We start from the raw sequence: 72,089 nt of genomic DNA, 5'->3' as shown, positions 1-72,089 counted from the left end.
TATATTTTATAGTTATACAGAAAAGATGTAATAGTGTCAGCAGATGGTCGCTCTTCAGTGAGCTATGATACAACAGTCTTATTTTGGTGAATGAAAATGGATTGACAGTTTCATAACTTATACTGATACTTTGTGACCCTGAAGTTACTTGTACTACTTTGGGGGTATATGGGGTTTGCTACTTTGTAACCCTGAAGTTACTTGTACTACTTTAGGTGGTATATGGGGTTTAGGGTTCAGATATCAATGTGAATGTGCTTGCCAAATCACAGCACACTAGCAAGTGAGTTAATTAAATATGCCATTACTCCCAGGCAGTAATCATATACCTGGTACCTGCAACCAGAACATCACCATCATCATCATCATCATCATCAGCCCAATTGTTCTCATTTTCTAGAAGGGATCAGGGTGTTGCGCCATCTGTTGCAATCAATATGGATTTAATCCCACACTCCTACCTTCTTCAACACTCATGCCTGAGTGTCATAGACCTTCTGTCAAACAATCTCTCCACCGTTTTGCTGGATGCCGTTGTTTCCTCTTACCTTCTTCCTGTCTGTCCCAAATCTTCTTCACCAATTGTCATCAGCTTCCCTGCACATGTCCAAACCACCGTAATCTATTCTCTTTGACATTTAATGCAATGGGACCCACTTGGGCTTCATTTTTTCGTATGTCCCACAGTGTGCATCTTGCCACCCATCTCAGACCCTTCATCACCATCACCTCCAACATCCTCAGCTGTGCTGCCTTTACTGTCCAGGCTTCTGTACTATACAGTCGTACTGGTCACACCACTGCTTTTAACATCTTACTTTACAGCTTTTTTGTCATTCTTCTGTAACACTCTACCCCAAACGCTCTGTGCCAGTTGGCTACACCCCCTCTGATTCTAGCTTTGATCTCCTCATTCAGACTTCCCTTCTCCTCAACCCACGTGCCCATATACCTGAAGCTGTTAATCTGCTCCACTATTTCCCCTTTTTTCTCAGTTCTCAGCTTCTACTGATTTTGTCCTTTTGCTGCCATTACAACTGTTCTGTCTGTGCTTAGTTTCATCCCATGTCATCAGTTCTTGTTCAGAGTCTGTCTGTAATGCCACATCATCTGCATACAGAAACTTTGTTAATCTGTCACCTCTGACCTGTTTGCTATAGTCCAATATAAGCAACAGTGGGCTCAGAGCCGGACCCTGATGCACACTCACTCCCATTCGGAGTGCCCTGGTTCATACTTGAGTCATTGAGGCCTTGTACGTACCTTGCACTAATTCTACCAATGTTTCTGAGACTTTGAACCACCACAGGACTGCCCAGATCAGCTTTGTTTGGACCTTGTCATATGCTTTCACCAAGCCTAGGAATGCCCAGTTGGACTCTCCTTATCTCTAGCTTTTTCTCAAGTATCTGTCTCAGTGCAAACATCAGGACAATTGTGCTGAATCCTGATCTGAATCCATACTGCTCATCTCCCATTTTACTTTCTTTTGTTAATCACCCCTACCAGAATTTTCATGCAGTGTGACAGGGGTTTGATGCATCTGTACTGCCCACAGTCTTGGATGTCCCCTTTGTTCTTGAACGCTGGCACTAGTATGCTTATTGTCCACTCATCTGGGATACACCTTTCTCTTCCCTGGCTCACCCAACAACATTTTATTCATATCTGCTGTGACCAGAACATTCTCTGAAAATCTGGGAGTAATATTTGACCCATTTTTAAATTGTAATATTCACACAGATAACATTATCAACAAGGCATTGTCACTCACACCTTCTCTCACAACTTGCCAAGATGGCTTTAGCCAAAACTGTCCTAATGCAAAAATAGTGCCCCCCCCCCCAAATTCGAGTACTTGAAAATAAAATACTTGGATTTACACTGCTACCAACAACAAAACTGTCACCATTGCATCTTATATGACAAGGCAGGTCATCTACGTATTACTAACAGAATCTCTTTTCTCCTTAATTCTCTTATTTTCAAAATGCATATTTTACATATGCAAATATTTAACCTCCATTTAAATGGTTACTAAAAATCAAAGAACAAAACTACTCCCCTGGTTAAAACCAGAAATATGCATTCACATTGGCCAGACCTGAATTTAAACTGACCATAGGAGAAAAAAACACTCTCCAGAGCAGGGCCAGCTATTTGGAATCGGCTCCCATCTGAAATAAAAAAAAAAGTGAAAATCTTCAATTATTCAAAAAAAAAAAAAAAAAAAAACTTAAATTGCATTTGAAAAAAGGAATCAAAGTGCACCTGCTTCCATCATAAATGGATCATTTTACAACTGATAAAAGCAGGTACATATTAACTGGCTCTATATAACAACTCTTTCTAGAATGCTTCAACTATGTATTCCGTATATATTTGTTATTGTGTGCTTACTATTGTAATTTTTAACTGTATATTTTGTGTGTATTAGTTATTATGTTATGAATTTGTTTCATTCATTATTTTTCTTAAATATTAACACTGAAGAAACCACCCACGGTGGTGGTGCTGCGGTAACATTGTTGCCTCACAGTAAGACGCTCAATTCTTAATTCAATTAAGACGTTCGATTCTCAGCTAGAGTGTCTTCTGCGTGGAGACATGCATGAATGGGCGTACCTTCGTTGAAGGTTGTGCATCAGGGCTGGTAACTCAGCACGTAAAAATCAACTACCAATCATTAGCGGACCGGAGTTCTGCTGTGGCGACCCCTAACCGGGAAAAGCCAAAAGACTCAACAACAAAGACTCAACATTAACGCTGAAGAAACCATAGTTAGTCTTGCTCTGGGCAGTGGCTGAAAAGGGTCAAGTGACCAGTCCACCTTCCCGGTTGTCAGATTGTAAATTGCAACAGAATCTTCATGAACATTTTATTTATTTTCTTTATTTATTTCCAGTTTGATGACCAGGGAAGTCCACTAGGCCAAGCAGAGCCCATTTTCAGTGGAGGCCCAGAGAGAAAAGCTCCAAAAGCAGTTAACAGAATATAAGTACAGTATGGCGTATACAGTATACAAAAGTATAAATATACAATTTAAAACACAAATACAAAATCAGGGAGTATACGTTTAAAAAACACAAATGTTAAAATATAGATAAAGTCAACAGTAGTACAGAGAATATCATTAAAAGTACAAGTCATAAAGTGTTTATACAAGTGTAGTGTAAAGTTTATCTTCTGGTGTTTTACAAGCACCCTGTGTAGGTTTACATTTAAATATCTTTGTATTCCTGACACTTTGTACTTTGTACAATACCATTCTGAGACTTGGACCTGCACCCCCCCTGCATTTTCCTTGCAGGACTTTAAATATTTATTTCTACTTGGATAATCTTGGGTTTCTGCTGACTTACTCCCATTAACATTACCCTGCAAAGAACAGTGTATGTGTTCAACTTTCCTTATATGTAGAGTAGCACACACTCAATCAGACCAACGCTGTCCCCACCTGAAACCCTCTTTAGCCAACCCCACCTTTACGCCCACTGCCTAATAATTTCCTTTACAGTCATTCCCAGTGGAAAAGTTTGAATTTGGTTACAGAAATCAAGTATAGTCCAAATAGACTATATTTACTACTTACCCTGCAATCCTTGCCAAAGGTTTTAGCCCGGTCTGTTTGTTCTGCTCACTCCACTCCCTTCCCTACCCCCAAATCCCTCCCACCCCAGCTGTACTCAAATTTAATCTAGTAAAAGACCGCTCCCACTAATATCCAACCAGTCAACTCATACCTCCTGTAATCTCCACCCCTCTACTCCTCTTTCCTACTTATCATACATCCTAATCCCAACACTGAAGTGTCACTAACTACTACAATTATAATCCTTTGCTGCACTATTCTAGCATTTACTACATCTTACAAAGACATTTCAGTCAATTCTCCCAACCATTTCCATTGCACTCTAACTACCCCTCTCAAATTCCCACCACACAATTTCACTACTCCAACCCCAAAATGCCTCCTTCCACCACACCTACCTAATTACCTAGCCCGCACCTCATCTGAATGCAAATTATTCTTAAAATACCACAAGCATTTCACTGCATATATAAAGCAAATCCTCCGCATTCTCTCTAAACCTTATCTTAGTGGAGACATGCACCCTAACCCTGGCCCCAATTTCTTCAACCTCTCCACAAAACCCCCTCCAAATAGCTCCCCTATCACTCAAATCTCACTTAATAAAAAGCCAACAGACCTCCTCAGTATGTCTCTTAACATCAGAAGCATCTGTAACAAATTCCAAGACCTCCAGGCATACATACACCTGTATTCCCCTGACATCCTTATCCTTACCGAATCTTGGCTTAAACCTTACATCAAAAGTGAAGAAATACTCCCACTTGTATATAACATCCTCCGCAAGGACAGAATCTCCAGAAAAGGAGGAGGAGTGGCACTTATGTATAAACATCACCTCAATATCCAAATTCTCACCCAGTCAGCTCCCCAGCTTGACAAGGAAGAAATCCTCTATGCTAACATAAATTAAATCCTAAGAAAGCAATCAACTTAATAGGCTGCTACTTCCCTCCAGGCCAAAATATACCCCCCTTGACAACATATTAAACTAGGCCAATCTGTCCTTACCCCAAGAAACCATCATACTCGGTGACTTTAACATCAACTGGCTGTCCTGCAATAGTAAACCCCCAGCACTCCACCTAGATCCCCATGGCTTCTCACAGCTTATACAATCACCAACCAGGATAAATAAAAACCCCAGTAATCATACCATTCTTGATTGGGCCCTAGTTAACAAAGTTCCTCACTCTTACCTGCCAGGCTCCTTACCTGACTACCTAAGTGACCACTCCCCAACCTTCCTACTAAAACACCACATAAATAGCAGCAAACCCATTGTCCACTGACACATTTGCTACAAAGCTAAATTCAACTCAAGCTCCTTCACCACCTCCCTACAAAAAATAAACTGGTCACTCCTAAAATACCTCAACCTAGATGAAGCAGTGCACTACTTTAACAGCACTTTCCTCAACATCTTTAACTCCCATGCCCCCCAAAGATGCACCAAAATCAGAACTAAAAAATCCCCCTGGCTACAAAAAACCACCAAAGACCTTATGAAATCCAGGGATAAAATATGGGAACAATAGCGCACAACCAAAAACCCCTCAGATAGGCAACTATTCCTTGAACTACGTAACAAAGTCAAAAAGCAAGTAAAAGCAGACAAAGCCCTTTTCTATCAGACATCCCTAAACTCCTCCCAAAACAACCCAAAGCAATTTGGTCCACAATTAACTCTATCCTCTGCCCAGGGAAGGTAAACACCCCCCCCCACTAACCACCCCTCTCTCCACCTGTAGCATAGCTGACTCTTTCAACAAACATTTTACAGAAACTGTTCTATCCCTAACTAAAAAACACTTCCCTACATCAACACCCCCCACACCCAAACCAACTCCACCCCTCCATCCCTTCTTCCTTTCCACAGTATCCACCTCCAACATAAAAAAACTACTGACAAAACTTAAACCCACAAGACTAGCAGCTGACATCCTGCCCACAGGATACCTAAAAATAGCAGGTGATGTTTTAGCTTATCCCATCTCCATATTAATCAACCACTCCATATCTGAGTCCTATGTGCCAACCTTATGGAAAATATCCCACATCATACCACTACACAAAGGCAGCCTCTCAACAGACATCTCCAACTACCGCCCCATTCCCATCCTCCCACCTCTCTCCAAGATACTCGAAAAATGTATCAACTCACAGATCTCCAATTATCTCCTAGACAATAATCTCCTCTCCTACACCCAGCATGGTTTCATACCACACTATAGCACCACAACTGCTCTGCTCTCCTTCACTAACACCATTCTCCAACATAAAAACAATGGCCTTTTCTCCTCTGCTGTATTTCTTGACCTATCGAAGGCTTTTGATATTGTATCACATGATCTTCTACTCTCTGCACTCTCCAACCTCTCCTTTTCCATACCTGCCATCACCTGGTTCCACAGCTATCTACACGGCCACCAGCAGTCAGTTGTCTGGCACAATGATCTATCCCCTCGCCTCCCTGTTACTCTCGGGGTTCCCCAAGGCTTCATCCTTGGCCTCTTGCTTTTCTCCATTTTTACCAATGACCTGCACACCGCCACCAAACATGCCTCCCTCATATAGTATGCAGATGATGCCACTCTCATCTGCTCAGCTCCAACTCTAACAGAACTACAACAGATCACTCAAGCATCTTTCTCTTCTGCTGAATGTTGGCTATTAAATTCTCAACTCCTCCTCAACCCAAATAAGACCAAACTCCTCATCTTTCAACCCTCAAAATCTACCCCGAACATCCCCCATTTCAACATACTTGCCAAAGACAGCACTTCCATCTCACCAACAGCCCACACTAAGCTACTCGGTGTACAGATTGACATCAAACTCAAATTTGACACTTACATATCACTCACAATAAAAAAAGTCCATTAAAAACTGGGTGCCTTGTATAGAATCCGACAATACCTAACCAAACAGCCAGAATCTCTACAGCAACTTCCCAACTAATCTCAACCCTACTCTATGCATCACCCATACTCACAAATCTTCGACAATCAGACCTAAAGAAACTCAAAGCCTGCTACAATAAAACTGCAAAACTTGCATCAGGGGACTTTCACCGCAGTCACCACTGTGTCTCCCTTAGAAACCCTCACTGGCTTGAGCTCCCTCAACTCCTACACCTAACTCAACTTGCCTTTGCTCATAAACTTGTAAACCACCCTCTTAAAATTTCCTCACTTCATACACTTCTCTAACCCTACCAATCCTCCAGTCCCCTTCGCTCCTGCAACAAAAATCTATTCCAAGTCACCAAACCCAACAACTCTGCAGGGGAAGCGCTATTCTCCTACTCCATATCCAAAATTTGGAACTCACTTCCCACTGCCATAACTACCCTCCCTTCCAGCAGCCTCTTCAAAAATGCTCTGAAAGCACACCTAAAATCTCACTGGCTATGTCCTTGTCCATACCCCAACTAACCCCCCCCCCTTTCTCCTGTACCACTAATTAGCTGCCAGCTCTACTATTAGCTGTCAGCAGGTTATTAGTATTTCATATCCTTTAACTAGCAGATGATTGCAGTACGATGTTTACTCTTTTCTCTATGTGAGAAATTAATACTACTAGGCAAATGTCTTGCAACTTATATTGTTATTATACTCTGACGTATGTCATTACCTGTCAGACTGTCTTCGCTATAAATGCGCTGTTTTTTTTTTCCCTCTGAAATGCTAGATTATACTCTTATATTATGTGAAATTTTGCTTGTCTGAATATATGGAGCCTTCCTTGTGATATACTCTGACATATAGGTCATTTCTCCTGTTGAACTGTGTCTTTACTATAATTATATTCTTTCTTTTTTCATCTGATATGCTAGATTGTACTCCTACATTATGTAAATCTCATATGTCTGAATATATGGAGGTTTTCTCCTCGGGCCTCCGCTGAAAATGGGAATATACCCAGTCGGACTTTCCCGGTCAACAAATGTAAAATAAATAAATAAATAAATAAAACAATGTTCGGGATCAGAGGTGATAGTAGATGAGATTGAAGGGAGGTGTGAATGAGACGACAGTGTAATTTGGGTGGGAAGGGAGCAGGAACAGTCCCAGTTTGAATTAAGGTAAGAATGGAGGAAAATTCTGAAATTAGAGTGGTTGTGAGTGCAGTGGGGGGAGAGATTCCATAGTTTAGCTAAGGAGTGTGATAGAAGTAATTGTCCAGGAGGGCGTAGGGGTTTATAGATTTGAAGGATGTTTTGGTTTTCAGATCTAAGAGTATGACTGGGGAGGTAAGGGGTTAAGATAGATGAAAGAGAAGGACAGATGGAGGGTTGGAATATGAGTTTGTGAGCAGTGGTGAGTTGTATGAATTTCAGGAAATTAGGAAGCTCCAGCCAGTTTAGGGAGTGGAGGGAATGGCAGTGATGGGCGGAGTATTTGGACCCTGTAGAAAATTTACAGACTTTGTTATAGCAGCTTCCGGTTTGTTTTTTAGGCTAAACTGGAGATGAGTAAGTAGAAAGGCACCATACATAAGAGAGGGGAGTAGGTAGAAGGAGGCTAGAGTACGTCTGGTAGAAGCGGTTAGATAGTGATTTTTGTCAATACAGCAGAGCTAGTTTTTGGTGGGTTTTTTTTTATTTATTTTGGCTGTGGATATCGAACTTTAAATGCTCATCAATGGTGACCCCGAGTAGTTTGCTGTGAGGTACAATATCAATTAGGGTGTTATTGTGGCTTTTCATTTTAAAGGAGCTTTTGTCTGTGGTGAAATTTCTTGAATGAGAGAATATCATGATCTTTGTTTTGTTAGCATTGAAAGAGAGATGGTTGTTTAGCCTCCAGGTTTCTCTATTGGAGAAGGTTGTTTGGGTTTTTTGAAGGAGTTCGGAGGCAGAGTTTGCTGTACAGATGATTGTGGAATCAGCAGCACACTGGGTCAGTGTAACATTACCAGGACACTGGATCAGTGTAGCATTATCAGGATACTGGGTCAGTGTAACATTACCAGGACACTGGATCAGTGTAACATTACCAGGACACTGGGTCAGTGTAACATTACCAGGACAATGGATCAGTGTAGCATTATCAGGACACTGGGTCAGTGTAGCATTACCAGGACACTGGGTCAGTGTAACATTACCAGGACACTGGATCAGTGTAACATTACCAGGACACTGGGTCAGTGTAGCATTACCAGGACACTGGATCAGTGTAACATTACCAGGACACTGGGTCAGTGTAACATTACCAGGACACTGGATCAGTGTAGCATTATCAGGACACTGGGTCAGTGTAGCATTACCAGGACACTGGGTCAGTGTAACATTACCAGGACACTGGATCAGTGTAACATTACCAGGACACTGGGTCAGTGTAGCATTACCAGGACACTGGGTCAGTGTAACATTACCAGGACACTGGGTCAGTGTAGCATTACCAGGACACTGGGTCAGTGTAACATTACCAGGACACTGGGTCAGTGTAGCATTACCAGGACACTGGGTCAGTGTAGCATTACCAGGACACTGGGTCAGTGTAACAATATCCATGGATTTGTGAAAGTTATTAATGAAAATATTGAAAAGTAAGGGGGCCGAGAATAGAGCCTTGGGGGGCGCTGGGTGGATTATTGAGAAAAGATGAAGTGGAATTTTTCCATTTAACAGCTTGTTGTCTGTTGGAGAGAGAGCTTGTAAACTAGGCTATGGAGGAAGGAGAGAAACTGAGGGAAGAAAGTTGAGACAAGAGTAGAGGATGTCAGATAGGATCAAAGACTTTGAAGGGATCTAATTAAAGGGTGCACACGATTTTCCCAGAGTCATGAGCAAAATTGAGGAAGGTCATGGAAGGACAGAAGAGCAGTGGTAGTGCTGTGGCCAGGCCTGAAACCATGTTGTGTTGGGGTAAGGACATGATTGTGTGTTACGTATGGCAAGAGTTGGTGATGAATGCATTTTTCGAGGATTTTAGAAAGATGTGAGAGAATAGCTATAGGACGGAAGTTAGTAGTGTCTGTGTTGTTGTCATGTTTGTGGAGAGCAGTGACAAAAGCTTTCTTCCAGAGTGAGGGGACAGAGGCTTCTTGGATGGACCTGCTGATAAGAATGGAAATGGGGAGGGCAGTGTCTGCAGCCATCTTGAGGGAGGATGGAGGCAGATTATCCGGACCGTAGAAGCAAGGTTTTAGTTTAAGGAGGAGCATTTTTATGCTGCTGGTGGGGATAGGTTTAAGACTGAAAGGTGGAGTTTTAGGGGAAAAGCAGTAGATGGGGGACTATGAGAGGGTAAGAGGATGGGAAAGTTTGCAGTTAGTTTGGCTATGCAGTCAACAAAAAAGGTGTTGAAATTAGATGCAATTTCATGGTCTGGGGAATTTGGGTTAGGGCATGGATTGTCTTTACTACCAGGGCTTAGAAGGAAGGAAATGCAATTCCAGAACTTTTTGGGGTTAGAATTATGTTCTGATTGTAGTTTGGAGTAATAAGTCTTATGGTCTTTAGTTATTAGTTTCTTCACCGAGTTGTGGAGTTGTTTGAATTCGATTAGAGAGTTTGTTGATTTATTGTTTTGGCATTGCTTCCAACATTTTTTTCTGAGGCGCATTAGTTTTCTGGATTCTTTAGATAGCCAGGGACTGGTTTTGGCTTTTATTCTTTTGCTCTAAGAGGGGCTAGGCTGTTTAGTAAGTCTAGGAAGGTTTTGTCAAAGTAATCAGTTGCACTGTCCAGAGGCAGAGTCTTTAAGGGGGTCCAATTCATTTTTTTTCAGACACTTGGAAAATGTCCGTGGACTGAAGTTGGTGGGATTACGAGTTTGAATGTATTGCTGTTGTATTTGGACAGAAAAGGCACACTGGAGGGCATAGACTGGTAGGTGATCACTAAGGGAATCAGGTATAATTCTGCTGTTTGAGATTACATTGGGATGAGTTGCTAAGATCCAATCTAGTGTAGTGCCAGAGCAGCCATCTTTACTGGGTCTGGTAGGGTAGTTTATTAGCTGGAAGAAGTTAAAGAGATTAATTGTTTGGCTCGGAGATTGTGAGGAGATGGTGGCCCAGTTGATGTTTACATTGCCAAGGTTGCCAAGGATGAATGTTTCCTTTTTGATGTTGGAAGTGAACCATGAGAGAATGTCTTCAAGGATGGGGATGTTATCACTGTGGGGAATGTAGATGGCAGCTATACATAAAGATTTATGTTTGCTGCTTTTTAGGAAGACTATGAAACGTTCAGCAGGAGAGAATTTAGGAATGGGGTTAGTGTATGGAATGACTGTTAGAGAACAGGAGTAAATTATGGCTACCCCTCCTCCTTTCTTGTTAGGTCTATCATTCCGTATGATTTGGTAGTCGGGGGAAGAATATCAGTATCTTTGATATGAGGTTTGAGCCAGGTTTCTGAGACAGTTACTATGTCGGGATGGTTATCTGACAGCCAGATGTGTAAGTTGGGTATTTTATTACAAATACTTTGGGTACTGATTGTTGCCAGGTGGATGGTTTTGGGGGAGGATGATTGTGGTGATGTAGAGAAGCAGATGTTGGTGGAGACAGTGGGACCCAGACTGGGATGGATGTCGCCAGAAATAGAAAGAAATACTAGATGTAAAAGATGGCTGATCAGGGTCAATGGGGAGGGGTACATTAGGAGTGTAGCTGAGGAAAGGTCTACTATTGCCAGTGAAGTGGGTTAGCAGAGAGAGGTACTGGAGGGAGCTAAAATTTAGAGGTGAGAGTTGTAGTTAGAGGGTATAGTTCATGGGATATGGAGAAGAAAGAATGAGGGGTGACTGTTTGAGAGGAAGATGCTATATGTAGTGGTAGAGAGTGTGAGGAGCCAGGGAAGATAGTAAGGTGTAGAAGGGGGCAAAGTAGGGATATGAGGAAGGCTGAACTGAGAAAACAGTTGGGGAGATGGAGCATGATGTAGAATGAGAGATGTGTAGAAGTAAATGTGAGATGGGGTGGTAGAGATTAGTGGGTTGAGATAGGAGTGTGGGCAGTGGGAATAATGAGAGAGATTTCGGGAGAATAGTTGGAGAGCAGGAAGTAAGTTGGTGGGGGAGGGACACTTGGTAGTGATAAATGGGAGTGGGGAGCATAGTGTGTCTGAGTAAGGGAGAGGTTAGGAGATTTGAGAGCATTAGAATGCTGGGGGTGGAAGTGGGTTGATTGGATGAAGATGGGTATGGGAGGAGTTAGAGAAGTATAAAGGTAGGAGCACTGGGGGTAGGAGGGAATTGGGGGCAGGGAGGGGAGTGGAGTGAGCCCGCAGGGTGAACGGAGTAGTCAGAAACTAGTCAAATCCAGAGAGGCAAGCAGTGGAAACCTATCGGTGAAGACCTCAGAGGGGGTGAGTAATAATACAAACTCTACCTGCGAAGTGAAGGAGAGATGAAAAAGCGAAGTTTATTAAGGTTGGGAGTGTGTCTTCACGTTGACTTGCTTATTAGTAGCAAGTGTGTGCACAGATTAGAGTAGGGAGATACATTAGCAATAAAGGGGAATGTACAGAGATGCAAATAAACATGTGGGGCTCAAGTGATACAAAACTAAGGCAAACAGCACTGAAAGGGCTGCTCAAGGATTAGTTTTAATCACAGACATTAGGAAGGATCTGAATTAAATGCATACTCTCTAGTGGACAGTTAGGATTACTGCACAAGCTGGGTGGGAGGACACAAGGCTCAAACAGTCAGTATTATTAGCACACTGAGAACTACTAAGTTACACTGCTAATGTTAAAGCTTCACTATCATAACACATACATTTATAATGCTTGGGTGGACTGACCCTGCTCTTCATGCCCAAAAGGTATATCCTTATTTTATTTTTGGAGTACTGATTCCTTCTTAGATTGTATGGGTGGGGAGGTAGCCATGGACTGCTGAGTTGCCCTAGTGTGCTGTAAAGAGATAGAAAAAGAGAAGGTGAAGCTAGTAAAATGAGACAAAGATAGGTTAAAGGATGTAAGGAGGAGATAGGAGAGTGTTAAAAGATAGAGGTCTGAGGATAGAGTGGAGAGAGCAGGAGAGAAACAATAGATAGCAGGAAAACAGATGCTACTGCAACAGTTTGCAAGTATTTCAACAGCTAACACATCACAGTGCCATAACTTTGTTTGGAAACAAGTTAATAAATCATGCACAATACATTAGCAGCCAGTTATCCTGTGCATACAAGAAAAAGTAAAATGAACACTTAACAGTCAGTAGCAGAGACACAACTGCAGTGTTAAATCAGTAAACACTGTTTCTAACACCAACACCAAGTCAATTAGATTTAAATTACATTTATAACAGCAGTTTTAGAACAGCATAGTTGCATAGAGACAACATAGCTGCAGTGGTGATGTCAGTAAAACACTGTTGCTGAATGGCAGACTAAAACCAGTGAAATAAACAAATAAGCAGAGCAGTAGTCAAGAATCAGAAACATGAATACCAGTTGTAAAGATCCAAATAATTAGCTAAAAACAACACTTTAAGAAATTCCGGAGGTCTAATGACTTACCAGCGAGCAGAATTCAGCGACTGAAAACACTTGTGTCCTGATACATACATACATACACACACACACACACACACACACACACACACACACACACACACACACACACACACACACACATACAGTGGCTATAAAAAGTTTATACACCCCTGTTAAAATGCCAGGTTTTTGTGATATAAAAAATGAGACCAAAATAAATAATTTCAAAATTGTTCCCACCTTTAATGTGACCTATAACTTGTACAATTCAATTAAAAAACAAACAAATCTGTTTGGGGAAAAATATAAAAAAATAAAAAACCTAAAATAAGCTGGTTGCATAACTAATACTTTGTTGAAGCACCTTTTGATTTAAATACATCATTTAGTCTTATTGGGTACACACCTGCCATCAATTAAAGAGACTGATTAATCCCAAATAAAGTTCAGCTGTCCTAGTAGGATTTTCCTGACATTTACTCAGTTGCCTGCTATAGCAAAAGCCATGGCTCGCAGAGAGCTTACAAAGCATCAAATGGATCTCATTGTTGAAAGGTATCAGTCCAGAGAAGGAAAAAAAAAAATTCCACAGCATTGGCTATACCATGGAACATAGTGAAGACAGTCATCAAAAAGTGGAGAAAATATGGGACAACAGTGATGTTGCAAAGAACTGGGCATCCCTCCAAAATTGATGAAAAGACAAGACGAAAACTGGTCAGGGAGGCTGCCAAGAGACCTACAGCAACACTGAAGGAGTACTGGTTGTGAACTACACGTGACAACAATCTCCCGTATTCTCCATATATCTGGACTATGGAGTAGGGTTGCAAGATGGAAGACTTTTCTTTCACAGAAAAACATCCAGGCCCAGCTAAAATTTGCAAAACAATATATCAAGTTTCCCAAAAGCATGTGGGAAAATGTGTTATGGTCTGATAAGACCAATGTTGAACTTTTTGTCCAGAATTCCAAAAGGTACATTTGGCGCAAAAACAGCACTTCACATCACCAAAAAAACACTATCCACATGGTGGTGGCAGTATCATGCTTTGGGGTTGCTTTTCTTCAGCTGGAACTGGGACTTTAGTCAGGGTGGAGGGAATTATGAACAGTTCCAAATACCAGTCATTTTTGGCCCAAAACCTTCAGGCGTCTGCTAGAAAGCTGAAGATGAAGAGGAATTTCACCTTTCAGTACAACAATGACCCCAAGCATACACCCAAATCAACAAAAGAATGGATTCGCCAGAAGAAAATTAAAGTTTTGGAATGGCCCAGCCAGAGCTCAGACCTAAATCCAATAGAAAATCTGTGGAGTGACCTGAAGAGGGCTGTGAACAAGAGATGCCCTCGCAATCTGGCAGATTTGGAGCACCTTTGTAAGGAAGAGTGAGCAAATATCGCCAAGTCAGGATGTGCCATGCTGATAGACTCCTATCCAAGAAGACTGACTGTTGTAATTAAATGAAAAGGTGCTTCAACAAAGTATTAGTTGAGGGGTGTGCACACTTATGCAACCAGCATATTATACATTTTTTATTTTTTTTATTTTTCCCCTAACAGATTTGTTTGCTTTTTAATTGAATTGTACAGGTTATAGGTCACATTAAAGGTGGGAAAAGTTTTGAAATGATTTATTGTGGTGTCATTTTTTATATCACAAAAACCTGGCATTTTAACAGGGGTGTGTAAACTTTTTATATCCACTGTACATAGCTCAAGCACTTTACTTCATTTTCGAAAGTCACTAAAGAAACACATGGTTTTGACAATAAAGGCTAATTTAATAAAATCTTTCTCAACACTAATCCAAGTTTCACAAAAATGATTGATGTAAATTGTAAATATTATCCACTAACAACTTCCTTCTAATCATCCTTCTAACACTTTTACCTTTCTTCTTAACACAGTACATCTACTTTTCTATCCTCTCATCCCACTCATTTTGCCCTCCCCATACAGTGCTCATACCCACAACACACCTCTAATGTTAACATTTTCATTGCCTATAATGCCACTCAGCTGTGATGTATTCCTTTTTGTATAACTCTTCATTGTTAAAGCTAAGCCACGTTATGAACCAACATGCAACGCATTTTGTATACAGTGAGTGGTCATAACTCTGAGTACGAAACGTAAGCCACGTTATGAACCAACATGCAACTGATTTTGTATACAGTGAGGGTCATAACTCTGAGTACAAATGTTTCATTGATATTATGTATACTGTACTAGGTATTGCAGTTATCAGTCACTGTGATCGTGTATTCAGTATTCTAAGTCTCCTACCTTGCTACCTATATTATTGTTTTGCAGATGAATGTTAGAAGCCATGATGGCCTGGGTTATGTCTGAAAAGGGGTCTTGAAACAGTTATCAGATATAATAAATAAATAAATAAACGTGTCCATATGTTAATCTTTTTATGAGAATTGATACTGGTCAAAGAGAAGAAGGCATTAGTTTACAGTGAGAGTGGTGAAGTCATGGTGGGAAGAATATGCTAGATGAGTACAGTGAATTGTGGAGATCAGTTTGGCAGAGAGCATTAAGATACGTGAGCCAGGCTGACTGGAAAGAAATGTGATGTGCAGTGGAATAGGGCAGCTGTAAACAGGCTAGTTTTGAGTAGTGTTGCATTCAGGCTGAATAATCTCCTTCTGATAGGGTGTTTGTGTGTTTGGATCAGGAAAGTAGTGCTTGCTTGACAGCCTAGCAGCAGGGTGGTTATTCTGTAGCAGGTTTAGAAACTTAGGGAGATTTTTTACATTTGTGTTGTCTTTGTTGTAGTGATAACAAATATCATCTGTTGTTTTTGCCATACAATGCTAAAAGGTGCTAGCTGCAATTTTCCCATGCTGTAAATGTTAGAGTGCATAAAAGTGTAAAGTCCTGAACATACCTCTCAAACTCTTACAGCAAGAAATCTGGATAAAGACATAAATAAAAAAAATGGGACAAATCTGGCCAAAGCCATAAACAAAAAGTGGGATAAATACCCAAAACTAGAGACAATTCTTAAATATTGCTCTTACAAACTTAGAAAGTTGATAGAATAACAGCTTTTGTATTAAAATTAATTTTTTGAAGGGTATGAAGTATGAAACTCATATCTCTGTTATTATTTTCTAACTTGTCTTTAATGATTTGCCACTAATGTGCCAGAAAAAAAACATAATTGTATGAAAAACGAACCAAAAATATGAGGTACAAATCTGGAAATTCTGCAAAAATCTGTACAGTTTAGAGGTATCCTGAAACTGTGGGGAAATGGTTATGTTAATACATGACAGAACAACGTGACTGCAAACAATGAGATTTCTAATTATTCTACAAAGATAATAGAAACAAATAATTCTGACAGGCACAGAACCCTTACACCCCTTAGCCTGTCAATTCCCATACCTGTTGGACAAGCTAAATATCCTGCTTAACTAAGGGCTTATTTTTGTAAACTTTTGGAAGAATATCATCCCTGTTTAATGCTTTCTGGAATTTCTATACTGTTTTGACAGATCTGCTGTTTTGTAAAAGTTATTGCATTCACCTACTAATTTTTCTGGAAAAATTACTTTCCTTAATCTTCTTTGGGTCATCCATCTTCAGATTATGTCCCCTTCTTATTTTTTTAAATTATTTCCTCTTTCTGAAATAAATGGCAGCCGGTTGATCTCTGTAGTGTTAGTTATGGTTCTTAATGAAAAGAATAAGAGAGCGCAATAGGAACGTCTAAGATGACACTCTAAAAGTGGTTTCTGAGGCAGATAGTGCACCATTTTGTACCATTCTCTGAGCTACATCTGGTTTCTCCATATTCTAGCAAAAATAAGGTTTCCGAAAATGCACAAAATACTATCTGAGGACAGAGAGAGACTCACCAACTGTCTATAGAAACAAAGAAAAGCTTATTGTTATTTATTTTAATGGGTGACACATATTTCTGTATCTCACCTGACTCCCTTCTTGCTTTATCACACTGCTTTCAGGTAATTCCTCATGAGCAACTCTCGTCCCTTTTTACTGCTACTGCTTCCCCTAGAACTTGTATCTATCCTTTTGCTTCCAAACTGCGTTATCATGCATCTTTGCAAAGAATTAACTTACCCTATTATAGATCATTCTATTAATCTTCCCAAATCACCTTTCATCCATTTAATGCCTTCTTGTGTATCAACCATTTTTTTTGCATCATTGTGCCATGTAACCTCTTTGATTAAGTTCTGCTGTAATTTCTGGGCTGTGGCTGAAATGAACCACAGTGGATCAGCTTGGTAATGAAAGTAAAAAAAATAGAAAAATAAACACAAAATAAATATATTAAACATGTCATTTCCAGGTGTGCACGAAAAAAGACCAGGTCTATACAACTTTTTTTCCGGCACACAAGCTATTGCGTAAAAAAAAAAAAAAAACTTTTTGTAAACCAAATACTCCCAGATAGTACATCTCCACAGGTAACATCACAAGTAATCCCCCAACAGCTAGTTCATACTTGAATTTTAATCTGTATCGTGAGTCCAGATTCATAGGCTCTTGGAAAATTGCTTCCATCTTCAAACCTAAATAAGCAACATATTCTGTAAAACATAAAACGTACTGCCAGCAAGCCAGCTCAAACAAAAGACAGACTGTCAACAAGTCAACTGCTTTCTTTTATTCCTTTCTAACACACAACAGTGCATGCCGATCCATGCACAAACTAAAATTCAAGCTCACTTTTACCAGAACTTACATAGGCTTGGAGCTGCTTAATTCACCAGTCTGTTAACTATTGACAACACAATGTTTCATTTTCTGTCAAAAAACACAAAGTTGATCTACAAGTCCAAATAAATCCTAACATCCAGCATCACAGTACCACTTCTAAAGTTCCTAAGACAGAGAACACTTCTGAAGAAATGAAATAGCTAAGTCATAATTTGATATATAATTACCATCAATGGGGGTGTCATTTTCAGTACATTTGCATCTGACAACTAACAAAAAATGGAGAACAGTATGCTGATGACATTACAACATGGGAAGCAGTCAAGTACAATAATTGTGCCATCAAGTTGGACCTTTAGGCTCCAGGTCAGCGAGTCTCTCTCAGGCATCATGTTGCAAGTGCATCCCTAATAAACTTGACCAAATAACAGCGTTTCTTACAATCCATTCACCCAAAATCACAGCTGTCACTGAAACATCACTCAAACAAAGCAACCCCAAATTTCAGCATCTACTCCCCTCCTATAAATACCTCTAAGACTTGATACTTGGCAATAGGCAAAGTGGGGGAACTCTCATTCATTATAAAAACACCTTAACCCAAATATCATTGCTTAAGCAAATGTCTCCTTAATTACTGAACTCAAGTGGATCCTCCTATAACTTCCCTCTTAGAATGCTTCTAACAGCATTCTCTTACCTTCCTTCTCCAGCCTGTCTTAACAAATTTAAATCCCTTATCATGACTATCACCTCAGCTTCTTGCAACTATAAATTGTTATTCCAGGTGATTCTAACCTAAACTACCTAGGTCCTCTGAGAAATGACATAACCAGTATCAACTTTATATCCTCATATTCAACTATTCAAATCCAAATTTAGTCTGACTTCCACTCCCGTAATTCTTGGCTAAACAACCATAAGCTACTTTTAAACTCCTCCAAAACAAAAAGCATAATATTCAGAGCCTCACAAAATCTGAAAAAAATTCCTAAACTATGCTACTCATTCAAAACTTTAAACTAACAACCACTCTCTCTTGTATCTGCTAATTATGAACAACCCTCCCTTTATCTCCAATATATCTGTTCTTCCATCCTCATTCAGTGACCTCTCCCTAATAACCTTCCAAATTATCCATCATTTACCCAAACTGCCACACAAACTAGTTACCCTAAATCCAATATCCACCACCAATTCAGAAAGCCTCAAAAACACCTGGCAACTTGTGACCGGTCTCCCATTACCAACTTACAGAACCCCAGCTCAGCTGTAATAGCTCTGACACATACCTCCTTTAACTTCAAGACAAGCTCTTCCATCTCACATGCTGCCTTTTCAAATACAACAACCCCCCAGCTAACCACTGAACTTAAAACTCAGAGACAATGCATGGTCTTCTTGGAGATAAAACCCCTTACCAGAAAATCATACTGCCTTTACCTCCCTATGTAATCTAGATAAGCAAGCTACATGCAGGCACTTAACCAACTCAAATCTTCTCACAGGCTAAACATCAGAGATCCCACCTCATCCCTTATCACTGAGCAGATCTCTCAAGGCCATCTCTCAAACTCTGACTTTCTTAAAGTATTCAACTACTGCTATAGTAACTCAAACTTTAACCCCCCCCCCCACAACTCGCCCAACCTCTCTCCTTTTATCCCTGTGTTCTAGTATAAGAAAAGTACTCACCAAGAGCTTAACCTCTTAGTAGAAAACATATCCCTGGATGCATGCCCTCATGCAGACAATCTACTCCCTTGGTATATATCACTCTGCAAAGACTTCCTCCCCACACCTTTTTTCAATATTTGTAACCTCTGCTTAACTCAAAATGCTATGCCAGACATATTGCTCTTGTGAAACCCCTTCCCAAACATCCTGAGGCAGGAAAATACCTCCCTTCACTTGGAAAAATACTTGAAAAACTAATCTACAATGAACTGTCCACTCACATCCAACAGCAGCACCTCCTGATTGTTAAACTGCATGGAGTCCTTGGTGGCCAGAGCATAATGACAGCAATATGGTCACTTACAGATGAGATTCTTCTCAACATAGGTAAAGGAAATGTTTCAGGAGCTCTCTTCACTGGCCTTACCAAAACTTTTGATCTTACTGACCCACCTTCTGCTCCATCACTTCCTTCAAGAAATCAGGGTTAGTCCCAACACTGTCACATTTCTTAACAAATAGTTATTTCAGAATTAAAATACCCTGTCTTCCATCACCTGCAGCATCCGTTACCAGAGGAGTGCCTCAGGGATCCATACCTACTACATTGTTATTTTCAATATTTATTAACAAACTACCCTCTGACCTCCATAACGTCATCAGTCTTCATGCAAATGACATAATTATCCTTTGTCCACTTCCTCACATTCAAATTTTTAAATCCAACTTCAGTTTGACTTCCACTTAATTCTTGGCTAAACAACCATAAGCTACTCTTAAACCTCCCCAAAATAAAACGTATGACATTCAGAACCTCAGAAAAGCTGATAAAAATTCCTAAAGAACTCAGCATCACAGATCTCAACGGTTCCACAATAGAAGCAACCACATCCTTTAAATACCTAGGTTTATGGTTAGACTGCTCTCATAACTTCCAAAGCCTCATTGAAAATATCAGGAAAATGATCAATTTTCTTTTGTTCTGGTCCTGGAAAATATCTCCCTTTCTCACCAGTCCAGCTAGAGCTGCTATAGGCAAAGGACTCCTCCTAGTTTAGCTCAAATACAGACTCCACATCATAACAACAGTCTCTAAATAAACATCACCCACTCTACAATCAATTGAAAACAAAATATTCCAATTCATCTCCAGGTCATTCCCTCAGGAACACCACTTCACTATCCTCTCCAAAGCCAGATGGTTAAGAGTCTCCTACAGTGTTGAGCTGCTCCTAGTATCTCTTCTTTTCAAACTTCTTACACCAGGTACATTCCTGTCTTGCTGCCAAAACTCCAAAATAAAACTGCCCCATACAACCTTCAAGATCTCTCCTAGTTAATTCCCTCACTCCAGACCCCCCAAACCACATTGCACTGTACCAGCCATTACTTCTCCATTCTTACACCCAAACCCCTGCAGACCCCCCCCCTCACCAGAAAGCAGTCTGCACTTTCCCCACGTTCAGAGCACAACTCAAAACTCAACTCCATTACAAATATGACTGCAAGTGCTTTTCCACTGGACACATAACCTTACTCCCTCTTGACCTGCATCACTCCTACTTTGACCATCTGTTCTCACCTGCTGCTTTCTCCTCATATTTACTACTACAATTAATTCACATTTGTTTTTCTTCTCTGTTAATATTAACATAATGTTTCAATTGTCCGTGGAATTATCTATCATCTATTACTCTGTTTGTAAATTTGTTCTGTTTTATTTTGTTGTGAATTTCTTCACCTCTGCTGTGTCTTTAAATGGTCTGTTGTGATCAATGTACTACCCCAAGTACACAAAATAAATAAATAAATAAATTATGCAATGAGACATACTGGTCAGTAGTAATCTAAAAACAGAATAAATGTCTTCTTCTTTTCCTGCTCCAGACACACTTACCGAATCACTGCTAAAAGTCTTTCTATTATTGTAACATGATGCATGAGAGATCGACCTGGAGACTACGGCTCTCTAACTTGATTGCCATGATGGCACAACATTGCAGAGAAGGTCTTAATCATTATTCATGCCACATGACTACACTGCAGCAATAAAATAAAATAATTTAAAAAAGGTACTGCTTCCATTTCCTGCCTACTTCCCACTGGCATCTTTTTCTTTCTTAATTTTTTTTTATTTTTCAAATAAATTTGAATGAATTCCATAGTATTTATACCTAACATCTTAAATAACTATGTACACTATTTACATTAGCCTGACACTATAACAGATCTTAATGTATACAGATACTTTATAAGTATATCCAATCTATTATCAGAGTGTCTGATCAATTATTGTATAGTGTCAATTAACGATAAGACTTTTCCCCAAGGGTTGTTGATAAATCTATTTGAATAAATTCTTAGTTCTTTAATTTTAATTTCCAATAATGCTGTGGTCTTCAGTAGGTTGTAGAAGTCTTCCAAAGGTGGTATTGTGTTTGTATTCCATCTTCTTGTTATACACTTCCTTGAAATTGCAACTATAGTCTATACTAGATACATGTTTGACCTATTCAAATGAGGACCTTCTTTCACATTTAATAATACAAGAGCTTTAGTTAAATAAAATGATTCATTAAATAAAGCTTGTAGAAAGTTATTAATACCATTCCAAAATGGCTTAATTTTAACACATCAAAGAAAATGTGGTTCCAATTTGCATTGTGTACTTGCTCAAATCGCCAACATATTTCTTTTATGGAAGAACTCATTTTACATATTCTGTCTGGGGTTAAGAATGCTCTGTGCAAGCATTTCCAATTAAAAACTTTCCAGTATTGTGTAAAGGATGTGTATTTTATTGATAAGATATTTGTTTTAATATCTTCAGTTAACTGTATTGAGTGCCCTTTTGTTATATATTTCCAATATGAGGTTTTGGGTGTTTTTTTATAGTTTATCAATATTTTGTAAAATTTTGGAATACTGTTTCCCATGTCAAAGTCATTATATATGATTTCATATATGTATTTCGTAAATTTAGGTATTTCTTTAAATGAAGAATTGTTAATTATTCTGCTTAAATCTTGCAAATATGACAGAATACTTGGTAAAGTTAGCCAGTCCTGTTGTGGAATTTTGTATGGTGTTTTTATTATTTGCATATCTAACACTTTTAGTTCTTTGATACATTGGAGCCAACAAACAAATCCTTTCTTTTCCCAGGAATTAATAATTTCTCTCTATATTTTATGTGGAAAGGTCTTTGTGACTATAAATGGTGTTAAAAGATCAAACCAGATTTTTAAATCTATATTTGCATTAATAATTTTCCTAAATGAGTCAATGTAATAATTAATCATACGAGTTTTAGTGGGTTTAGTTATTTTATATTGCATACTAATACATAATATGTGCCATGGCAAATTGTTTTTATCTGTTATTTGAATTTTTTTTTTGTAAATCAAATTCACTTATTGATATTACAGTTAGTAATTCTTCCCAATTTGCAGAGTAATTTGTACTTATCCAATCTGAGATTGTTTGAGATATTGATGCTTTTATATATGTTTCTATTTCAGGAAAGTTTAATCCTCCCTGTTTCCATGGTCTGATATGATGTATTAAAGCTATTCTTTTTCTTTTGGGAAACTGTAAAAATGTTATTAGGCATGAATTTATTTCTTTAAGTATATTCCTTTCTGGTAGCAGTTGTATTGCCAAGGCTATATATAGGATCTTGGGCAATAAAACCATTTTTATTAACTGTAGTCTATCTTCAAATGTTAATATTAATTTGTTCCATTTTCCACAGAGATTTTAATCGTTTCATAGTTTCATAGTTTCATAGTAGTGTACTAGGCTATCTGCCCGGGGGCATTTATAAGCCTAGCCAACAGTGATGTGGCTTTACACCACCCCATACTATATAGTTGCGCCTCTCTAGTAGTGACACATGTGGGACCCCATTATTTAGTAAACTATACCTCTGTCTAGTAGTGACACTGAGGTGATTCCCGGGGTAAACTTGCGATCTCCCATCCATGCATCGAGATTTTTCTTGAACAGTGCCAATGAAGGGCTCTGTCTCACATGAACAGGGATTTTGTTCCAGAGTATGGGTAACCTCTGTGTTATGAATCTATCCCTCCAGCATGTCCTATTCAAATTTGTGCAGAGGTTGAAATCTTTAGCTCGTGTGGTTCTGGTGGATTTGGATTTTTTGAGATGGAGCATGTCCATCAATTCCTGGTTGGACATGGCCCTGTATGTTAGGCACAAATCACCTCTGAGCAGGCGGTATGCTACTGAATAGAGCTGGAGTTTCTTTAATCTAGCTGGATAAGGCACATGTTTGAGACCTATGATCCTCTTGGTGAGGTACTTCTGGGGTCTCTCCAGTTGCTGCATGTGCCGGGTGAGATACATCCCAAATGGAGCATTATATTCAATCATGGGCCTGACAAGGGAGGAATATAGAGGTACAATGACCTCCTTTAATCTGGATGAGAATCCCTTCATGATGAGATGGCCAAGGTAGAATGTCTTTCTGACCACTTTGGCAACATGGTTGTCAAAGGAGAGGTCACTGTCGACTTGAGTCCCCAGGTCTCTGATTACTTCTTCCGTATTAAGTGGGTTATTGTCTACGTGATAATTTGTGGGTACTTTGTTTTTTCCAAAGGGGATGACTATACATTTTTTGGCGTTAAGTTTGAGGCCATGATTCCGGCACCAGTTGTCCGTTTCAGTGAGACCTTTCTGTAGGATGTGTGTGTCAGCGGGTGAATCAACTATGGCACCCAGTTTGCAGTCATCTGCAAACTTTGTCAGCCATAATCCTTCCATATTTGCTTTCACATCTGAGAAGTAAATGCCGAATAGGAGTGGACCCAAGACTGAGCCCTGTGGGACACCACTTGTGTTGATGATGTTATTGTAGTTCTTTGAGACTAATTCATTATTATCCTTGCATAATTCAATTCCTAGATATTTTAAGGTAGATTCTTCTTTCCCTATGATGTGATCCCCTTAGTCTGCAGTTCTTTTTTTTTATTTAAAAATAAAAATTTTGATTTCGATTTATTGAAATAGAGTCCTGAAGTCATGTGAAATTTTTCAATTAATATATTTAATTCTTCTAATGTCTCTTTTGTATTAGATAATGTTAGTAATATGTCATCAGCAAATAGCATTACTTTAGAATTGTATTCTTCATAAACATCTATTCCTTTGATTTTTATATTATTATGAATTGAATCCATCAATATTTCAATAACCAGAGCAAATAGAATTGGTGACATGGGACATCCTTGTTTAGTGCCTTTTGTTATATGTATAGATTCAGAGGTAAAAGGACCTAATTTGACATACGCTAAATTATTTGTATATATATTCTTTAGAAGTTGAACAAAGGATGCAGGAAATTCAAATAGCATTAGGATTTTGAAGAAATAGTCCCAATTTAGGGAATCAAAGGCTTTTTCTATATATAACCAATTATGAGTGTTTATTTTCTTTTTTAACATAATCTATACAAGAAGTTATCCTTGTAATACTGTCATGTGTGTGTCTATGATATATAAATCTAGTTTGATCATTATTTATTGTTTTGGATGGTGGTATTTTCATTATGTTAATTAATATTGTCATAAATATCTTATAGTCATTATTTAATAATGATATAGGTCTATATGAGGTACAGAGGTTTGGGGATTTGTTTTCCTTTAGGATTGGTGTGATTAAGGAATATCTCCAAGAGGGTGGTATCAAAGCTTGTGACTGAATTTCTAATAGTGTTTTATGGAATAGAGATAGTATCTTTGAAAGAAAAATTTTATATATTTCCATAATTATGCCATCTATACCTAGAGCTTTATTACTTTTACCCTCTTTTATTTTATCTGTAATTTCTTTGTAGGATATGGGTGCTTGCAGATCTAGTTTTAATTTTTATGGTATTATTTTTATATTAGAACATTTTTCAACTAGATTTAATTGCTCGATATGTATATTTTCTTTTTGGAAATGTTCCATATACTGATTTCTATAGGCTTCACAAATGCCACCTATATCTGAAACATTTTTCCCTTTCTTTTCATGGAAGATATTTTTAATGTTATTAGCTTTTGATTGTATTTTGATTCTTGTGGATAAATTATGTAGATATTTGGGATAAGTGGCCAAGGTATTCATTTTTAGTTTTTCTAAAACTAAACAAGTTTTATGTGTTAGAATTTCATTGTATTTATTGTTTAGTACTTCTACTTTCTTTTTCATCTCCGAATGATTTAGATTTTTTCAGCTTTTACTGACAAAAGTTTGGATTGTAGATCTAATAATTCAGAATCCCATTCTCTGACTTTTTTATACCAAGTTAGGGTTTTACCATATATGTAAGCTTTTAATGAGTCCCATATCATTATTTTATTTATCTCTGTGGTGTAATTAATATCTAAGAAGAGCTGTAATTCAGATAATAACCAGGGTTTGAACTCTTTAATTTTAGTTATATATGCTGGAATTCTGGAGTTAAAGATTAATGGTTTGTACCCATTTTGAAGTTTTAGTATCAATGAATTGTGGTCTGAAAAGGGGCAGGGAGTGATTGAGAAATTAATGATTTTAGAGTGTAAGTCACGGGCAGCAAATATTTTATCTATTCTAGTTTGGGTACCAAATCTGTGATCTTGATGGGAAAACAACAAAGATATATCTTCTTTAAATGTATTTATTATTTATTTTACATTTGTTAACCGGGGGGTGTCTGACTGAGCCGAAAAGGCCCTTTTTCAGCAGAGGCCCGGGGAGAAAAGTTCCACATAGAAAAATTACAGATACATTTAGTTATATAGATATGATCAGTGTATACACAAATTACAAAAGACATGTTTTTACAGTGGTATGCAGCACATCAACAGTTACAGTGGAGAGAACAAACAAAAAATATTATTTTAAAAATAAAGGTAATTCATAGATTTGTGGTGTACAGCTGAAATTTGGAACATAGGTAGAATACATACATAGTACACAGGTACAGTACATACATTATAGATGAGCCAGTGTTTGTGAGTAAGATTGAACACTATTATCAAGTACTCTATGTTTAGCATGTGTACATTATCCACTTTCACTAGCCTGGGGAGCAATCATGGCACTGCCAACTTTGCTTGAGATATTGCCTGATGAGATCTTTAATTGAGGCTTTGGACAATGTGTTTTGAATGCTAGTGGGGATAGAGTTCCATCTTTTAGCCACTGAACTACTATATATTGCATCTCCAAAGCTACTGTAGCTGTTTCTGACTTCTAGTAGTAGTTTGCTTGATGATCTAAGAGGCCTTTTGGCTGAGTGATGTTGTACTAGGTTTATGAGGGCAGGACACTTATTGAGGAGGTAATAGATCAAATGACAGAGGCAGAGCTGATTGTAGGTTAGGAGGTTGGGCAGTTCAAGCCAGTGGAGCTGTCTCAAAGCAGTACAGTGATTTGCAGCAAAGCGGGCAATTCTGTTATAGCAGGCTTCCATTTTTCTTAGTTCAGTATTGTTGAGATTAGTCAGAATGGGAGATGCATAGAGTAGGGTGGATAGAAGTTGGGAGCAAGCAATGGCTGATCTTGTGTTGTTGGTAAGAAATGGTTTGATATGGTAGAGTGATCCCAGTTTGGCATGTACTTTTTTAACAGTTAAGTTGAGATGAATATCAAATTTTAGGTGAGTGTCTATGGTTAGTCCCAATAGCTTAGCCTGTGCCACTGAAATTTGAAATGATCAAATTTGAATTATTTTGAAATTTGAAATTTGAAAGTATCTACAAGATGAAATAATTCTACCCATTTGTTTAAATCTTTTGATACAGCAGATGTACACAGCGGTCTTTTATTTATAGTTTCAGAAATATCAAATATACAGTTAAAATCTCCTCCTAATATTAAGTTGCCTTTATAATTATTGGAAATGAAATCCAAGTGTTTTTAACAGTTCCTGTTCCAATGCCTGAGAACCAGTATTGATTGGCTAGGGTCCATGTTCTGTTATTATATTTAACTATTACTAATGCCATAAGGCCTTCTTTATCTTCATACTAATAAATGATTTCTGGGTTAATCAGATTTTTTTCCCATAAAATCGTTACCCCCTGTGTCTTTGTCTTATAAGTGGATTGTGCTAATACCATGTATTCCTTAGGATTCCATTTGTAATTGTCATTTGTTTTGAAATGAGTTTCTTGAAGGAAGACAATTTGTGCTTTGTTCAGTTTTAAATATGTCAGTAGATTTGATCTCTTGCTAGGATTGTTTAAGCCATTGGTATTTAAAGATAATAAAGTTAAATCAATCATAGGTTATTCAGACTATGTATTTTTTGTTTTATTGTGACTATTAAACATTTTCCTCTGATAACTATAAAGTATATGTTTGAGCTTTTAAAGGAAATCATCAGTTTTATACTTTGAGTGTTTACCAATAAAGTAATGTTTTGGTCAGGCATACTAAAAATATTTTTGTTAAATACATTTAAATTAATAAATGTTAGCAAAACTAAGATCTGCACTAGCCATGGAATGCAAATCATTCCTAATCTGATGTATAAACTTAAATCCATCAGATTATCACTCATACCTTGACAATCCAGAATATCTGAGCTCCATACATTGAATTATCATATGGAGAATATTTGTAATAGGAATAAGCAATATTTATATTATTTTAAACAGATTTAGTACTATTGTAAATTAGACAGAATTCTAATACAATGTAAATGTCTACTTATTGTATAAACATGAAAGATAGATGACAAGCAATTCAATCATAGTAAAGTAGGATGTATCACATATAAAACCTCATTAAAAGATTATAGCACACAGTTATTTAACATATTCACCCTTATTGATGAAATCTTTCAGAACTTATTACTTAATATAAATAGATGGTGATACTATTTATACTTAATGTTTATAGTACAATTTATTTTACTGGGTATATCAGAAGTTATATTTCATTGTTTGCCAGCATTAAAGTAATCACTTTGTTGCTAACTTACTTAAAGCATCCAGTTTATTTTATATGAACATTGATGAAAGTTAGTGCATTTTAATTATCAGTGCACCCCCCCCCCATTTCCTACAGATAAGGATTTTCATATCTGTAATTTCTTATTATTAAATGAGTGAAATTATAGGTTAAAAACAACAAATTCACTTATTGTGATTAATGATTACAAGTTCTCTTTCCATATTCATAAATTGCCATTTTATGTCACATACTGAAAGTTTTTAGATTTAAATGGCAGCATTCTATTTTGTATAATAAGTAAAGGTTAAATTGAGTGATTATTGTCAATTTAATACTATTTGTTTAGACTGTGATTGTTACATTCTGTGACATTCCTAGTTCAGGCTTCTATTGTTTCCCTTGAACAACTTTGTCAGTTTGATGTCATGTATAAAACACTAGTTACCTTGGTAACAACTTAAATATTATGCGCGGTCAAGATGGGTTACAAAACCACAATTCAAGTTAAAGCAATTATATGACTTGTTATGCACATTTACTTATATGAGAAAATCATCATGCTTCCCCTTGATGTTCAATATAGTGTATGTCATTTATGACAAGTTAAAACAGTAGTGTTATTATATACAAGCCCATGTTATTAAACTGAGTGTCTATTGTCAATTTAATACTATTTGTTCAGAATATGATTGTTACATTCGGTGACATTTCAAGTTCAGGCTTCTGTTGTTTCTCTTGAACAACTTTGTCAGTTTGATGTCATGTATAAAACATTAGTTACCTTGGTAACCGCTTAAGTATTATATATGGTCAAGATGGCTTACAAAAACTACAATTCAAGTTAAAGGAATTACAGCATTTATGACAAGTTAAGACAGTAGTATTATACATAAGCCCATGTTATTAAAACCTGTCTTTAATATCTAAATTCAGCAGACTGCTTCATCTTATATAACGATTATATATTTTATGGCTAGATTTACTAAAATCATACATTACATAACTATTGTGTGTGTGTGTTTTTTTTTTTTTTTTTTTTTTGCTGTTGCTTAGTTATTTGAGAGACCACAAGCTGTAATGCTTATTATTATTATTAGCTCCTTCCAAGCATGTTTATACAGTCCATAGACTTTAAATTATGAGACCCTTCTAGTTTCTTATAAGTATATTTCCATCCTTACATACATACATATCAGTACTTGAAGCATGGGCAACAATACCCATCCAGTTTTGCCAGAATACCATTCACTAGTTCATGTGGTGTGTTTCCAGGCTGTTCTTAAAATATCCAAACCAATATTTGTCCTGTTCCATTTTACCAGCCTGTTCAATGCAGTGGCCACTCTGCCAGTGAACTACTCAACACACCTTCCATTCCCACAGATATTTCCATGAAGGAAATCTGATGACACTCTAGCACTTCCTGGCAACCCCAAGCACCCCTAGAATCAGTTATCCCCATATGCCCAACACGTCTGTGCAAGCTCACCTCCTACACCACTGCAAAGGGTACTGCACAAGACCTAGTGCTCTTAGTCTTTCACAATAACTCAGACTTTCACTCTTATGTAAGTCCTTAATGTGTTTGGACGAAAATACATTTTAAATATAAAATTGTATTTATTATTATTTTATTTATCAAGAATCAACTTAATGAGCTAAACAAAGTGTTGAGAGACCATCAATATGTGTACATGTGGTTTAAAACAGCCCTTTTATTATATATATATATATATATATATATATATATATATATATATATATATTTTTTTTTTTAACCAAAACCGTCATTGCCAAGAATCATCTCAGAGCCGTTAAGCATTATAGTCACTCTGTCTCCATTACCATAGCAACCTGGGACCATCTGTTTCTGTTAGTGTGTCTGTGTACTGCATACCAGAGGCTCACAATGCACCTGAAGCAAAGTTTCACTTCACTGCAACTTCAAGCCTAAATTCCCTCACTTTCAGCAAGGCAGCAGCCAGGAAAAGAACGGAGAGCAAACAGATCAAAAAAAAAAAAACTCCCAACAAGCCACCACAACAAGAGATAACACATTCTTCCAGCCTTCCCACCTCTCACTCAGCAGATGTATAAACAAACTATTCTCTGCCAAAGTATCCCAGTTTACAGTTTTATCCACCCCCTTCCCCTGGATCCAGGCTAAAGCACCAAATGTCTCTTCCTAATACACAAGCATCAGTAAACCTCGATCACAAGCCGCAACCCTCAGCTTCCTGGAGATGAAAACGGCAACATACAACAGCTGCTAGACATAGCTGCATCCACATACACAATGTCAGGCTTAATCAAACAGCACTCAAAGCTATGATACCTGCCATAATTGATATTAATTATGTTTAGACAGAATAATAATGACATTTGTACTAGTTTCCAGACATGGCTGCATCCACGCACACCATATTAGGATTGATCAAACAGCTCTTGAAGCTATGATACCTGCCATAATTGATATTAACTATGTTTAGACAAAATAATAATGACATTTGTACTTGCTGCCAGACACGGATGCATCCACGCACACCATATCAGGATTGATCAAACAGCACTCGTAGCTGTGATACTTGCCATATTTGATATTAACTATATTTAGTTAGAATAATGATGACATTTGTACTAAGAGCTTGCTAATATTATTTAACCAGGATATACATGATATTTCTAAATCATACTTTAACTGAAGAAGGCATTAGTCTCCATGACAGCATTTTTTTTCAAAACACTCTACTGTTATTGCTATTATATATGATGTTAATTTGTTACATTTGAGTCTGAACTCTGATGAATGGTATCTTGCTAAATTAGTTAATTAATTGCTTAAATTATTATAAGTAAAATCAATGAAAAATGAACAAGATAAGTATTCATTGAGTTCAAGTAGGGGAATAGTAACTTCCATGTATGTCGCTTTGTTTGGTTTATATATAATGTAAATAATAACCCATCTTGACCTACCTTTGTTTGTGAAGAATTATTGGACTCTTTCAATATTCTGAATAAATCATTACTGTTTCTCAGTTGTTTAAGAAACCCTCCTTTTTTTAAATAAAAACAGATGACAAGTGATGTACCGTATTAGTTGATGCTCTGAGAGATGTAGTTGTAAGAGTTATTTTTTTGGGACAGCTATCTTGGAATCAGTTTTTGTTTCTTCTTTCTAGCATCAGTCCAAGGATTTGTTTCTTTTATTCTTTTAAGAGTAGGGGCCATCCATTCCATTTCTTGTGGGATAGACACTATGTTGTTGTTTTTGATGAATATAGTAGCTTCTTCTAAGTCATTAAAGGTTCTCATCTCATTGGCAAAAAGTATTTTTATCTTGGCTGGAAAGGCCAGCTGTGCTTTAATGTTGTTTTGTTTCAACAGTTTTATTATTGGCCAGACTTTTTTCCTTTGTTCTAGTATTCTGGAAGAATAATCATTGTCAAACCTTATCAGGCTTTGATTGTATTTTAAGGGTGATTTTCTCCACACAGATTTTAATATTAGTTCCTTGTCCAGAAATGAAAGAACTTTTATAACTATGTAATAGGTGGAGTATTTGTTGAGTTAGAAGCAGGTTTCCTCAGTGCTGTATGCACCCTTTCAATTCCAAATGAAAGCCCCTTTTTCAAGTCGAAAAATTCAGGAACCCAGGTTATTAAGAATGAAATAATGTCTTCTCCTTCAGTGTTTTCAGGCATACCAAAGATCCTTATGTTGTTTCTCCTTTCCCTGTTTTCTAAGTCATCTATTTTGTTAAGCAGCCATGTATTCTGTTTAAGCAGAAATTCTTTTTGGAATTATTCCTCTTTGAGTCTCCTTTCAATGTCATTTAGAGAAGTTTCTATATTTATTTTTGTATGGTGTTGCTGTAATAGTTCGTTAAGGGTGCCAATCTGTTTTTGAGAATTTAATTTGAGGTTTTCTAAGTCATTTTTAAAGCCATCCATCTTCAAAGATAGTTCCTGTAAGGTTGATGTCATCAATTGCAGTTCTTTTTTCAAAGCAGCATCTGGATGAGAATTCCTTGAGTTGTTCATATTCAGGACTCAATATATCTCCAAGTTACTTGACAGGAAAATTTTTGTATATCTCCACCAAAATTGGTATTTATGTATTTTAGAAGTTATCTATATATTTCTGATGTTTTAAACTTGAAAATAATAACATTTTCCTATATTATTATACTAGTTTATGGAGTTCTCAAAATTTACTGCTGTCAGTTGGCCATCTAGGCTCCACCCCTGTTACCTTGACATCTTGAAGGTGTTGCTATGGCATCCCTGAATGCCACACCTACCAGGTTGGGAGGCACCATATTAAGACAATTAAAAGTCTATCCAAATAAGACCCTAGAATTATTATGCAACTCAATAGTGATCATTCCCTTTGTCTAGAAAGGCTACACAGGATAGCCAAGGAACATTCATTATATAAGTGGTCAGAGTATTCTTTTGTTTGACATATAGGGGAAGCTTGTTCTATAGGCATTAAATGCATTGGGTTAGGTACCTGTCCTACCGATGAGCCTCAGTTATCTGTTGTAGGTTGTTATCCTTGACATGGGCATTAGAGAAACCCTTGGTTTTCAGCAGGGGCAGGACTTCAAACAAGAGAGGGTCTTTCATGATTCAAATCAAAGATTATGAAGGAGTTAAAGGGAGTCAGTAGGTGACTAAGTACAAGGATAAGGCTGGTGACTGATCTAGCTGAATAACTGAGGGACTTGAGACCAGTGATCTTTTTAGTTAAGAATCACTAAGGCCTCTTCAGCTGAGCAATAGGTTTAAAACCAAACTTCCTAGGCCTTGAGAGAGAGTCATGGGAACTAAAACTTCTTTTGCTCTTAAAGAGATGCCTGTGAGAATTAATTATACCAGAAAGAAGGATTCAGAATTATTTTGGAGAAATCATGATCACATGATACTGAGTTGTCAGCATAAATGCCCAAGTCCCTGAATCTATTATGATTTGGAGGAGTATATCATTTAGATATTAGGTGAAAAAATGTTGTTACCATTTTTCTTAAGACCATTGTTGGTACACTGAGACAGTACAATCAATCCCTTGCTCAAGTAACTTTATGTGCAGAGATGCAATCAGTAATTCCAGCACCCTGTGCCATTCCCCGTTCTGGCATCCCCCTCAACTTTAAGTTGATCTGCAAAAAAAAAACTCGAGCCCCACCAACACTTTGCATTTAAATATCTGACCCCTTCACCTCACCCTAGCTATGCCTCTTTGTTTGTCAGATGGTGCGCTAACAACTGTGTCCTGTTTACAGTCATTAAAAAACACAGATAACCACAAGACTGCAAAATTAGAATGGATGTCAGATAAATAGATATGAAAAAGGAACTGGCCAGTACTAAACCTTGTGGGAAACTACTGCTATTATGCTAACATTTTTACATCAGAAGATGCTCTTGCAACTTTCACTACATGGTTTTTATCACTCAACCAATTACTTGTCCAATGAATAATACAGGAATTTAAATTACATTTAGTATGTGCATCATTAATATCTGCTTAGGGAATTCTATTAAAGGTTTTGGCAAGGACAACATAGGCAATGTGACTGGAAATGCAGCTTTGCTAACCATTACAAAGAAGTTTACAATCTTAAAGAGACAGGATCTGTCTTTGAAAAAAAGTTAAATTGGCTTGGGACAAAGGCCATGAGGTTTCCTTTTTCTGTATTAATAAGCTCAGTTATGATATGCTGTATAACTTTACATATAAGACCGATGTGATTAATATAAGTCTATAATTGCCTGGATTGGTGGAAGGGCCACCTTTGTCCAGCAGGATCATAGTGGGAGTTCTTCAAACTTCAGATGAGTAACCTGTGGAGAGGCTGAGATTAAAAAGGTTAAAGAGAGGCTCAGAGGGACTTCATTTAATGCTAATAAACAGGCTGCCAAGTACATTATTGGGGGGTCATAGAAGTGGTGATGTTAGCCTTGGATTGGGCTGATAGAATTTGGTCCAAGACAATTTTAGGGGGGATTTTGGAGAATTAGAGGGATAACTGTGTGGATATGTGTGGTAAAGTTGTAGCTAAATTTATCTGATAGGATCTAAGTGGGTGGTCTTCTTGTAATCAATCTCAGACCATACCTGAATGTTACTTCCTAACTTCTTGGCACAGTCGAAGAGGGATTTATAGTTACCTTTCCTTAGTCTTTGCTGAATCAACATCCATTTATCGGTAGGTTGTGTCCTTCCCTTTTTCATTTTTTCCTCTTTTTGAAAAAAATGGTAACCAGTTGATCCCCATAGTTTCAATTACGACTTTTAACTAAAAGGAGAAGAGATCTTAATAGAAATGTTTAACTACACATACCAGATGTCTTCTGGTTTCTCTTTCATAGGTTCATAACTGAATACTATGCTAACTGCCTTGAAGGGTCATTGTAGGCCTAGCTAAGAACCAGAGGTCAGAATCAAACCCTGTACTTTATGTCTATGAGGAAAAGTCCTTAATCAATATACTAAACCCACCCATGTATATGTAATATATTTCCATAGTTTCCAAGGCAGACTCTGCAGTAATCAGCTTTACACTTTCTAACTGTGCATTTAAGATTTTCATTAACCTGTATCAGAGCTTTTGAGCTTGGGAGATAGAGTTATTATATAAGTTGTCTATTGTCATTAATTTGTTAATTTATTGATGCAAGTACTCCAACACAAAGGTCTGTTCTTAAGTTTCCCACTGCATTTGGAGTGTATGGGGCTAGACTTCTCAATGCAACTAAGGTGTAAAGAGACATCAGATGTGTAGATGGTAACTTGTTGATAGAGTCAATTGGTGAAGGGTGACATTTAAATTTATTAGGCCATGCATGCGCTGTGGCAGATTTTCTTTTGAGAAAACTTCTAAAGATATTAGTATTTGCAGTGGCAGGAGTTTTAAAGGAGGAAGTAATGGATTTGGGATCAGGTTTGCAAGAAGGGGCTATGTTTGTGAGGACAATATTGAGGGCATTGATATCTGTAGTGGGATGATTGACAATTTATTCAAGCAAATTACGATTAGTTTAGTCTAGGAAGTGTTGAGCATATTTGTATTTGGTGTATATGTTTGACATTTGATGGCATGGAGATAAAGTCACTTAGGAGAACAGCACTAGGACAGATAGTGATTTTTATCTAGTACAATTGGATAATTGTTGTGACCAGCAGGAGACATGGGGGTGATCTATAACTAACAATGATGTCATAATTATATTTATTCCATGTAACTTTGGCCTCAAGAAGTTCCACGTGGGGATCATGAGGGATTTGTCATGAGATAATGGAGTCTCTGAACTATAGATACTCCCCTGTAGCTAACATTGGGTTTGAAGGCATGGTAGGTGCTGTTCTCATTACAAAGATACCAAGTCTTTATAATTACACAGATATAGAATCTCTTGAATGTTAGGGTCATAAGTTTGAGTATCCTCCTGTTTAGACTCCTAACTTTGGGTAAAGCCATCTTAATATAAACCGAATTACAATTTCTTAAATGAAAATGTTTAGTACCGTACTCCACCTAAAAAGGAACTATGACTATGGTATAAGCTTTAGCTAGTATGCAAAAGGCATGCTGTGAAAGGTTCAAGCCATCTGTGGTAAAACAGGAAGACCCAATCAGGCCAGCCATAGGATGGGTAAAGAGCAAACTTCTTCTTCTTCTTCTTCTTTTGGCTTTTCCCGGTTTGGGGTCACCAGAGCAGATCACCTGTCCACTCATGATTGGCAGTGGAGTTTTACGGTGTCAAAAAAGTGCCACGGCATGAGTTACAGCCACTATAGGTGATTTGTCCTTAAACATGGTAGAACAGTATAAAGAGGAGGTACCACAATAAAATGATAACAATGTAAGTGATATTATTATCATTCCTGCTTTATGCATGGCATCTCGGTGGTTAAGATCTCTGGGTACTATTCATAAACACTGGGGTGCAGCAGAGCACAATGTTGTGGCTTTATTCTTGCATACCAAAGTCCATAGCGATTCATAAAGCGATGCACACAACAGGAAAATACCTTGCATTTGGTTTTGTCTCACTGTGTAGTCATTGTACTCCATGCTCAAAGAACATATGCAAGCAATCCCCCACCCCAGTGATATACAGTTCACAATCCCAGCACCATCATATTACCGATGGTCCCAACAGAATGACCCATGGAACGGGAGTTGTGTATAATCCGTTGGTGTTGCACATATCAGTGCAGCATTCCACTCTTCCCTGCAGATATGCTGCTCAGGATACAAGGCAGAAAATATATTAATGTTCTTTAAACAAAACTGGCAATAGAGCTCCCTATGGTGCAGGCAAACCTGCTTCCACAAGCAAACTAGTCTCACCTTACAAAGTGATGCTGGTGGGCTTCCACCAATGGGAACTCGTATAACATCATGTTACGGAAGGTTATTATGTCTGATGTTTATTCTTCACAAAATGAACATTAACTTGCAGTTTCTTCACAAATGAGTCAAATAAATGTTTATAATATGTTTATGTCAAAGAGAAATGGAAAAACAGATGCATGATTATTGAAGATATAGTAGCTTTATATTTCAAGTGTCTTACAATTGCATTCTCTGTGTCTGTACTGACAGATAACTGAAGGCAAAGTAAGTGACAAAGGATTATTATCTTAAATAGCCTGATTTCAGACTGTTAACAGAGTATCCTCTGGACTTCTCAGGCTGGTGAATGAATCACTGAAAAATTGTCAGTAAGATGGTATGTGCTGGTAATAAATGTTACAAGGTCAAAAGATAAATTCTTAGACAAGGTGCTCTATGTTTTAAAAAGGCATATTGTCAAGTGTCCATGTGAAGCTCTAAGCGAGGATCACGAGAGCATAAAATATTTAAAAATGTTACTATTTATTAAAAGCTGTTATGTCAAAGTTCTGCATGCATGAAACTGATAAGAAAAGGTATACATCTAGTATTATTTTTCTTTGTTGTTTGGGACTAATTTAAAAATCTTTGTAGGCAGCTTCCCAATGCTGTTTATGAAATAAACCAGTACTTTGTACACCCCAAAGCTTTATTCTTGACTCAAGACTAAAAGGTAAAACTCTTTATTATTTATTTGTAAACTTTAACAGATATTAGATGTAACTTTCGCAAAAATAGGAAGATTTAACCATTGCAGATTTAAAATGGAAAAAACAAGTATATAGAATTCCAACACTGTATGCTTATACTTCTAAGGAAAGTGAAAGCATCTTTCATCAGATTTTAGACAACGTAGTGATAAACGTGAATATTATAATAACTGGAGACTTTAATGGTGATTAAAGAGGAAAGCATAAAAAGAACAGAGATAATATAGGAACATGCTAGAAGTTATAAGATGTAAGTTAAACCTTTTGGACAAAAATTCATGGACTTTCAAAAAGGGTATGCATAGAATTGAAATGGATTATTTTATAGTATCAGAAGGTTTAGTCATATGAAAAGGGGAGGTAGCTGAAAGAGAATGTTCTGATCATCTTGCACATGGCTAGAGATAAAGGAAAGCAACAAATATATAAAAATGGGCAAAGGAATAAAAACGATAAATGACAGAGTAAGGAATAAAAAAGATAAATGACAAAGCGATTAGTGATAAAGTTAAGGAATGATCAAATTACTGTGAGAACATTTTATAAAAACTGATCTGAATGCTTGATGATATTTGAGGAAAGATGTAAAAATGTTTTACAGTAGCAATATGATGTGAGAAAACTATAGAAAGAAAAATATAAAAGAACATATAATGATACATTGGAAGGTTTAGGACATAACGGTAGAAGGTATCTTGACAAAGAAAAAGGATTATTTGAAATAAATCAAGAAAAAAATACAAGAATTGTTATATAAGCAAAGATATGTTTTCAAGGAAAAAGAGAAGTACCAAGTTACTTAAGCAGATTATTAAAAGAAGGGCGAAATTGAAGTGTATTAACCCACCAGATGCGCAGTAGCAAGCCTCTCCCAAACCCCGCCTGCGAGCATTTTGACTGCACCGCCCACTGTTTGATTGAAAGATGCCACCATAACACAAGGTAATATAGATCTATAAACAGAAAACATTATATGCGTATTCAAATCCACCAAAACAAAATGTAATTGCACAAAAAAATTAGATTATAAAGAAAACATTGTATGCATAACATAAAAACACAGATGCAATTGCTGTGAAATAATTTTTTGGTACTTTTCCGTTATGGGGCAACACTTTAAACGTGGTTGCTAAGCTCCAAATCCAATCACTTATCATGTATTTTTTTCTTAATATAACCAGATGTGTGTAAAACATTATTTTACTTAATATTTTATAAAGAAGATGGTATTTATAAATTTTACACACACCCAGTTAAAAGACATGATAAAGCATTTAAAGTGTTTCCCTCCTGCGTGCCACATATAGTAACACTTTTAGATCAGACTGTGTTTTAAGTAAATGATGCTGAATCATTTGTGTCTTTCTTAGAGACGTCAGCTAAAGATGTCATTTCTACAGAAAGAAACACATATAATGTAGAAAAAGGACATTTGTTAAAGTAGTACATGAATATATCATTTGTATGTGAATTTAAAAGTGGAAAGCATGGACTTACTTTAATAGAAAAGTACTTTAATATTGTACATCAGTGTGAAATGATTAAGAATTAGTTGAAGCAGTAATCTGGAATCGCAGTAATAAGTTTAAGCACTGTGTCAGTGAGCATGTAAAAAAAAGAAGTTCCCCTTTAGTTTGATTTTGAATGAGTGGTACAAAGTGATAGACTTCATTTCTGACAAAGAAGTGCTTGATAACCTGCTGTAACGTTTTCCATTATAGGATCAACACTTTAAACCCAGTCACTGAGCTCTGAATCCAGTGTCTTGTCATGTCCTTCCACTCTTAATCTAACCAGGTGTGTATAAAATATTTTACTGGATAATACTTAAAAAATGACATGTCAATTCTACATTTTACACAACATCGAAAAGACATGACAAGACACTAGATCCAGAGCTCAGCAACCGCATTTAAAGTGTTGCCCCGATAACGGAAAAGTACCCATTTTTTTTTAATTCGCAAATCGGTGCAAAAGTACATAGGCAAGTACTGTTTGTACAGTTACATTTACAAACAGAAAACACGGTACACATCTCATTTTTCAATTGAGCCTTCTAAATACTGTGTGGATTTCTGGCAAATCACTGATGATTGCACTTACTGAAGAATACCACACATTCGACATTGCTAAGATAGACAGCCCAGTAATGGCTTTTAGGTTAATGACACCAAGATTAAAAACCTTTCCCTATTTCTTTGGCCCCCTGCACATAAGCATGTCATTGCCGTTGTTAATGCCCGCCCTCCCACATGTCAATCACAGCAGGCATGCCCATTCCTGCGCGAACTCCATGGTGGGTTAATACACTTCAATTTCGCCAAAAGAAGATGATAGTGTAATGAGAGAAATAAAAAATGTAAAAGGAGAAATAAAATGAACTTAGAAAATGATCATTAATGGTGTAGTGCAATATGTACAAGAAATATTTAAAGAAAAATAAGTTAGTGAAAAAGCATGGAAAGTGAAAAAGTTAACAGAAAAAGAGAATAAGGAGTTGAAAAGGGGGGGGTTTGTTTAAATGGGCGAGATATGGTATTACAACAAGTAAATATAGATATGGCTGAAGGACCTTTAAATGGGCTAGATATGGTATTACAACAAGTAAATATAGATATGGCTGAAGGACCAGATGGAATAAGATATGAAAAGTATACACATTTAAGGGACTGGCAAAAAAAATTAGACTTTGAATGAATGGTTAAATGAAGGTTTTATGTATAAAGAATTATGTAGTGGAATACTTAAATTAATATGGAAGAAGGAAGATGGAAGGCAATTAAAAATTGGAGACCAGTACTACTGAATAATAATGATTATAAGATCTTTATGAAAATAATACAAAAGAGGTTGGAAGCCAAAATGCAAAATATTATGGAAGAAACTATGTATAATAGGGAAAGGGCTGTCAAGAGAAATTGTAGATGATGTTATATATAGTAAAAAAGAAGTGAAATCATGATAGGATGCCTTAATAACACATTTGACACAACTGAGCTTGAAATCTTATGGGGAATAATGAAAGAATATAATATAAGTGAGAAAGCTAGGAAATTATGTATGTAGAGTATAGTAATAATAAATTAAAAATACCTGTAACTGTCTGGTTAATCCAATATGTTTAGGATAAGGATGTCTAATGAGTTCTATACTTTTTGCATTAGTTATTAATGTGATAGTTTGTGAAATAAAGCAAAATGTAGGAGACAGGTTATATAACACCTGAAGGGTTAAGAATTCCAGTTCTGTTAACATATGCAGATGAAATTATAGTAACTACAAAAGCAAAATTTGGATAAAAGAAGTAATAATTTTCACAAATTAGTGTCTAGAAGTGACAGGTATGGTTTTAAATAAATAGAAAAGTAAAGGTTTAGGTATGTAGTAAAGACAGTGGGTATATGTTTTCCAATGAATGAAATTATTGTGTTACTTATAACATTCGGAAATAAAGATGTAAGTGGAGTTCAGTGGGAAAAACAATAAAAAAGATAAAACAAACCTGCCTTTTCTGGAGAAAATATAAAGTGTCATTCAGGAAAAAAGGCTTATTTGATACATTCAGTACTGATGGTAAAATAGCAGACTTAGCAAGTGTATTCATGTTGCCAATAGTATTCGAAAACCACAGTGGTGTAGTGTTTAGTGTTGTCACCTCACAGCAAGAGGTTCTCTGGTTTGATTCTAGGCTGGGGGTGCCTTTTGTGTGGAGTCTGTATGTCCTACCTGCATTCATGTGGGTTAACTCTGGGTGCTCTGGCTTCCTCCCACATTCCATAGACATACATCTGGAGTGTTTCTCCCTGTACCTCAGTAGAAAATAGGCCCTGTCCTAGTCTGACTTTTGGTGTTCTAGATTAAACCCAGTATAAAGAGGAGTTTTGTATATAAATAAAGAGAAAGGAGGATTAAGGTTACTTAACCCAGTGGTATAGGCCTCTTCATTAAATTTGCACAAATGCTAAAGTGAATAAATGAAAAAGATGAGAGACTAGTAGTAAAATTGTATAAATATAAGTATGTTAAATTTTGGGATATGGTAAAAAGAGCCAAAAAGAAAAAGAGTATAAAAATGAAGGAATAAATTGTTACCAACAAAAATATTTTTATACAAATAAATATCGATGCTATAGAAAAAGACAGAAAAGTATGGTATTAGGATGTAATGATAAAACGTTGCTACATAAACCATGGGAAAATCTAACCGATTAAATGAAATAAAGCTATAAAAATAAAAAGCAAATGCTGTAAGCAGAAAGTAGAATGCCATTTTTATCTGCAGACTGGTAATAGGTAAATTGCCAGCAAAACGAAATATGTCATATAAAAAGAAAAGTGATAGAATATGTTTATATTTCAAGAAGAAGAAACTATAGAACATGGATATGTAAAAGAGTAAAAAGGTTATGGGTAAACTATGTAAAGAAATATTATACAAAGGTATAGAATAACTGGATAAAATAAACATGGCTATGATTAAATATGGAGATTGTAAGAATCGAAGTAAAGCATATGTTAAAATACTATATATAAGAAGTTATTTTATTTTATATGGGTTATATGGAATGAAAAATAAATGAAGTTATGTTTTAATGGTAAATGGAGTTTAGCAATGTTAAGTAAAATCAGATAGTGGTTATGGAGAAAGGAGTAGGGGTCTAATAGGGATGAAAATTTAGTATGATTGTAAATGAAATTATGATTACAATAGAGAGTCAGTTATCCAAACTAATTGGGACCTAGGGTAGTTTGGTAATCAAACATATAATTGAACCATACAAAAAACTTCTAAAAATGTTTTTGATTAACATTAAACAAGTGTTTCATATACAAATTCAGTGCCTACTGCCCTTGAAGAATAAATTGCCTATGTTACATTAAAAAATGGTACTGTAAGATGGAAATATGTCAATAGGGAATGGATAAACTGATAACAGGTTCATAGTTACTAGGTATCTCCTCCAGAGGAGGACATTCTCAGGACTGCAGCCTCCACCCCCTTTAAAGTATAACACAGTACTGTATCAGCAATCCATCTACATACTGTGGGAGTAGAACCTTCTGCATCAAAAGTAAGTATACTACCTGTTGTGCTACTAACAATGCTTTTAATACTTTAGCACAATAGTGATAGCATTTGCTAAAGAACAGTTGCACATTGCAAACAGACTTGGCATAAGCAGCACTAAACTTCTCTTAGCTCTCAGCTCCTTGTAAAATTCACTCGACCATCAACCATATCTCTCAACTTTGCAGCACAAAAAATCTGGAAAAAGCCAAAATTTAGGGGGAGGGACAAAGGCCCAAAACCAGGGACACATTTTAAATATTTCTTGTATAATCTTAGAATGTTGCTAAAATAAAACATTTTGTGTTACCATGCATTTCCTGAAAGATAGAAAGACTGAAACTTAAATGGCTGTTATTATTTAGGGAATTCAGTCCTCAGTGATTTGCCAGAAAATTACAAATTTTAAGAGGAACAAACCAAATGCATGAGCCAAAAATTCCAGACATTTTGTGAAAATCTGGACAGTTCAGAGCTGCGCACTCAACTCCTTGCATCACAAGTGGTGATATGGGTAGAGAATTCAGGCTCTTGTTCCTTGCAACTTTAACAAGTAAAGCAAAGTAGGAAGGCTGTGTTGGATGATCGACATTTGGATGATTGACACTCTACTGTATGTGTAAACAGATTTATACATCTATATATTTGTACATTTATACATATTTGCAAATATTTTATAAATAAATATTTTTTGTTTATAAGTAAAGGACTCCTACTCCTTCCGATAGGTGTCATGGGATATTTTACATCCACCTGAGCTACCACCAACTCAAGCTGATGGGACCTCAGTTTAACTTCTCATATGAAGGATAATGTAGTGACTTAACAGGTTTAGGGAGTGCAGGAGACTTTGCCATTGTATTATTAATAATAATAATAATAATAATAATAATAATAATAATAATAATAATAATATAATAACAATAATAATATAATAATAATAATAATAATAATAATATAATAATAATATAAATAAATATAAATATAAATGTAAATAATATAAATAAAGGACTCCTACTCCTTCCGATAGGTGTCATGGGATGTTTTACATCCACCTGAGCCACCACCAACTCAAGTTGATGGGACTTCAGTTTAACTTCTCATCTGGAGGATGATGTAGTGAAAGCCGGCATTAAGCTTTGACTGCCTCTGTGCAGCTGAAATCCGACATTAAGCTTGGCGCACGACAACACTGATTTAAACTATATTTTTACACTCCCACTCAAGCGGACCTTTTTCTGAGTGTATTTGCTAATATATGGGTCCCCAAAGCCTGTAAAAGACTTTTGTATAACACTAAATAGTTTTTTACCCTGATGCTCGAATCCTCCCCACAGACCAACCTCGTACTGAGTGTTAGCACAGCATTTGAAGAAAATGTTTACATGATGTACTACTACTGCAGTTCTAGCATAGTACCTGTAGATATGACTTAACATGACTTACTAATACTGTAGTTAAATAGTTAAACATGTCTAATTGATTTATTTAATTTAGTGCTACTTTACAATGGGTACTGAGCTATAGCAATATAGAGTAATACATTGTTGACAACAAGTGTTTGGATTGACATACTTGCTGTCTACTGATAATGTTTTTGTGAATGTTTAGCCCATTTTCTATAGAGTTTGGGTTTTTAGAAATGTAATTTGCTATTAATTTATGTGTCGCTGATTGATTAGTGTAATGTATGAGTAAGCTTACCTTGCTATACTGTTTCTCATCCCTACCTTCTCTCTCTTGCCTCCTCAAGTTACCTGCTCATCTTGTGCTACTTGCACTAGTCTTTAGGAGCATAAAGGATCCTCTCCAACTTATCAGAGGCTCACCTCACTGAATAATCCACCCTACAATCCCTCTCCAAAGGACACCAGCAAAGTATGTTTGTGGAATAATTCCTGCCAGAAAGACTTTCTACTCTTGTACCTATACTACATGGTTAGAGAAAGTCCTGAGCTAGGGCAGCCAGCAGCCTCTACCCCCCCCCCCCGCTGTACCTCATACACTCTCTTCCCATCCCCTTTTTAAAACTCCCTTTGTCCAGCAACCTTTTCCTTGTTTGTTCTCTAACTCCCTCTTATCAGACTTGCAATTATCAGACCTGTCCACTAGGGGGATCCCTTACCCCAGCTTTTCTCTCTTTCTTGTCTCTTATGCCCTGAACTTACATTACTTTCCTCCTGCTGTTCCTTAACTACTATTTAATCCTCTCACTTTACCCTCTACTTCTACTGTCCACACTCACCTCTTCTAGGCTTATTTCTCACTACCCTTTTCCCACATCTGTCTTATCTAACTTAACTTCTGGAGTCAGTCTTGCTGATTGTTTTTTACAACTGCATCTGTATCTGTCTCAACCCACTCTGTTCGCCCTGCGCGCTCACTCCGCTCCCCTTCCTAATCCCACATTCCACCCACCCCCAGGGTTCTACTCTTATACTTACTTAACCACACCTCTTCCTCTTCCAATTACTTCTAGAAATTACTAGCTGCACCTCTTCCTTCTATTACTCTCAAACACTCTATCACTTTTCATCTTCTCTTACATCTTGTTGTTGTGTCTTTCGGCTTTTCCCGGTTAGGGGTTGCCACAGTGAAACTCCGGTCCGCTAATAACTGGCAGTTGATTTTTACATGCCGAGTTACCAGCCCTGATGCACAACCTTCAATGAAGGTACACCCATTCACACATGTCTCAACGCAGAAGACGCTCTAGCTGAGAATCGAACCGGACAGCGTCTTACTGTGAGGCGACATCTACCTTCTCTTAACACTCCCTTCCATCTTACCACAACCTTCACATTTCTCCAACCTCACCCTTTTTACTTCAAAATTTTACCTATATATATCCAATAGTAAATCTGCACAATGTATAAACCTCCCACCCCATTACTTATCCTACTTCTATTCACACTACTACTACTTCTTCCTCTAATCTTTACCTACTTACTTACTTCATATGAATATCCACTACATCTAGACCATCTCTATCCTAACAAGGAAACCAATGCTCTATCCCTTCCACTCCTCTTTAACCATGCTAATATAACAACTTCACCCAAATACCTACTTGCAAAGTATCATAGAATACTACATATTAAATATTACACCCTTAATCTCAGGAAAAATCTACTTCTATACAATAAATTCCCTATCCCAAGCTATATAGGATTACTACTCTCAATAAAAGATGGAGATAGCCACCCTAACCCAGGCCCAACAAATATTCCTAGTACTCTCCACAGCCAAAATCCCTACCCAATCAATCCCCTTAGTAAAACATCTAACTCCCTCCAATTAGCCCATCTTAATATACGTAGCATAAACAACAAAATACCTCAACTCCAAGCTCTAGTAGTAGTATATTCCTTTGATATCCTCTGCTTAACAGAAACATGGTTAAAACCTGCTACCAAAGACAATGAATTCCTTCCACCTGGATATAACATAATAAGACTCGACCGAGTAGCCAAGAAAGGAGGAGGGGTAGCTATTCTATTTAAATCAGGCCTACAGTTAACCACCTACAACTGTAAAATACCTCTTGATTCCAATGCAGAAATTCTCATCTCCAAACTTCATATAAACAATACCAAATCCATCTATATCATCTGTATGTATCTTCCTCCTGGTAATAACATTGCCACCATGGAAAATATTATTTGCTGGCTATCCCAACACTTGCCTCAAGAAACCATAATCCTTGGAGATATAAACATTGACTGGAACTGCTATTGCAGCAGCCTCCCTACAACCCACATTAACCTATATGGTTTTACTCAAACTATTACATCCCCCACCAGGATCAATAAAACTAACCAGAAAGCTAGAATATTAGACTGGATTCTCATAAACCATCACCCTCACAACTATGATTCAGGAACCTTCCCTGATGATATAAGTGACCACTCACTTACCTATATTATCAGGCACAAAACCCATACTCCCAATCCTACATCTGCCAAAAAATATCAGATCCAAAAAGAACTTTAACCCTGAGCTATTCGAAAAAGAACTAAGAGCTTGCAATTGGTCTCCCTTAAAATACCTCCCTTTAGAAGAAGCCATCAATTACTTTAACTCTAACTTTCTTGCCATTCTCAACCAACATGCTCCAACCAGATTAATTAGAGTTAAAACCAAGTCTGCCTCATGGCTTTCAAAAGCAACCAAACACAAAATGTACCTTAGAAATAAACACTGGGCCAAATGGAGAATGACTAAAAACCCTGTTAACCAACAAACCTTTAGACGGTTAAGAAATGACACTAAGAAAGCTATACTCTCTGATAAAAGAAATTACTACCTACAATTCCAACAAACTAATCAAAACAACCATAAAAAATTCTGGACTAGCATTAACCAATTACTCCACCCAGGTCAATCCACCACACCTAACCCTCAAGATACTGACCATACTAATCCCATGAATACAGCCAATACATTCAATACCTTCTTTACTAATGCTATCCAGACACTAGCTAGTCAGCTATCACCTAATAGCTTCACTCTACCTTCCTATAACTCTACCTCACCCCCTCCTTTTCATTTACAACCTGTCCCAATTACATACATTCTAACCCTCATACAAAAACTAAAACCATGCTCTTTCTCAGCAGATCAACTACCTGCTGATTTTCTACAGCTATCAGCCAAAGCTATAGCTTATCCTATTTCCATTCTGATCAATAGGACTATTACCGAAGGTCACATACCTAGCCTATGGAAAGTCTCTCATATTATCCCCCTCCATAAAGGTGGACACTCAAATGAGCTCTTCAACTACCGCCCTATTGCCCTTCTCTCACTCCTAGCAAAGGTCATGGAGAAATGGATCTATAGGCAATTACTTGACCAGTTAACCCAAAATAACTTACTTTCCAGCTGTCAACATGGTTTTAGACCTTCACACAGCACTACCACTGCCCTCCTTTCCTTTACAGATTGCATAAACAAAAAATGTAACCTTAATAACCTTTCTTCAGCACTATTCATTGACCTGTCCAAAGCATTTGACATGGTCAATCATCAGATTCTCCTCAACATACTAGAATCCCTATCATTTGATGCACCTTCTATAAAATGGTTCCAGTCCTGCCTAGATAAAATACAACAGGCAGTCATTTGGCATAAGACTCTTTCTACCCTCCAACCAGTTACCCTTTGTGTCCCTCAAGGGTCCATACTAGGACCTCTCCTCTTCTCAATATTTATTAATGACCTTCATCTGGCCATCCCCCAAGCCACATGCATACAATATGCTGATGACTCCACACTTATATGCTCAGCCAAATCCACATCTGAACTTTTCTCTCTTACCCAGAAAACATTTAACACAGTTGAACAATGGTTTACGCAGCGTTGTCTTCCTTTGAACCCCCAAAAAACTAAACTCCTCCTCTTTAATCCAACTCATAAGTCCTCTCCACTTGATTTCTCAGTTATATCCACTAATGGCACCATTATATCAACCGACACAACCACCAAACTATTGGGAATCACCATTGATAATTTGAACTTTGACATCCATATCAACAATACAATAAAAACTGTCAATAAAAAACTTGGCTCCCTCTATAGGATTAAACCTTACCTTTCCCCCACAGCTAGAACAACCATAGCTCACACTCATCTAATCTCTACTCTCCTCTATGCCTCACCTATTTTTACTAACCTTTCTAAAAATAACCTCAGCAAACTGGAAACTTCCTACAACAACATCGCTAGATTTGCAACAGGAAACCCTTACAGAACCCACCACTGCATCAATATAAAGCAGCTTGGATGGCTTGAACTACAAAATGTGATTAAATTCCATCAACTAACCATTGCCCATAAAACTCTTTATAAACCTTCCTGCACTCCTATTCTATCTACCCTCATCACTCCACATACAAATCTGAAATCACTACGTTCCTCACACAAAAATCTTCTACATACCTCTAAACCTAACAACAAGGCTGGTGAATCTCTCTTCTCTAATGCTGTTGGAAAAACCTGGAATCTTCTCCCCAGCGACCTTTCCTCTCTTCTCTCTCTATCACTCTTCAAAAATAGACTGAAACTCTACCTTAGAACACACTGGCTGTGCCCCTGTACTAAACCTGACTAGGCATCTATCCAGCTGATTAAACTGAGCTCTGCCTATCCCTCACTACTCATAAACCAGTACATATTATTTTACCTATAAATTTAGATTTCCTCCTAAACTACACTGTGCCCAGTCTCTCTATACACTTCCTACTGCACAATATATTTTTTTCTTTTATATTTGTATATAATTAACCTGCCTCCTCTTTTGACCTTAGTTTTTCTATTTATCTATATTTTATAGCTGCATATTGTACAGTATAAGCATTCTTGCACTACAAGTTTTTTTGTCCTCACAGAATTTTATGTTTTAACCTGTAATATTTTTTTTACAATTAATGCTGCTATTTAGTAATCTTTTTCTTTTATTTTTCTGTTGATGTACCTGAAATCTGCTTGTTTAATATGAATATTTTATTTAGTGTTATTCTGTATATTGATTACTATATTTTTTAATTTATCTGTATTGGAGCTTATCTCCCTGGGCCTCTACTGAAAATGGACATGTATCCAGTTAGACTAGCCCGGTCAACAAATGTAAAATAAATAAAATAAAATATAATAATAATAATAATATAATAACAATAATAATATAATATAATAATAATAATAGCAATAATAATATAATGATAATAAATAATAATAACAACAATAACAGTGCTACTACTATAATTATTATTATATTTTTTATTTACTTATTTTGTACTCATAAATTGAGCATCTTGAATACCTACAGAACTCAAATATGTGCAACTGAGCTGTTTTATAAGCTCTTTTGTCGAAGCTATTGTGATGCAAAGTTGAAGATAAGAACCATGTGCACTGCATCATACTGGTCCGGATTCAGAAGGCATCAAAGTTGCAGATAAGAACCATGTGCACTGCATCATACCGGACCACATTCAGAACGCATCAAAGTTGCAGATAAGAACCATGTGCACTGCATCATACTGGTCCGGATTCAGAAGGAATCAAAGTTGCAGATAAGAACCATGTGCACTGCATCATACCGGTCCGGATTCAGAAGGCATCAAAGTTGCAGATAAGAACCATGTACACTGCATCATACCGGTCCGGATTCAGAAGGCATCAGAGTTGCAGATAAGAACCATGTGCACTGCATCATACCGGACCGGATTCAGAAGGCATCAAAGTTGCAGATAAGAACCATGTGCACTGCATCATACCGGACCAGATTCAGAAGGCATCAAAGTTGCAGATAAGAACCATGTGCACTGCATCATACCGGACAACATTCAGAAGGCGTCAAAGTTGCAGATAAGAACCATGTGCACTGCATCATACCAGACCGGATTCAGAAGGCATCAAAGTTGCAGATAAGAACCATGTGCACTGCATCATACTGGACCAGATTCAGAAGACATTGAAGTTGCAGATAAGAACCATGTGCAGTGCATCATACCGGTCCGGATTCAGAAGGCATCAAAGTTGCAGATAAGAACCATGTGCATGCATCATACCGGTCCGGATTCAGAAGGCATCAAAGTTGCAGATAAGAACCATGTGCACTGCATCATACCGGACCGGATTCAGAAGGCATCAAAGTTGCAGATAAGAACCATGTGCACTGCATCATACCGGACCAGATTCAGAAGGCATCAAAGTAGCAGATAAGAACCATGTGCACTGCATCATACCGGACCACATTCAGAAGGCATCAAAGTTGCAGATAAGAACCATGTGCACTGCATTATACCGGTCCGGATTCAGAAGGCATCAAAGTTGCAGATAAGAACCATGTGCACTGCATCATACTAGTCCGGATTCAGAAGGCATCAAAGTTGCAGATAAGAACCATGTGCACTGCATCATACCAGACCGGATTCAGAAGGCATCAAAGTTGCAGATAAGAACCATGTGCACTGCATTATACCGGTCCGGATTCAGAAGGCATCAAAGTTGCAGATAAGAACCATGTGCACTGCATCATACCGGACCGGATTCAAAAGGCATCAAAGTTGCAGATAAGAACCATGTGCACTGCATCATACCGGACCACATTCAGAAGGCATCAAAGTTGCAGATAAGAACCATGTGCACTGCAACATACCGGACCACATTCAGAAGGCATCAAAGTTACAGATAAGAACCATGTGCACTGCATCATACTGGTCCGGATTCAGAAGGCATCAAAGTTGCAGATAAGAACCATGTGCACTGCATCATACCGGTCCGGATTCAGAAGGCATCAAAGTTGCAGATAAGAACCATGTGCACTGCATCATACTGGACCAGATTCAGAAGGCATCAAAGTTGCAGATAAGAACCATGTGCACTGCATCATACCGGTCCGGATTCAGAAGGCATCAAAGTTGCAGATAAGAACCATGTGCACTGCATCATACCGGTCCGGATTCAGAAGGCATCAAAGTTGCAGATAAGAACCATGCGCACTGCATCATACCGGTCCGGATTCAGAAGGCATCAAAGTTGCAGATAAGAACTGCGTGCACTGCATCATACCGGTCCGGATTCAGAAGGTATCAAAGTTGCAGAAAAGAACCATGTGCACTGCATCATACTAGTTCGAATTCAGAAGGCATCAAAGTTGCAGATAAGAACCATGTGCACTGCATCATACCAGACCGGATTCAGAAGGCATCAAAGTTGCAGATAAGAACCATGTGCACTGCATCATACTGGACCAGATTCAGAAGACATTGAAGTTGCAGATAAGAACCATGTGCAGTGCATCATACCGGTCCGGATTCAGAAGGCATCAAAGTTGCAGATAAGAACCATGTGCATGCATCATACCGGTCCGGATTCAGAAGGCATCAAAGTTGCAGATAAGAACCATGTGCACTGCATCATACCGGACCGGATTCAGAAGGCATCAAAGTTGCAGATAAGAACCATGTGCACTGCATCATACCGGACCAGATTCAGAAGGCATCAAAGTAGCAGATAAGAACCATGTGCACTGCATCATACCGGACCACATTCAGAAGGCATCAAAGTTGCAGATAAGAACCATGTGCACTGCATTATACCGGTCCGGATTCAGAAGGCATCAAAGTTGCAGATAAGAACCATGTGCACTGCATCATACTAGTCCGGATTCAGAAGGCATCAAAGTTGCAGATAAGAACCATGTGCACTGCATCATACCAGACCGGATTCAGAAGGCATCAAAGTTGCAGATAAGAACCATGTGCACTGCATTATACCGGTCCGGATTCAGAAGGCATCAAAGTTGCAGATAAGAACCATGTGCACTGCATCATACCGGACCGGATTCAAAAGGCATCAAAGTTGCAGATAAGAACCATGTGCACTGCATCATACCGACCACATTCAGAAGGCATCAAAGTTGCAGATAAGAACCATGTGCACTGCAACATACCGGACCACATTCAGAAGGCATCAAAGTTACAGATAAGAACCATGTGCACTGCATCATACTGGTCCGGATTCAGAAGGCATCAAAGTTGCAGATAAGAACCATGTGCACTGCATCATACCGGTCCGGATTCAGAAGGCATCAAAGTTGCAGATAAGAACCATGTGCACTGCATCATACTGGACCAGATTCAGAAGGCATCAAAGTTGCAGATAAGAACCATGTGCACTGCATCATACCGGTCCGGATTCAGAAGGCATCAAAGTTGCAGATAAGAACCATGTGCACTGCATCATACCGGTCCGGATTCAGAAGGCATCAAAGTTGCAGATAAGAACCATGCGCACTGCATCATACCGGTCCGGATTCAGAAGGCATCAAAGTTGCAGATAAGAACTGTGTGCACTGCATCACACCGGTCCGGATTCAGAAGGTATCAAAGTTGCAGAAAAGAACCATGTGCACTGCATCATACTAGTCCGAATTCAGAAGGCATCAAAGTTGCAGATAAGAACCATGTGCACTGCATCATACCGGACCACATTCAGAAGGCATCAAAGTTGCAGATAAGAACCATGTGCACTGCATCATACCGGTCCGGATTCAGAAGGCATCAAAGTTGCAGATAAGAACCATGTGCACTGCATCATACAGGACCGGATTCAGAAGACATTAAAGTTGCAGATAAGAACCATGTGCACTGCATCATACTGGATCGGATTCAGAAGGCATCAAAGTTGCAGATAAGAACCATGTGAACTGCATCATACCGGACCGGATTCAGAAGACATCAAAGTTGCAGAAAAGAACCATGTGCACTGCATCATACTGGATCGGATTCAGAAGGCATCAAAGTTGCAGATAAGAACCATGTGCACTGCGTCATACCGGACCAGATTCAGAAGGCATCAAAGTTGCAGATAAGAACCATGTGCACTGCATCATACCGGTCCAGATTCAGAAGGCATCAAAGTTGCAGATAAGAACCATGTGCACTGCATCATACCGGACCAGATTCAGAAGGCATCAAAGTTGCAGATAAGAACCATGTGCACTGCATCATACCGGTCCGGATTCAGAAGGCATCAAAGTTGCAGATAAGAACCATGTGCACTGCATCATACTGGTCCGGATTCAGAAGGCATCAAAGTTGCAGATAAGAACCATGTGCACTGCATCATACCAGACCGGATTCAGAAGGCATCAAAGTTGCAGATAAGAACCATGTGCACTGCATTATACCGGTCCGGATTCAGAAGGCATCAAAGTTGCAGATAAGAACCATGTGCACTGCATCATACCGGACCGGATTCAGAAGGCATCAAAGTTGCAGATAAGAACCATGTGCACTGCATCATACCGGACCACATTCAGAAGGCATCAAAGTTGCAGATAAGAACCATGTGCACTGCATCATACCGGACCACATTCAGAAGGCATCAAAGTTACAGATAAGAACCGTGTGCACTGCATCATACCAGGCCGGATTCAGAAGGCATCAAAGTTGCAGATAAGAACCATGTGCACTGCATCATACCGGTCCAGATTCAGAAGGCATCAAAGTTGCAGATAAGAACCGTGTGCACTGCATCATACCGGACCACATTCAGAAGGCATCAAAGTTGCAGATAAGAACCATGTGCACTGCATCATACTGGTCCGGATTCAGAAGGCATCAAAGTTGCAGATAAGAACCGTGTGCACTGCATCATACCGGTCCGGATTCAGAAGGCATCAAAGTTGCAGAAAAGAACCATGTGCACTGCATCATACTGGTCCGGATTCAGAAGGCATCAAAGTTGCAGATAAGAACCATGTGCACTGCATTATACCGGACCACATTCAGAAGGCATCAAAGTTGCAGATAAGAACCATGTGCACTGCATCATACCGGTCCGGATTCAGAAGGCATCAAAGTTGCAGATAAGAACCATGTGCACTGCATCATATCGGAACGGATTCAGAAGGCATCAGAGTTGCAGATAAGAACCATGTGCACTGCATCATACCGGTCCGGATTCAGAAGGCATCAAAGTTGCAGCTGAGAACCATGTGCACAGCATCATACCGGACCAGATTCAGAAGGCATCAAAGTTGCAGATAAGAACCATGTGCACTGCATCATACCAGACCGGATTCAGAAGGCATCAAAGTTGCAGATAAGAACCATGTGCACTGCATCATACCAGACCGGATTCAGAAGGCATCAAAGTTGCAGATAAGAACCATGTGCACTGCATCATACCGGTCCGGATTCAGAAGGCATCAAAGTTGCAGATAAGAACCATGTGCACTGCATCATACCGGAACAGATTCAGAAGGCATCAAAGTTGCAGATAAGAACCATGCGCACTGCATCATACCGGTCCGGATTCAGAAGGCATCAAAGTTGCAGATAAGAACCGTGTGCACTGCATCATACTGGTCCAGATTCAGAAGGCATCAAAGTTGCAGAAAAGAACCATGTGCACTGCATCATACCGGTCCGGATTCAGAAGGCATCAAAGTTGCAAATAAGAACCATGTGCACTGCATCATACCGGACCACATTCAGAACGCATCAAAGTTGCAGATAAGAACCATGTGCACTGCATCATACTGGTCCGGATTCAGAAGGCATCAAAGTTGCAGATAAGAACCATGTGCACTGCATCATACCGGACCGGATTCAGAAGGCATCAAAGTTGCAGATAAGAACCATGTGCACTGCATCATACCGGACCGGATTCAGAAGACATTAAAGTTGCAGATAAGAACCATGTGCACTGCATCATACTGGATCAGATTCAGAAGGCATCAAAGTTGCAGATAAGAACCATGTGCACTGCATCATACCGGACCAGATTCAGAAGGCATCAAAGTTGCAGATAAGAACCATGTGCACTGCATCATACCGGTCCGGATTCAGAAGGCATCAAAGTTGCAGATAAGAACCATGTGCACTGCATCATACCGGACCAGATTCAGAAGGCATCAAAGTTGCAGATAAGTACCATGTGCACTGCATCATACCGGACTGGATTCAGAAGGCATCAGAGTTGCAGATAAGAACCATGTGCACTGCATCATACTGGACCGGATTCAGAAGGCATCAAAGTTGCAGATAAGAACCATGTGCACTGCATCATACCAGACCGGATTCAGAAGGCATCAAAGTTGCAGATAAGAACCATGTGCACTGCATCATACTGGACCGGATTCAGAAGGCATCAAAGTTGCAGATAAGAACCATGTGCACTGCATCATACCGAACCAGATTCAGAAGGCATCAAAGTTGCAGATAAGAACCACGCAATGCATCATACCGGACCAGATTCAGAAGGCATCAAAGTTGCAGATAAGAACCGTGCACTGCATCATACCGTCCAGATTCAGAAGGCATCAAAGTTGCAGATAAGAACCATGTGCACTGCATCATACCGTCCAGATTCAGAAGGCATCAAAGTTGCAGATAAGAACCATGTGCACTGCATCATACCGGTCCAGATTCAAAATACAGATAAGAACCATGTGCACTGCATCATACCGGACCAGATTCAGAAGGCATCAAAGTTGCAGATAAGAACCATGTGCACTGCATCATACCAGACCGGATTCAGAAGTCATCAAAGTTGCAGATAAGAACCATGTGCACTGCATCATACCGGCTCGGATTCAGAAGGTATCAAAGCTGCACATAAGAACCATGTGCACTGCATCATACCGGACCAGATTCAGAAGGCATCAAAGTTGCAGATAAGAACCATGTGCACTGCATCATACCGGACCACATTCAGAATGCATCAAAGTTGCAGATAAGAACCATGTGCACTGCATCATACTGGTCCGGATTCAGAAGGCATCAAAGTTGCAGATAAGAACCATGTGCACTGCATCATACCGGACCGGATTCAGAAGGCATCAAAGTTGCAGATAAGAACCATGTGCACTGCATCATACCGGACCGGATTCAGAAGACATTAAAGTTGCAGATAAGAACCATGTGCACTGCATCATACTGGATCAGATTCAGAAGGCATCAAAGTTGCAGATAAGAACCATGTGCACTGCATCATACCGGACCAGATTCAGAAGGCATCAAAGTTGCAGATAAGAACCATGTGCACTGCATCATACCGGTCCGGATTCAGAAGGCATCAAAGTTGCAGATAAGAACCATGTGCACTGCATCATACCGGACCAGATTCAGAAGGCATCAAAGTTGCAGATAAGTACCATGTGCACTGCATCATACCGGACTGGATTCAGAAGGCATCAGAGTTGCAGATAAGAACCATGTGCACTGCATCATACTGGACCGGATTCAGAAGGCATCAAAGTTGCAGATAAGAACCATGTGCACTGCATCATACCAGACCGGATTCAGAAGGCATCAAAGTTGCAGATAAGAACCATGTGCACTGCATCATACTGGACCGGATTCAGAAGGCATCAAAGTTGCAGATAAGAACCATGTGCACTGCATCATACCGAACCAGATTCAGAAGGCATCAAAGTTGCAGATAAGAACCATGTGCAATGCATCATACCGGACCAGATTCAGAAGGCATCAAAGTTGCAGATAAGAACCGTGTGCACTGCATCATACCGGTCCAGATTCAGAAGGCATCAAAGTTGCAGATAAGAACCATGTGCACTGCATCATACCGGTCCAGATTCAGAAGGCATCAAAGTTGCAGATAAGAACCATGTGCACTGCATCATACCGGTCCAGATTCAAAATACAGATAAGAACCATGTGCACTGCATCATACCGGACCAGATTCAGAAGGCATCAAAGTTGCAGATAAGAACCATGTGCACTGCATCATACCAGACCGGATTCAGAAGTCATCAAAGTTGCAGATAAGAACCATGTGCACTGCATCATACCGGCCCGGATTCAGAAGGTATCAAAGCTGCACATAAGAACCATGTGCACTGCATCATACCGGACCAGATTCAGAAGGCATCAAAGTTGCAGATAAGAACCATGTGCACTGCATCATACCGGACCAGATTCAGAAGGCATCAAAGTTGCAGATAAAAACCATGTGCACTGCATCATACCATTCCGGATTCAGAAGGCATGTAATCATTGACTGTGAACAAATGGTTTAAAATGGCAACAAAATGCAGGCTAATCATTTTATAGGCTTTGTCTAACTGCTTATTCCACTGATTTGGTCTCCATTCCAACTTGAAGAAGCTTAGTAAGATGCAGCACTCCACACACCACCCCAAAATTACTGGTATGACAGGAATTACAGAAATAATGAAACAGTATGTAGCAGGTAGTAAACAGGACTTTGGTGCTAAATTTAACTATGTATTTAAGCAGTTACATAGGATCATAGGGTAATAGGAGGTTACTAGGCTAATGGCCCTGGGGCCCTTACAAGCCAAGAGTTTATCTCCAAAAAAGAAATCTCAGTCAGCATCTATTATATTTTATTAAATGAGCAAGTTCCACCGATACACATATTTATTTTATGCGGGGGGGGGGTGTTGAAAGCTCCATTTACAAATTAACTACAGTGCAGGGAAATGTGAAGGCAAAACATTAAGTAGAAACAGTACCAAATGTTAGGACTAACTGAGCATTCCAGATTGTTAGCTTATTCGAACACTTGATGAATGAAACAGAATTTATGCACTACATACAGGTATTTAGACAGAATTGTCAAATGGTAATCAAACAGCTTGTAACATACGCATGAAGAAAGTTTAACAGTGTATTTTTTTTCTAAGGGGTTGTTTGGGTTGGGGTTAACTTCTGCTGCAGCATGTGGCTTGCCTACATCCCAATTTCCTCAATGTTAAGGATTTATTGACTTTACCCATGTTTCTGTCCCCCATGAGATAGGTCCATCAGCCTCCCCTTAGTGGCAAAGAGTTAGCCTGAGCACTGGTAGTGGTCTTTGTAGAGGATGGATTGACAAGTTGTCTGTAAGCTCCCTTGCACATACTTGCAACATTCAGGGGTGCCGTACAATGGACCTTGTGATGTCCACACCTCCACACATGTCATAGTCATTGTCAAGCCCTCTCCTGACAGAACCTCCACGTGATTCTTGGTCTTCATTGTATATTCTGCCATAAAGAGTAAACTCAAACATGCATTCCACTGGCCTCTTCCTCAAAAGAAGTGAACAGGTTAATCCTTATCGACTATCTGCACATCCTTGCTAGCTCCATTCCAGATATGCACTCTTCCCTTCACCCCCTTCATCTCAGGCTCCAATGTGACTGTCTCTGGTCCGACATGCATTCCCGTCCCTTCCTTTCCACCCCCCTCTTTTCAGTTCCTGTGCAGCCAGCTTCTACTCAGAGATATACATTCCCCTGCCCTTCTTCACTGGTTCCAATGTGGCCAGCTCTGACCCAGACCTAACAGTTCTCTCTTTTCCAGCAACAGTATCGCTGCTATATTTATCTCATACATCACAGAATTATGTGACCAATACACTAGCTTTTTAGTTTTGCAGTCATCTACATAAACAATCCTAAATCATTTCACCTTGTTTCTGTTTTGATGGAAAGGTATAAAACTTGATGGAAGTGGAAGAAAAAAGATGGAGGTGGTTAGAATCTTTGCCCATTAATGACCGTATAAACCTCCTCATGGGGAGGCCACATTGGTTAAAGTCCATGGCAGGGAAATTACTTTAACCTTTGTTTTTCCTGACATGGACTTTATAGGATCATAAGATCATAAGAAGTTAGTAGGCTATTGGCCCCGTGGCCCTTGCAAGCCTAGCCAAGAATTTAGGTCATGTTCCAACAAGTCAGCACCAGATGCCACTGTCCACCAGGGACACAGGTGGAATCTCAGGGATGTATTTTCTGTTCCCCATCCAGTTATCCAGGTTGTGCTTAAAAAGGGTTAATGAGGTACTCTGCTTGATGTGGAGAGGGAGTCTATTCCTCAAAAGGGGGAGTCTCTGGGACACAAATATGTCCCACCAATAAGTCCTATTGATGTCACAGACCAGGCTGAGGTCCCACATGCAGGTTACTCGAGCTGAGCTTGACTTGTGGATATGCAGCGGTCCCATCAAGGCTGGGTCTGAGATTGCTTTATATGCCAGACAGAGGTCACCTGTGAGGAGTCTGTAGGAGACTGAGTAGAGGGCCAGGGCCTTTAGCCTATTTGCGTAGGGTAGATGTCTGAGGCCCTGCATTCTCCCGGTGAGGAACCTCTGTGGTCTCACTAGTTGCTGCATGTGCATTGTGAGGTACTTGCTGAAAGGGACATTGTACTCAATAATGGGTGCTATAAGGGAAGAATGCAGGGATGGTATGACCACCTTGTCCCTGGATGAGATACCCGTACTAATGAGGTGGGCCATGTAGAAAACTTTTCGTACAATGGAGGCAATATGGTGGTCAAAAGTCAGTTAGCTATCAACCTGGGTGCCCACGTCCCTCATGACTGATTGCATGCTTAGGATGATGCATTTTTAGGCATTCCATTTGAAGCCATGTTTCTGGCATCAGTCATTTATTTGAGTGAGACCCTCTTGGGGGATGTCCACATCACTAAGGGCATTGATGACAGCACCCAGCGTGCAATAATCTACAGACTCAGTCAGCCATAGCCCACTCATTTTGGCCTGCATATCAGAAAAGTATATCCAAAACAACAGAGGTCCCAAGACCGATCCCTGGGGTACACTGCTCATTACGGGTCCACTGCTTTAGGTGGCTTCCCCTATATTGACTAGGTGGGGTCTATCAGTGAGCCAGTTTGCTACCCATCTGGTTACATATGGCTTGATGCCTAGTTTAGAAAGTTTGTCTAGTATACCTGAGTGGGGAATAGTATCAAAGGCTTTGGCCAGGTCAAGCTAGGTGGTGTGCACTGTCTTCACCTCATCCATGGCTTTGGTAACTGTCTCAAAGAAGTCAACCAGATTTAACAGGCATGACTTTCCCTTGACAAAACCAATCTGTTTTGGATTGAGTGTTTGGAGGTTGCCAATATCCTTGTTAATGAGGTCCATGATAATCCGCTCCATGGTCTTGCAGATCAGGCTAGTTAGGTTGATGTGCCTACAATTTCCTGAATTGGTGGATGCTTCACCTTTGTGCAAAGGAATGACAGTGGCTGTCCTCCATTCAGCTGTGATGAAGCTGGTACTCAAGCTTTGGTTGAATAGGGTGCCTAATGGTGCTGCAAGTTCCTGCCTGAGTTCATGTAGGATGCAGCCTGCGATGTTATTGGGTTCCATGGAGACTGTATTTTTTGCCTTTGAGAGGGCAGTGATGACTTGTTCCCTAGAGAGATAAGGAGAGGGGCAGCAGGTGCTGGGGATGTCTTGATTTACTGATGGGGGGACAGAGGGGTGAAGTTTTCACTGAACCTGTCTACCAGCAGGTTGGCTATATCTACGGCATTTGTGTATGTGGTTTCCTTGACCACCCGTTCTGAGTAGATCTGGGTGCTTCCTTTGTGATTGCAGACATATGTCAAGAAGGCCTTGTGATTGTCTTTAGTAGATGTGGCCAGGTTGGACTCAAAGTTTGCTTTGGAGGATTTCACTAGTGATCTTATTTGCTTGTTCAGGCTAAGGAGACATTGCTTCCAGTTAGGCACCTGCTCCTTCTTGGTCTTGGACAGCAATTTGTTCCTTTTATTACAGAGTTTATTTATTGCAGATGTCCACCAGACAGGTTTACTCTTCCTTGCGGAGCATGATTTCATCCAGTTGAGTATTCCTAATTCCATGCAGCTATATAAATGCACATATAGTACTTTGGTGTAGGTTTGGACATAGTTCCTATGGAGGGGGAGGGGGCTGTGAAGTTGTTTATACCTTCCCTCAGGAGGTTGCAATCAGCTTTGGAGATTTTTTTTTGTTTTACCCTAGCTGGGGGAGGGGGTTGGGGGAGATGGTGACTTTGTGGTCGGATCTTACCAGGGATTATGACACTGTAGGGATGCTGCAGTGGTTACTCATGTTGGTTAATTCCAAGTCCAAGATATTTTCACCTCTTGTGGGGGTGTCTACCAACTGATCCAAGGTATTTGCATTGACAAAATCAAGGAATCTCTAGGCATTTGTGTTTTGGCATGAGTATTTCTTCCAGTCTGTGGTTGGATAGCTAAAGTCACCCAGGATCAGGGTATTTTTTCCAGTCTGTGGTTGGATAGCTAAAGTTGCCCAGGATCAGGGTAAAGGGTTGAATCTTGATAGATTCAAAGAGGTCTAGATAGGTAGAGTGGGCATCTTGAGTTAAATTTGTGGGCCTGTAGCTAGCTATGATTTGAATAAGGGTCTTGTCAGTTGTTAACTGCACCTGGAGTGTCTCCTGTGTGTCACACTGTTTGACCCCACCTTCTTTTCTTTGCTCCCCACGGTCTGGGGTCTGATGAGTAACCTGGTATGGCCGGGGTGCTGTCAACAGCTTTGAACCAGGTTTTTGTGACTGCATGAATGTCAGCATCTTGCAGGGTTAAGAATGCTTGCAATGAGTGCAGTTTCGTGTTTATACCCTTAGCGTTTAGCAGCATGACCTTTAATTTACATTTTGATCTGTTATCAATGTCCTCTGGCTGGAACATTTATATATATACATATATATATATATATATATATTTATATATATATATATATATATATATATATATATATATATATATATATATTTATATATATATATATCTATATATATATATATATATATATATATATATATATATATATATATATATATATACACATATATATATATATATATACACACACATACACACACATACACACACACATACATATATATGTATATTTTATATATATATATATATATATATATATATATAATTTTTTTTTTCTTACAGTCAGCTGGCAGCAGACAGCAATGCGCGATGCTGACTAGGGTCATCATATTGCCCCAATTTTCGCAGGTGACAAGTATTTAAATCCAGCCTCCCCATAAACAGGAATATAAGCTGATTAGTGTGCAAAGATCCTGACCCCCTTCTTTTTTCTTCCATCTAAGTTGAGTTTTTTATATTTCCATCAAAACAGAAACAAAGTGAAATGACTCAGCATTGTTTATATAGATGCCAGTAAAGCTGAAATGCTGGTGCAGTGGTAACAAAATTCTGTGACGTACAAGATACACATAATGGAGATACTGCCACTGACATTTATTCTGTATACTTACTTATACGGAATAATGTGCTCATTTATCAGACAACAAAATGTTCTGGTTTCACAAGGAGTCAGCTGTGGTTTTTGTTGTGTATATGTGGGGGAGGTTGTTAGTATTAAGTCATATTCACACTTTACACAATACTGCTTTGTGTTTTTTTAAATATTAATTTGCTTAGGATTACTAAACTCAAATTATTTAAATCACATTGGCAGCTTAGCACAGAGAATTAATGGTTTTGATTTCCATTTTGTACTGGCAAAGTGTGTCACCAAATAAATTACTTAACCTAGCAGTGCCTCCTGGTCATATAAGAAAGATGTCGTTACACCTTGGGGACTTATTTGATTAACAGATTCATAAGGTATAAAATGTGTTTCCCAGAAAAACAGAAAATAAGTGATATTAAACAACTCAATACAGAGTGTTCAGTCCAGCACAGGAAAGACAAGAATTACAGTTAATGATTAAATAAATGGGTTAACCAGCAGGACCAGTATTTCTGTGTATAAACGGGGAGGTGTGAAGCCATGTTATCTGGTTGTGGTTTGCAGTACTGCAGTGTGCAGGACTATGATAGTGTCTTTCATCATAACCAGCTTACTATTTGTTCAAGACACAGATTCAAAGAAATTCACCTCAAGTCTAAGGCTTGAGAGGTGAATATTTACCATTCAAGTGAAAAACATAAAATAAATATGATCAGTGACCTGATCATTTATTTATTTATTTTTTTAATTATTTACACATTGTTGACCCGGTTAACCTTATTAGGCCAACGCCTCTTTTCAGGGGAGACCAGAAGTAGTATTTATACTGACTAAGGGAAATTTGGCCAGGACATTGGAGAACGTCTCCTTTTCTTTTCAATAGGTGGTGTGGCATCTTTTACATCCATCTGAATTACCACCAACTTAGGCAGATAGGGTCTTGGTTTAGCATGTCATCTAAAGGACTGCGCACTCAGGAGTACAGCACTCCCTTCATGCAGCGCAGTGTCAGTAGTGGAAAATTAAGTCAGCTATCTAGTGTGAGAATAGAACCCAAAGACTTTGAACAAAACATGAGTGCACTGCCTTTTGCACTATTGAGACTTAATGAGTATTTGCATTACATTGAGTATTATCCTCTCCATTTACTACCAGTTACAGAAAAAAAAAGAATGTGTAGGAACATGAAATGTTTGCCATCTTTTAAAGCTAGTAAAACCCTTTGTACAGTAAAACAGACATCAAGTAGAAGCAAACTGCCCATAAGTAGAACTAACCACTTTAAAAACTACTAGACACTTTATTCTGTCACACTTTCATTTTAAAAGTGCGACAGAGGGAAGTGCAAACAGCTTTTAGGTAACAATGATCTAGCTAGGGTTCTAGGAGATCATCCTACATTTGTTTACAAAAAAGTAGCTAACATTAAATCCATTCTTGAGATGGGTAGGCCATCTGTTTCTTACAATTCCCATGGCCCAAGGGGGACCTATCCATGTTACAATTGCAAACAATGTAGGTTCATAGATTCGTCCAAAAGTGTTTATTTTTACGCACATCCAAAAGATGATTTAAGTAAGGATAGATTAAATTGTAAAAGTTGTGTTATAGTCTATTTGGCTTCCTGCACCACCTGTGGTAGTTTTTATGCTGGGAAAACTACTATGGGACTTTATAAGAGGAAAACAATTTTAATAATGCCTTTGCCTGACATGCTGAAGAATGTACAGACTTCAAGAAATTTATTTTATTTGTATTAGATTTTGTTAATCAGGCACCATATGTTACTAATTTTAATACTGCTTTAGAAATCAAAGAATTGAAATGGCAAGTCTTTCTAAATGCAGAAAGATTTCTTGGGTTAAATGGCACACTTAATATTAAGTACCTTTTAAAAGATAGATGTTATTATTAATTGTTTATGTGTCAACAAAAAATTCCTTGTTGATATTCCTTTAATATTTTAACTAACTAACATTTAATTTGCTTATTTATTGTGTGATTGGATTATTAATTTATTGATTGCATTTAAATAAGTTTTTGCAAGGTTGGTCATTTGTTCTGATGAAGTTCATTATATTTAATCGAATGAAAGCACTAAGCAAAACGTTCAGTGTCAGTAGTCTTTTTTTGCCCTGACATCACGTTTTTTGTTTTAAAAGCTGTTGTACCATCCGCTGCTGTGCCTTGCTGGCTGGCATTGTCCACTTCTACTTCTTATTGTGACGGACAAGCTTTACAGCTCTTAGTTGGCCATAATGAGCTTTTGTTAAGTTTCCATAAGTGCTGTTAAGATTGGGTCTTGCATTAGGGACATGGTTAACAAGTCTAACTTTTTTTCCCGATTACAGAGCATAATTGTGATGTTCCCTGCATTACAAGCTCCTCTTTGCCAAGCGATGCAGGTCAAAGGCGATCATTCAAGCATCATTGGACATTTTGCTGTAAACGTAGCTGAGTTTGGCAGGATTCTCCACATGCAGAAAGCACAGTAACTCATGGGTTAAGTGGTTAAGGATTCTTCTCAGAGTTCCAGGAGCCAGTTTTCAGCTTTAATCTTTGGTTACAGTGTTCTTCTTTACGTGCTGTGTCTCTTCCTGCATCTGAAAAATCATATTGATTGATTGGTTACACTAATTTATTAATGTGTATCACACCTCCTTGATCAGATCATGGTCAAAATAAAGTTTAAGGAGAAGATCACTGACTCAACAAATAAATTAAATCACTCTGGGACGGATCTGGTTATATAAAATACTGAGAAGCACCTTGCTATACTCACAGAATATTTTTACTTCTGTATAAGTGTACAAAACAGAACAATATTTATTAAGTGTGGTAATTTTATCGTATCAGAAGATCTTTTGCACTATGTTCCCTTTCAATCTGCCTTTTCTTCCCATCCAGTGACATTTTTTATATTTTTCAAGACTTAAAGACATTCAGAGTGCAACTTTACTGTATACCACTGAGGATGTAAACTTCATCTGATTATATTTTAATATTTTTGCAACAAATTAAGAAGAATATTTTGAGCCCCCTTTGTAACTGCATTGTATTTGGTCACAAAAGGTATTTTCAAACCTGTTATACACACGAGTTTGCAGGTAAGTATTTTTTCTGTTGCTGCTAATCTGGAGTTTCAAAGGACTTACTTAAAGAGCTGGTATCTGAGACTCAAACGTGGCATCGGTGACTGTGTGTGAAGTCCCACACAAAACAAGGTAACTGTTTAAGAGCTTTCTGAGTCAACCTAAAACTCAAAAATTAAGCGTTAGGTTTTGTTGCTGTGCAAATCTTAAGATTGGGAACTGTTACAGCTGCATATATTAGCCATACATGCTCTTTCACAGAATATGGAAAAGCCATACTTCTCAACTGTCCATATTTTCACAGAATATACAGATTTTTGCCTTATCTTTGTGGGCTGTTCCTCATAAAAGTTGTGAATTTCTGACAAATCACTGAGGATAGAAGCCACTAACTAAGGACAGACATTTGTTTCAGAATCCATATCTTTCAGGAAATGCATGTTAATCCAAAACCTGTTATTGTAAGTACTTTCTAAATTTGTAACAGCAATATTTAAAATGTGTCCTTGATTTTGGGCCCTTGTCCACTATTAGTTTTGCTTTGTCCAGATTTGTTTCACTAGGAGGCTGAGAGGTATGAGAAGTGGTCATTCTATCACTCAGTCTGATTCAGAGATGATCAGCACAGTTACTTATGCACAATTAGTAACTCCTTACTTCTCGAGTTATAGTTAGTTTTTCAGTGAAACCTGCTGTACTCTGGAAATTTCCATTCCTCAACAAACAGCATCCTGACAGTAAATAAGTTTGCTGGAATTAAGTGTCTCTACATGGAAAGAGTGAAAACATTTTCCCTGACAAGATAATTGTCTCTTTCATTTTTAGATTTGCCAGTACCTGACTTTCAATTAAGTATGTGTCAATGACCTGGAATTCACAAAGGAATTTGCAAACAGTAGTCATACATTTATACAGGAGCTTATAAAACTATCAGAGTTATGTAGAAATGTATTTATTCATGTGTTGTAAAACCAAACTGCTTTATTGAACTCCTGTTACCTTTACTACAGTTGGAAGTACTATGTACAGAAGTCATCTGCAATGTATATGCAAAGCTTCATGAAGCTAGTGATTCTAGCGTGCTTCAGAGAAAAGCATACCATGTGATCTGGCATCCTGTATTACCACAGAGTCTGAAACGTATGCTGATGAAACTGGGGCATGTATATGGTGTGTGTTGACTTATTTAGGCCATTCTCAGTATCTGTGTAAATGTTACAAGCGTCCACTGCGTGTACCAAACGGAGTAATCTCAGTGTCATGTTCTATACAGAGAAGAGGTGAGCGTTCCACGGCAGTGAACCAGTAAGTTCTGCTGCACAGAGGTTTCTGTTTCTCAGTAACCCCAAGGATGACTCTGAAAATACACTAAAGTTATTCCAGAGTTACCAAAGCTGTATTTTGTAAAAGATAACTGTACAGCTCTGTTTTATTTCCAAATGTAAAATATTTCCCACTGAAAATGACTCTTCATGTGTAACACCTCCTTACAGTCCATTTCACTGATGAGAACATGAAAATCTGTGCTGTATGCTACACTTTGTTGTATATTTTAGAGGATTAAGTACAAATAATAAATAGTGTGCAAATAAGTCAATTAATTTTATTTTAGAGATAGGGTTAACTAAAAAGACTAGTTTGGAAATAAGTTAAACTATTTGGAACTGTATTTTTATGCATAATTTTTTTTTCTCCAAGTTGTAGCTCTGCAGTATGAATGATGACAAGAAGGGGCCATGTGGCCACTGTGACAATGTATTGGGAAGAGACAGCAAGTTGTTGTTGTTGTTGCGTCTTTTGGCTTTTCCAGGTTAGGGGTTGCCACAGTGGAACTCCGGTCCGCTAATGATTGGCAGTAGATTTTTACGTGCTGAGTTGCCGGCCCTGACGCACAACCTTCAAGGAAGGTACGCCCATTCATGCATGTCTCCACGCAGAAGACGGTCTAGCTGAGAATCGAACAGGACAACGTCTTACTGTGAGGCGACAACGCTACTGCAGCATCACCACAGCAAGTAAAGAAGCAGAAAGGGCATGGAGAGGGGTTGTAAGGTGAATAATATAACACTATGCCAACACAGGATTCCACAATGGAGTCTAAAAAGGATGAAGCCCTGATACAACTATTCAACAAGTCCCTTAGGAACAGGATGGTCCTAGGGGATTGGAAGCAAGAAGTTGTGCAAAGTGAAAAAAGAAGCAGCTCAAAAATCTAGTTGCAAATGAATTGATCTTCATTGGTGGCAAAGTAATGGAAGTAAGGCTTAAAATGTTTCTTGAACAAAGCAAACTGCTCAGGGTGGATCCTGCCTTGCTAACCTGTTTCAGTTTTATGATTGATTTGCCTGGAAGTGTGATAACCATGTGGTTGTGATCTATTTAACTTTCAGCAAAACCTGTGACTTTGTCCAACACTGCTGACTCACAGCATTAGGCTTATGGGGGGGTGGTGAATTGGTTATATAACAGTATTCATAGTGTTAGGGTTATGGGAGAAGCTCACAAAGGGTCAGAAGGTCACAAGCAGAGTCCCATGGAGTTGATGCTTGGCTCAGCCACATTTGATGTACTCAGCTGCGGCTTCACTCAAGAGCATGGAGGTTGGGGGAGGGGAGAAAGAGGAGCATGGAGGTTGGGGGAGGGGAGAAAGATGGAGAATCAAGTCAGAAGTGTGATTTAAGGATCTAAAGAGATGGGATGCCTGCTCAATAACGTAGTCCATTTCAATCTATTCTAGTGAACATTGCTGCACCTCCATGGTGACGCTAAAAGAGCAGACTATACAAAGTGGGATGTCTACCTACATTTTTATTTTGATTACTGCTAACTGAGTATGTACTGAGTGTTTCATGGAATTTTAACAGGTGATACCGTGACCATAAGGCAATATCAAATACTATATGCAGAACTTTATTTTAATGTGGCCAGTCACTCACTATGTTTTCAGAAGGTGGGGAGAAACTTGACTTTCCAAAAAACTCATGCAGACACAGTAACAGCATGTATTGTACACAGATCCTGGAGGTCTGCTGCAGTCATCTTACCATTGACAAACCATATTGCCCTAAGGAATCTGGAGCAGGAATATGACCTGGGTGTTATTATAGAAAACCTAAACCACCACATTCAATGTAATAGGGAATCAGCAAAGGTAAATGTAATAGTGGGGTATACACCTGGGGTGGAACCTACAGCTAAACATGTGTGAATAACCAGTATCGCACTCTGGTCAGGCCGTAGTTGAAGTATTGTATATAGCTGTAGAGGCCTTATGGAGAAAGGGAGATTATGTTGCTGGAGATGATACAGAGATAGGTAAATGACGAGAAATTGAATAATATGACATGCTTTGCCTGACACACAAGGCATCTCTGGACCTCCTACCTCTTCACAAAATAAACAGCATCAGAACTACTAAAGTAAAAGACCTAACTTTTGCTTGTGACATAAATAGGACATGTTGGAGAGATAGGCTTGTTTCTCAGAGAATTCCCTTTGTCTGGAACAGGCTCCCCATCCATCTGAAGCAGAAGTCCTTACTATCTCTATTTAAGTGCAACTTGGACCAATGGGTGGGTAATTGGAAATTCAGCCCTGGTCTTGCGCCTATGTCTCTGATGGATGGAGGCAGTCAGTAAATCACCCCCTATATAAATCAAATTTGTGTGTCACATTTGGGTTGCATGGATAGGCTTATAAGGCCCTAGTGGTCATTAGCCTAGTACTGACATATGAATCTGTGAACCTGTAAAACTATTAACAGCACAACGTTTCTTAGTGTTCTTTTGATATAGAATCACAGAGTCTGAAACTCTGTACAGTGAACACTCATGGCAGGGAGGAACTGAACCTAAACAGTACAGCATCTAGATTTGGGATCTCCATAAGTGGTCTCTGCTACTTCTGTATTAGCAACAGTAAGATGAAAAGTTTGCAGTTGGAAATTTCCCTACTGAATATAGGAAAGTTTGCTGATTAAAATAATAACCATTTTATGGCACAGGTGTCAACATGGAAGCAAAAGCTAGCAATTAAACTTGGGGCTTTGTAGCAGGGGGGCTGGAAAAGTTTAAGGTAGGTATCGAAAAGTTAGACAAGCAAACAGCAGAATGAGAATCAAAAGTGAAGGAACATGAACAAGGAATGAGAAAGCTTTGGACAACTATAATTTCCTTTCAGGAAAGGAGCCATGACATGAGGAATAGAATAAAGTGTGATAATTTCAATGGCACAGAACTGATGAATTTGTGGAAAAATTACTGAAGTCCTTACCAGGAAATGATTTTGTCTTTAATGTACAGATAAAGTCCATGAAGTTGGAAACTTTATGGACTCCTCTCAGTGGTTGAGACACTTAATTGTTAAATGCAATGAGCACATAACAATAGAGTAGGTCAGATGACAAATAGTGATCTGGAAGTTACTGATGATTGTTGGTTTAAAGATATGGGTCGATGAAGACTTTTCCTCAGAGATCTAGATGAAAAGAATGCAATTTTATTTTTATCCTGCATTATGGAATATACACCATGAGGGACCATGTGACTTGTCTATCATTCTATATTGGTGGTAACAAGTGCAGTCGCACCTATTTTTGTCATTTGTTATAAGAGGTAACAGTTAGCTCTTATTTGGGACTCAAACCATATCTCTCACCTTCTTTTTTCAAAAATTCAGGACAAAGCCAAAATTAATGGGGGGGGGGCAGACAAAGGCAAAATGAGGGGAAACTTTTAAATATTAGTGCAGTTCACTTAAAAAGTTGATAGAAGAGCAGGTTTTGCATCACCATATATTTTCTTTATTTTCCACTTTTTTGTTGTTGTTAACTTATTACATCCGAGTGACGCCTTCAGGTGCATCTGCAGTTACATCCTACTGTGCCTGTAGGCATCACATATCCCTTGTTCATATTTGCATTAATACTTCCAAAACCATGCTACATACAAGGTATCCGAATATTTTATCTTGAAGCATACATGATGGCAAACACAGCTGTTTTGATATTTAACCTATGTCAATGAGTATTTGTTAGAACTGTAAGGTGTAAACTTCATTTTTTAAAGGCTCAAGCCACGCCCACTGGGAGTTAAAGGTACACACTCAAAAGAGTTGTACTGGAGGGAATGACAAGAAATATCTTTATTAAATTATCACTTAATTTCTGAGCAATAAGAAATATGAAACTCTGTTGTAATGGCTGGCATTACTGACTGACTAAAATACTTGGTGATTTACCAGAAAATCAAAAATTTTACAAGGTACAAGGCAAAAATATGAGGTAAAACCAAAGACATTCTTCAAAGTTCTGGACAACTGAGAAGTGTGACTTGAACCTAAGTCCTTGAGCAAACTATGCTGTTGTCATTACTGCTAGACCAACAAGAGCCATTAGACACTAATGACCAGATCACAGTAGACCATTTGCAAGCACAGCTTGTGTGAAGAAATTCACAAAAAATAAAACAGAACTAATTCACAAACCCGGAGTAGTAGTCATCGGGGTACAAAGTCCAGCAGGTAATTTAAAGAATTAATAAATATTAACAGACTAGAAAACAAATGTGGATCAATTCTAATAACAAGGAGACAGTACCATAGTTTGTGAATAATGGAATGGTGGTGATGCTTCCAAAAGGGAAGAGAAACCAAGACGAGCCTGTGAACTTTAGATCTGTTTTGTTCTGTAATGCAAATCAGAACATTTCTATGATTTCAACAGCAAAATTGGAAGAATAATATTAGCAATAGTAGATCAGCCCCAAGCATGTTTGTGGGGTGGGGGAAGATCACTAGCAGATCATTTTAGAATATTCCTAAACTTCAAGTTGGTTTAGGGCGGTGTTATGCTTTTTGATATCTGAAAAAGCATTTGAAGTTTCTATATCAAATCCTTAGATGGTATAAGAAAGGAAGTTTTGAGAGGAAAAAGAGCTTTTGTGAGGATCCATCGATTAAAACAGCTATGAATGCTAGGGAAAAAAGACCCTATTTGTTTAGAAAGAGAAACTAAGCAGGGCTGTCAAATTTCTTCTGCTTTATTCCTATTTTTGCAACACCTTTTTCTTAATTTTAACATATATACAACATTCACAGAGGAAGAAAAAATACAATAAGCATATCTTCAGAAATTAGTTTTCTGTAAATCATTGCAAAAATCAGACAATTGCTTTATATTTTGCAATCAGTGTTTCTAAATTATCCCAGCAGCAATTATTTTAATAATACTATGAGTACATAGCCTTATTATGTCTTTTTCACTTTTACATAGCATAGTAGTAATGTTTAAACATTTTTCAAATAAAGGAGCTTTATTTTTTTCCCATTTCTTTGCTATCACCTTCCTGGCTGTAGCAAGTATACACCAAAACATTTTAAGATTACTATTCTTATTAAAAATTAAAAGAAAAGGAATATCCAATGATCTTGTTGTTTTTGAAATTATAGAATTATCTGAGCATAAACTCATAAGAAATTTGTATACATTTTTCCAATACTTCTCAAGTTCTTTACATTCTACAAACATATGTACCCAATCTACTTTAATTACAGTATTATATCTCTAACATTTTGATGTATTATCTTTCTTAAACTTAGAAATTTTATGTGATGTGACAAATATTCTGTATAAATACTTCTATGTAAACATCTTCCAATATAAGCTAGAAGTGGTAAATTTAAAAGATTTTAGTAATAATATTTTATCATCTTCTTTTAATGTAACATTAATATCTATTAAAATAATGTTATACAATTTTGAAAGATAACTCCTTGTATATAATCTCTTAAAGTTGGAATTATAATATTAGCAGTGTGATAGTGTAGCAAAAAGTCAT

Source organism: Protopterus annectens, chromosome 8.part0 (assembly GCF_019279795.1).
Source record: "Protopterus annectens isolate FY-2018-M chromosome 8.part0, PAN1.0, whole genome shotgun sequence".
NCBI classification, from domain to species: domain Eukaryota; kingdom Metazoa; phylum Chordata; order Ceratodontiformes; family Protopteridae; genus Protopterus; species Protopterus annectens.
Note: the sequence above shows the minus strand (reverse complement) of the source record.